The sequence below is a fragment of the Medicago sativa genome, chromosome 6, assembly GCF_051527215.1.
Source record: "Medicago sativa cultivar Bolivia chromosome 6, Bolivia_mono, whole genome shotgun sequence".
Taxonomy (NCBI): Eukaryota; Viridiplantae; Streptophyta; class Magnoliopsida; order Fabales; family Fabaceae; genus Medicago; species Medicago sativa.
The window spans coordinates 13,249,977-13,322,065 of record NC_140754.1 but is presented as its reverse complement, the minus strand read 5'-3'; the positions used below and the strand labels follow the sequence as shown (position 1 = coordinate 13,322,065).

The following is a 72,089-nucleotide window of genomic DNA, read 5'->3' as shown; positions in this document are numbered from 1 at the left end:
GACACGAACCTAAACCGGAGGATTAGGGGAAACCTAAGATCATCATCGGTATCATGTTCTTTACTTGTTCTATACATGTCTTGTACTTGTCTTATAGCATCTCATGCTCTTGCTCTTAACTTAAACATACATGAAATCATTCTTGCATAATCATAAACACAATCATAATCATAATCATAACATACATGTGTTGGAACAAAATGTGTTTAACAATGAACCTTAAAGAGTTTTGATGATAACAAGGTATTAAAAATTGTAAATTGGACTAGCTAATATTTGTTCAAGTGTACAGGACCACAGTTAAATTTTTTACATCATTAATTGGTACTGAAGAACAAATAAAGAGCAAAAGAAATCAACAAAATTGAAGCTTAGACGCTCCTGAAGGCAATATGCTCCTGAACACAAAAAGCGCTCCTAAAGTCAAGTTGCTCCTGAAGAGAGAAAAGCGCTCCTGAAGTCAAGTGCTCCTGAAGACTAGTGCTCCTGAAGACTAGAGGTCTTGATGTGCCACGTCATCATCAGAAGCTACATTATCAGAAGCTGCCTCATCAGAAGCCATTTCACCAGAAGCTGAAGATCAACTGAATTTGCAAAATTCAAGGATTCAAGAGTTGTTTCATGGATCGAAATTCATCAAAGGACAGCAGAAGACTAGTGGAACATTGCAACGGTCATTTCAAAGGTATTTGAAGGCATCTGCTTGCAAAAGAAACGAAAGCGTTGACATTGTACTTTGTACGAACTGTACAACCACCTTCTCCACTACTCTGTTTTGAGTCCACGCTATAAGACAACAAAACAGCTCCAGAATACGGCTTCGCCTGCAAAGATGTTCCTTTACAATGGGAATGGATTTCAAATTGGTTCTTCATAGGACAACAACCAAATCAGGCAAAAGATCATTGGTGAAAGATCAAGCTTCAACAATGACTCTTTTGATGTGCTGGCAATTTCACAACGTCTCTTTGACACCTCTATATAAAGGAGTGAAGACATAGAGATTTGGTAATGCTGAACGAAAGACTCTAAACATTTTTACAAGTGCCAAACCTCTGCTGAAATTGTTCTGCATTCACTTAGAATTTATGTGTCTCAACGTCATATCTTAGAAATTCTTAAGTCTTAGAGTCTATATCTGATTTGTATTGTGAGCACCTATGATTGTATATCAAGTGTTCAACCTCAAAAAATTTTCTAAGTAATTTTGTTTGTCTAGGAAGTCTCTTGCAGTTGTGCTTGAGCATAGAAGTCTCTTGATTGTGTTCTTGAGCATAGGAAGACTCTTGCAAAGTGTGCTTGAGCAAAGGAAGTATCTTGTTGTGTGCTTGAGCAATTGTAATCAGATATTACATTATAGTGAAATCTCCTTGGAAGCGTAAGGGGGACTGGACTACTTATGGATTGTGGAAGGAAGCAGGATAATTGGTTTGTGTTGTTCTTCTTCTCTCTCTTTCTCTCTGTTTTTATCCGCTGCGTTCAGATTCTGATTATCACTTCAGAAGCTGTCTCACTTAGCTTCTGACCTGTGTGTTCAGTTTAAGAGAAACGAAGAATTTTTCAAAACACAATTCAACCCCCCTTCTTGTGTTTTTCTCACCTTCAACATGGTGATGAGTCTATATTTAGTCTATTTTTATTCGTTATTTAGTTTCGTTTTATTTAGATTTAGTTTTATTTTATTTTAATATTATTTTCTTTTTGAATATTTTACTTTAATTTCATATTTTTATATTTCAGGAATGAATATATGATGGAATGAGTTTTGGAGCAAAAGAAAGGAGTCTGTAGTTGATTTCGAGCCAAAATACGAAGATTCGGAGACAAAAATAAGTCTCCCCCAAGTCAGAACCTTGGCACGGCCCGTGCTAAGGTTGGCACGGCCGTGCCACCTCTCAAGACAACTTTTGCTGCTTTTGCTTAGGCCCTAAGTTACTCTGTTTTAGTTTTACCGAAAAGCCCTTGTAATTGCTTAGATTTTAAGTCGATTGTAAAGCTATAAATAGAGTAGCTCTCCATCACAAATATTGATCTTTTGTTCTTGGAATAAAAGTTCACTTTTACTTTAATTGTTATTTTATATTCTTCTTCTTCTCCTTCTTCTCTATGTCTACAATGAACGTTAGCGAGTAGACTTTTCTTGTCTTGGGATTGTTGGATAAGTCTAATGACATAATCCGGATCAAACCAAGCCCTTAAACCTTAATCTTATGTAACTCTAATTTCTAATCTAGATTCACCGTTTTAACATGAATTAACCATTATCAAACTGTAGAAGCGAAAGTGAAGGGTTTGATAATTGTTAATCCATTATTCCAAATATCAATTCATAAAACGAAAGTGGAGTTTTGATATTCGAACAATTAAATCTAGACAAGGATTACGAAACATGAAAATAGTCTAGCAAACCTTGAGACACATAAAGTTTCGAGCTTCAAGGATTCCAAAGGCAAACACCCATGAAAATAGGTGTGGTTGTTGGAGGAACACACTCACTGAGACCGAAAGGAGATGTGATAGGCTAAAGAGAAACTTGTCTTTAGAAATTAGGACTAACGTGAAATTATAAGTTTTAGGGTTTGTTTGTGAAGGATACGTCATTAGGATGAACCAATAATCCCAAGGCTCTTTTATTTTATTATTGTTATTTTCTTATAAATAAAAATCCAAACTTTATTCTCAAACTCTCATCTAATCGTTATTTAAAGTTAATTGAATTCATAACTCCCTAGCGGAACGATACTTTCTCTTACTACTATTACTTCGATAGACCGTGCACTTGCGGTTTGGCCTATCAAGTTTTTCGCGTCGTTGCCGAGGAGTTGTTGCAATTTGATTAACTTTTTTTTTAACGATTAGACTGGAAAAAAAATATCTTTTTCGTTATTTTATTTTATTTTATTGTTTTTCTTTTTATGAAAAAAAATATAACTTTCTCTCTCTCTTTTAATTTATTTATTTATTTATTTATTTTTCCTATCTTTTAACTGTTTTGATTTCAGGCATGGCTCAAAACTACTATCAATGGACTTCTACCCCTGTTTTACCTCCTTCAAGAGTTTATGGAATATTTGGTCATACTGGTGCCGAATGTCAACTAGGTAGTGTTGTTAGAAATCCTGAGCAAGTACTAACTAAACAAGTAATGCATGGTATATAAAAGTAGTTATGAGTTCCGAATCGGGTAGCATAATATATATATATATATATATATATATATATATATATATATATATATATATATATAGCGAGTAAGGGAATGAACATAGAGCCTTGACGTAAATGTCGAGAACTAGAGAGTTGGTTATGATTATATTTATGATAAGGTGTAACGAATAATTTTCTACACTCATGAACTTGTATGTCTTAGACCCCAAGGGATCGATTAAGGATCCGAGTTAAAGGAATCTAACTCAAATGGTTGTAAGTTAATCATTCATGTATGCATAAAATTATGACTAACACAAGAGAAGTAGGTGCTCATGTCTCTCGCTATCCACGTCAGGGGGATACGGGAGGTTCTCGACCTAAGGGGAATGGTTCAAGCCGTAAGGGACCCGCATGACACCGAGGGAGTCTGATGTACGTACATCGGTCATGTATGGGAGTGTACTCGGGGTTACTCCACCCGGGACTCTCCGTAAAATGAACCAAGATTATGTTTGATTGTTCAACCCTAACATAATGATATAATGAATGTATTCATGCATGATTCTGATATGATGATAGATATGAGCAAGTTATGAAAGATTTCCAAGGACGATCTTAGGTTACCCTATTCGTCCGGTATAGGTTGTGCCATGATTTGATTCATGTTTAGGCTTACATACATTTAGTGTATCCTCGCAAAGCGGTTCTAGGAACCCTTAACCGCCATGGCACGTATGTTGTTAGCAAGCCTATAACAAATAGGAAAGATCTGAGACGGATATAGCATGCACAACCGTCAAAGGTACAAGTCCACACACGTATAATCAACCACCAGGTTGTAAATTAGACACGTGATAACCATAGGTTTTCCCCAAGGTTATCACTAGCCTAGGGCTAGAAAGAACTCACTGAGACATTATGTCTCACCCAACTCTTTTTTGTTCAGGTTCACAGGTTGTGCAAGGAAAAGGTAAAGAGAAAGTCATGGATTGATCGTGACGTCATGGGATCGCTTTGTTGTGAATTAAAGATGCATATGTTATATTATAAGATGTGTAATTATGGGTTTTGTATTTACCCTATGTATGACAAACTTTGGTGTAATAATGTAACATAGAAGCTTGGCAATGATGTTGTAACCGAATTTCCGACTTGAAGTCGTTTCATGCAAATGTATAATTAATGTATCCAATATCAGTTTAACGCTTATTTGAATATTCTAGACACTTTCAAATCGTGCCTTGGGTCATTAATGATACAATTAAGGTAGTCGTTCTTTTTGCTGTTTAAGATATTTGTTCTCATTGTTATATTGGTTAAAATTGAACACTTTGACTTAAATATGACAGTTAGAGCGAAATGTCTGGAGCACGAAGGGGACGAGGCCGGCCAAGAAGTAATCCAAATGTGGAGGAGAATGTGAATCCTGATGCTCAGATGTGGGCACAGTTGATGCATCAAAACCAACAAATGATGCATATGATGCAGCAGCAGATGCAGCAAAACGCTCAGACTCAGCAGCAGTGGGCTGCAAATATGCAGCAAGGTCCAGGTGGTTGTCATCATCCCCCTCCACCACCTCCAGTTGTGGGAAATCCAACCTTTCGAGAATTTAACCGAAACCATCCCCCGAAGTTCGATGGTAGTGGTGAGCCACCTGAAGCTAAGAGGTGGATCAAACAGATGGAAAAGATCTTTCTGATGGTTCACTGCACCGAGGAAGATAAGGTGGTTTTTGCAACGAATCAATTACGTGGTGCAGCGCTGGATTGGTGGGAAATTGCTCGGCGTTGGATGGAGAATAATGGGTTAGAGTTGAACTGGGAGAATTTCAAGCAAGTGATGAAAGAGAAGTATCTTCCTTTGTCATACAAGGTCAGGAAGGAGCAGGAATTTCTCCATCTGAGGCAAGGTCATATGTCTGTGACAGATTTTACGAAGAAGTTTGAAGAATTATCTTATTACTCTACTCACAATGAGTATGCGGGTAATGAGATGTGGAAAGTTAATCAGTACAAGCATGCTTTGAGGGGAGAACTCTATGCGGATTATGATGAGTTGGTGCATAACAGCATGGAGGCTGAGAGAGGTTTTGATAAGGCAGCTAGAGAAGGTTCTGGGGCAAGTGGAAGAAATAGAGGTAACTTTATCGACAAGTATCATGAGAAGTTGAAACCTAAGGGTTCTCCAACTAGAGGAAAGTACACAGGTCCACCTAGAACTTATCCAACTTGCAGGAAGTGTGGTAAGGCTCATCAAGGAGAATGTAGGGTAGGTTCTGGTAATTGTTTTGCATGTGGTCAGTCGGGACACTATGTGGCTGATTGTCCAACCAGAGGAAATAAGGGCAAGGGTGTGAGTACTACAATGAGTAAAGGTAGAGTGTATTCTCTTGAAGGCGCAGGCAAATGAAGACTTGATTGGTGGTACGTGTTTTCTTGGTCAGAATCCTGTTAATGTTTTATTTGATTGTGGTGCATCATGTTCTTTTATTTCATTTCAATGTGTTGAAGCTCTTCAGTTGTCTGTTTCATTACTAAATCCACCTATGAAAGTAACCACGGCCACTGACGGAAGTATTGTAGCAAATTATGTTTGTGAAAATTGTCCCATCACCGTATCTAGTAAGACGTACTATATAGATTTAGTATGTCTTCAGATGAAGCAACTTGATGTTATTTTGGGTATGGACTGGTTGTCAGCCAATCATGTGTATATAGGGTGTGCAGAGAAGACTATTTACATGCCAACTAGTAATACAGTGGAAGGTGTAGCGTTGTCAGAACTGATTAAGCACACGTATCAGATGGCTCAGTTTATTTGTGCACAAGATAAAGGTTTTTATGTAATGCTCACGGTGACTCCAGAATCAGACTTAAGCCTCAGTGATATTCCAATAGTTAGTGAGTATTTGGATGTTTTTCCACCCGACATCACTAGCTTGCCACCAGAAAGGGAAATTGAGTTTTCGATTGATTTGATTCCGGGAGCTGAACCAGTGTCAGTAGCGCCTTACAGAATGTCTCCCTTGGAACTTAAGGAATTGAAATCGCAATTAGAAGAGCTTATTCAGAAGCATTTCATTAGACCCAGTGTGTCTCCATGGGGTGCACCGGTATTGCTGGTCAAGAAGAAAGATGGTAGCATGAGGCTGTGTATTGACTATCGTCAGCTTAATAAGGTAACCATCAAGAACAAGTATCCCTTGCCAAGAATTGATGACCTTCTTGATCAACTTAAAGGAGCATCAGTGTTCTCAAAAATTGATCTTAGGTCGGGTTATCATCAGATACGCATCAAATCCTCTGACGTGTCCAAGACGGCTTTCAGAACTCGTTACAGACACTATGAATTCCTGGTTATGCCTTTTGGAGTATCCAACGCACCAGCAGTCTTCATGGATTATATGAACCGGATTTTCCAACCTTATCTAGATCAGTTTGTTATTATTTTCATTGATGACATTCTGATTTATTCCAAGAATCCGCAACAGCATGCTCAGCATCTAAGGATAGTGTTGGATATCCTTCGGGAGAAGCAATTGTTTGCAATGTTCAGTAAGTGTGAGTTTTGGTTATCAGAAGTCAAATTTCTGGGTCACGTTATTTCTCAGGGTGGTGTAGTCGTTGATCAATCAAAGGTTGAGGCTGTTCAAAATTGGGCAAGGCCGAAGAATGTTTCTGAAGTCCGAAGCTTTTTGGGACTAGCAGGTTACTACCGACGTTTCATCATGAAGTTTTCTCAAATCACTTTGCCTTTAACTCGACTCACGAGGAAAGAGGTACCTTTCGTGTGGGATGAGGAATGTGAAAAGAGTTTTAGGACGCTGAAAAAGAAGTTGACTCAAGCCCCTGTTTTGATTATTCCAGATCCGAAAAAGAAGTATGTGGTATTTTGTGATGCCTCGTCTAAGGGACTCGGAGGAGTACTTATGCAAGAAAACAATGTAGTAGCTTATGCATCTAGACAACTCAAGACGCATGAAGCAAATTATCCCGCCCATGACTTAGAGTTGGTTGCTATAATCTTCGTTTTGAAGAGATGGAGGCATCACCTTTATGGAACACATTTTGAATTGTTTAGTGATCACAAGAGTTTGAAATATTTATTTGATCAGAGGGATTTGAATATGAGGCAGAGGCGTTGGATGGAATACCTTAAAGACTTTGACTTTGATTTGAAATATCATCCAGGAAAGGCCAATGTTGTAACGGATGCTTTGAGTCGTAAGGCCTTAGTTCAAGCCGAAGTTATGATGCACACTTTTAAGATGTATGAAAAGGTTCGTGATCTTAATCTTGGAGTTACAGATGTTGGTGATGGTATTTGTTTGTATAATTTGGAAGTCTCGTGTGACTTGCGATCAAGAATCGTACAAGCACAAAGTGATGATTTGGAACTTCAGAGATGAAGTGGTTACCCAGAATTCTCTATGGCTGCGGATGGAGCAATTTTGTTTGAAGGAAGATTATGTGTTCCAAATGATCAAGAGCTTAGAAGATTGATTTTGGAAGAAGCTCATAAAAGCAGTTTTTCAATTCACCCTGGTACAACTAAGATGTATCAAGATTTAAAGAAGGAGTATTGGTGGCCCGGCATGAAAAAGGATATTGCTGAATTTGTAGCACGGTGTATTGTATGTCAGCAAGTCAAGATAGAACATCAGAGACCAGCTGGTATGTTGCAATCATTAGAGATTCCACAGTGGAAATGGGAGCACATTACCATGGATTTTGTAGGAGGTTTACCCCGTACTCAAAGAGGTCATGATTCAATTTGGGTAATTGTGGATAGGCTAACCAAGTCAGCTCATTTCTTACCGGTAAGGTCTACCTACAAGACATCACAATATGCGGATTTGTTTATTTTCGAGATTGTCAAGCTACACGGTGTTCCTGTGAGTATCGTATCAGATAGGGATCCAATCTTCACTTCGCATTTTTGGGGAGCTTTTAATAGAGCTTTGGGGACTAAATTGAAACTAAGCACGTCACATCATCCGTAAATTGATGGTCAATCAGAAAGGACTATCCAAACATTAGAAGATATGTTACGTGCTTGTGTTTTGGAAGATGGAGGAAGTTGGAACCATCATCTACCTTTGATAGAATTTTCCTACAACAATAGCAATCATGCAAGTATCGAAATGGCACCATATGAAGCTTTGTATGGTAGAAAGTGCAGGACCCCATTATGTTGGGCTGAAGTTGGAGACAAGAGCATCCTTGGACCCGAGATCATTCAAGAAACGACTTTGAAGATTAAGTCAATTCAGGAGAAGATGAAGATATCTCAGAGTCGTCAGAAAAGCTATGCGGACAATCGACGAAGACCTTTGGAGTTCTCTGAAGTCGATCATTTATTTCTAAGAGTTACGCCTAAGCTGGGTTTGAGAGGTGTTTTTAGAATCAAGAAATTAAGTCCTAGATATATGGGACCGTTCTTGATACTCAAGCGTATCGGACCAGTAGCTTATCAGTTGGCTTTACCTCCAGCTATGTCAGGATGGCATGATATATTCCATGTGTCGCAGTTGAAGAAGTATGTTCCAGACCCCTTCCAGCCAGTCGAATTAGACTCTATAGAGTTAAGGTCAGATTTGACGTTTCAGCCGGAACCAGAGAGTATAGTAGACCGTGACGTCAAGTCTCTCAGGAACAAAGAGATTCCCATAGTGAAGGTGGTATGGAAAGGATCGCCAGATGGTGACGCAACATGGGAACTTGAATCAGAGATGTTGAGGCAGTATCCGCATTTGTTTTCAGGTAAATTTCAAATTTCGAGGACGAAATTTTTTTAAGGGGGGTAGGATGTAATATCCCACTTTTATGATACGAAGAATTACCTGTTAACGATAGATTAAACGCGTTTAAGACTAGGGGTATTATGGTAATTGCGCACTAAGGGACTATTTAAGTACTTTAGTCCAAATTTTCACACAATTCTTTCCACTTTCTCACTCTAGGGTTTGATGAAAATGTTTGCTCTCCCTTCTCTCTAGGGAAATCGGTTCCCTCCTTCTCTCACTCTACTCAATCTTTGATTTTTACCTTCCCTCTTAGAACTTTAGGTTTTGGTTAGTGAAGTGTTGATGTAAACTTCTCTACTCCTCTTTCTACTCATGATCCTCCCTTAATCTTCACTTAATCCTTCAAGAAGTTAGAATTGAAGCAAGGCTAGGGTTTGATGCTTGTTGGTGACAAGTTGGAAGCAAGCTTCACCAAACTTTCATTTTTCAACTAGGGTTTTGATTCTAGGGTTTGTTATCAAGGATTTGAAGTTGTGTGCATAATCTCAGGTTAAATCAAAGTGAGTTCTTAGTTAGATTCCACCCTTTGGGTTTGTGTGATTATGCTCCAAGAAAATATGTTTTTCTAGGGTTTATACATGGTGAATTTGTACCCCTTTTTATGCCATGCTTATTTATCTTGTTAATACTTGCTAGATGAATGTTTTATAAACCTTTTATGGTCCTTAGAGACATGATACACTTTGAGATACTTGGATTTGTGGTTTTTGAGTCAAAAATATCATTTTTGAGGGTGCTGGACTGTCATAACTCGCCACGGCGAGTAACTACTCGCCATGGCGAGCTAAAACAGCGAAAAGGGGGGTTTACTCGCCCCCAACTCGCCACGGCGAGCTACTGCTCGCCTGCCCTGTAAAATCACTCGCCTAGGGGAGTAAGGCAGTGAGAAACCTCACTGTTTTGCTTGCTTGAGGCGGGCATGGGGTTTCGCGATGCAATTTTTCTCCGTGGTGTCTTCTACAAAAGTGAACCCCTCAAACCAAGATCTCATTGAACATATTTTAAAATGAATTCCTTGATTGAGAAGCAAGTACTAACTAAACAAGTAATGCATGGTATATAAAAGTAGTTATGAGTTCCGAATCGGGTAGCATAATATATATATATAGCGAGTAAGGGAATGAACATAGAGCCTTGACGTAAATGTCGAGAACTAGAGAGTTGGTTATGATTATATTTATGATAAGGTGTAACGAATAATTTTCTACACTCATGAACTTGTATGTCTTAGACCCCAAGGGATCGATTAAGGATCCGAGTTAAAGGAATCTAACTCAAATGGTTGTAAGTTAATCATTCATGTATGCATAAAATTATGACTAACATAAGAGAAGTAGGTGCTCATGTCTCTCGCTATCCACGTCAGGGGGATACGGGAGGTTCTCGACCTAAGGGGAATGATTCAAGCCGTAAGGGACCCGCACGACACCGAGGGAGTCCGATGTACGTACATCGGTCATGTATGGGAGTGTACTCGGGGTTACTCCACCCGGGATTCTCCGTAAAATGAACCAAGATTATGTTTGATTGTTCAACCCTAACATAATGATATAATGAATGTATTCATGCATGATTATGATATGATGATAGATATGAGCAAGTTATGAAAGATTGCCAAGGTTGTGCAAGGAAAAGGTAAAGAGAAAGTCATGGATTGATCGTGACGTCATGGGATCGCTTTGTTGTGAATTAAAGATGCATATGTTATATTATAAGATGTGTAATTATGGGTTTTGTATTTACCCTATGTATGACAAACTTTGGTGTAATAATGTAACATAGAAGCTTGGGAATGATGTTGTAACCGAATTTCCGACTTGAAGTCGTTTCATGCATTTGTATAATTAATGTATCCAATATTAGTTTAACGCTTATTTGAATATTCTAGACACTTTCAAATTTAGGCGTGTACTTGCAAAAAAGTACGGTAAGGAATACTAGGATTCTAGGGTTTAGACTGATGATTAGATGCCTGAGAATGCTCTCAAGAGTAGTATTTATAGCCTGCTATGGGCTTGGGTTTCGGTTGCTTGGTTCCCAAGCAACAGGGGTATTTGTGTATTTTAGGCGGTTTCTAGAGGTTTCTAGAAGCTTAGAAGGGCGGTGCCTCAAGGCGAGAGCGCCAAGGTCTCAAGAGCCCTTATTGAGGGCGCCTGAGCCCTTCTGGAGGTCTTAGAGCCTTTCTGGAGGGCTTCTAAGCCTTTAGGAATATTATGACGGTTCACAGCCCCCCAAGCACGAGTCTTGGGACAAGGCGAAGTGATGACAACATGAGACTGGATCTCCTAGAGATCATTAAGTCTTTAGAAAGGTTTTGGTGGTTCACAGCCCCCCAAGCACGAGTCTTGGGACAAGGCGAAGTGTTTGAATTTCTTAATGCTTTTTCCTTTGGGCGTTGTCGTCCGAACTTGGAGAAACCCCCTAGGGTGATTTTACGTTTTCCTTAAAGACCTCCATGCAGTATCTATTCGAATTGTTTTTATAGGTTGATCACTCACAGCCCCCCAAGCACGAGTCTTGGAACAAGGCGAAGTGGTTTGTCTCGTTGTGACGAGTTTACTTTTTTATGGCGATTCCTCATTAAATTTGTGTCGGTTTTGTTTGCTGGATTCGTTTTTGGAGATTTACATAAACGATTTCATTACTTTTGATGCTTCGGCGATTTGCAACAATTTGAATTTTGTCGTGCTTATTTTCTCGTATGCTCCGGTGACTGTGTGAGCTCAGATTCTCAACATTTGGCGTGATGTCCTGGCGACTTTTATCGGTTGATCTTCATTTGTTTGGTGTTTTGTGACTTTGAACATTTATTCAAGCTTTGTTTGATGCGGTATCCCTTTCTTCCGTGGCTTGATTTTCCACGAATGTTAAGTAATTTTATGATTTTCTACGTTACGTTTGGTTTCATTCTATATGTTGAATGCGTCTTCATGAGTTGTTTCTTCAAAAGTGAGAGCTTGCTGTGATTTGCGTCTCTTTTTAATTTTAAACCTTTATTACTCGTCTGGTGCACTTTGTCGACATAAGTATTTCGGCGAGCCCGGCGAGACGCCTGGCGTTTATTCTTTCATCTTTTATTCTGAAGGGATATTTTGCTTCCCATTCTGAGGGAAGACTTTATTTTGCACTTCCAACTCTGATGGAAGGCGCCTCCTACTCTGAAGGAGGACTTTTGGCTTCCCGCTCTGGGGGAAGACTTTCACTTCCAACTCTGATGGAAGGTGCCTCCTACTCTGAAGGAGGACTTTTGGCTTCCCGCTCTGGGGGAAGACTTTCACTTCCAACTCTGATGGAAGGCGCCTCCTACTCTGAAGGAGGACTTTTGGCTTCCCGCTCTGGGGGAAGACTTTCACTTCCAACTCTGATGGAAGGCGCCTCTTACTCTGAAGGAGGACTTTTGGCTTCCCGCTCTGGGGGAAGACTTTCACTTCCAACTCTGATGGAAGGCGCCTCCTACTCTGAAGGAGGACTTTTGCTTTTACACTTCCAACTCTGATGGAAGGCGCCTCCTACTCTGAAGGAGGACTTTTGGCTTCCCGCTCTGGAGGAAGACTTTCACTTCCAACTCTGATGGAAGGTGCCTCCTACTCTGAAGGAGGACTTTTGGCTTCCCGCTCTGGGGGAAGACTTTCACTTCCAACTCTGATGGAAGGCGCCTCCTACTCTGAAGGAGGACTTTTGGCTTCCCGCTCTAGGGGAAGACTTTCACTTCCAACTCTGATGGAAGGCGCCTCTTACTCTGAAGGAGGACTTTTGGCTTCCCGCTCTGGGGGAAGACTTTCACTTCCAACTCTGATGGAAGGCGCCTCCTACTCTGAAGGGGGACTTTTGCTTTTACACTTCCAACTCTGATGGAAGGCGCCTCCTACTCTGAAGGAGGACTTTTGGCTTCCCGCTCTGGGGGAAGACTTTCACTTCCAACTCTGATGGAAGGCGCCTCCTACTCTGAAGGAGGACTTTTGGCTTCCCGCTCTGGGGGAAGACTTTCACTTCCAACTCTGATGGAAGGCGCCTCCTACTCTGAAGGAGGACTTTTGCTTTTACACTTCCAACTCTGATGGAAGGCGCCTCCTACTCTGAAGGAGGACTTTTGGCTTCCCGCTCTGGGGGAAGACTTTCACTTCCAACTCTGATGGAAGGCGCCTCCTACTCTGAAGGAGGACTTTTGGCTTCCCGCTCTGGGGGAAGACTTTCACTTCCAACTCTGATGGAAGGCGCCTCCTACTCTGAAGGAGGACTTTTGCTTTTACACTTCCAACTCTGATGGAAGGCGCCTCCTACTCTGAAGGAGGACTTTTGGCTTCCCGCTCTGGGGGAAGACTTTCACTTCCAACTCTGATGGAAGGCGCCTCCTACTCTGAAGGAGGACTTTTGGCTTCCCGCTCTGGGGGAAGACTTTCACTTCCAACTCTGATGGAAGGCGCCTCCTACTCTGAAGGAGGACTTTTGCTTTTACACTTCCAACTCTGATGGAAGGCGCCTCCTACTCTGAAGGAGGACTTTTGGCTTCCCGCTCTAGGGGAAGACTTTCACTTCCAACTCTGATGGAAGGCGCCTCTTACTCTGAAGGAGGACTTTTGGCTTCCCGCTCTGGGGGAAGACTTTCACTTCCAACTCTGATGGAAGGCGCCTCCTACTCTGAAGGGGGACTTTTGCTTTTACACTTCCAACTCTGATGGAAGGCGCCTCCTACTCTGAAGGAGGACTTTTGGCTTCCCGCTCTGGGGGAAGACTTTCACTTCCAACTCTGATGGAAGGCGCCTCCTACTCTGAAGGAGGACTTTTGGCTTCCCGCTCTGGGGGAAGACTTTCACTTCCAACTCTGATGGAAGGCGCCTCCTACTCTGAAGGAGGACTTTTGCTTTTACACTTCCAACTCTGATGGAAGGCGCCTCCTACTCTGAAGGAGGACTTTTGGCTTCCCGCTCTGGGGGAAGACTTTCACTTCCAACTCTGATGGAAGGCGCCTCCTACTCTGAAGGAGGACTTTTGGCTTCCCGCTCTGGGGGAAGACTTTCACTTCCAACTCTGATGGAAGGCGCCTCCTACTCTGAAGGAGGACTTTTGCTTTTACACTTCCAACTCTGATGGAAGGCGCCTCCTACTCTGAAGGAGGACTTTTGGCTTCCCGCTCTGGGGGAAGACTTTCACTTCCAACTCTGATGGAAGGCGCCTCCTACTCTGAAGGAGGACTTTTGGCTTCCCGCTCTGGGGGAAGACTTTCACTTCCAACTCTGATGGAAGGCGCCTCCTACTCTGAAGGAGGACTTTTGCTTTTACACTTCCAACTCTGATGGAAGGCGCCTCCTACTCTGAAGGAGGACTTTTGCTTCCCACTCTGAGGGAAGACTTTTCTCTAAGAAGGCTTTAATCATGCTTCCCACTCTGAGGGAAGGCTTCACTCTGAGAAGGCTTTTATCCTCGTTAAAAACCTGCAAAACAAATCTCAAAGTTTGATAAAGGTTAGGATAACTTAGAGTTTCATATTCCTGTACTTATGTCGTGTTGTTTGGCGAGTACTCTCCTTTCGTTGATCTTGCCTTTGGCGGGCTTGTTAAGCCTGAAATATAACAATTCTTCCATACTTCCAAGAAATCAATATCGTAAATAAAGGAGCCTTTAATCATATGCAATCATACTTTAATGAGAACTAACTATTTAACTCGCCCATACTCATATGCAATCATACTTAATGAGAACTAACTATTCTTCTCTTATCAACTCGCCCACAAATCTTACTCCTCTTCCTATTCTTTTTCGCTTTTCTCACTCCACAACTTAATTATCTTGTGATATTTTTCTTTCTTCTTATTAGATTGGAATTAGTTCTTCAATTCAACTTTTGTCGCTTCTCTTAAATCTAAACTCACTTATTCCCTTCTTAGATTTGAACTAACTCGCCCAATTCATTTTCTTGTTTTTATGTTCATCTTGAAATTGATTAGTTTTGTTATACTATCTTCAATTTCTCCTACAAAGCTGGAAACTAGTTCTTCTACCCAATTTTATTCTTCTAACGTGGGTCAATTTTGTCTACTCTAGCTCTATTTCTCCACTACCTATGTATCGACTAAACAGTTAGTTCAGTTTGCAAAGTAAATGGTGCATAAACGGGGTTCCCAGGAAAGAGAGGTGGGTCCTTGGACCTCTTAAATACCAAGGCTTTCCTTGCCAGAATCCCTCTCATGCGACCTTTTAACAATGCTATACTTTACTTCTGCCATGGGGTACCTTGAGTAACATTTCTGCTATTAAGTTGGTACTACCTCTTTAAATATTTCTGCCTGTCTTTCTGTTTTTACTAAATCGTGCCTATTATCTTATTTTTATTCCTCCTCTACTCACTTACCGATCAGAATAAATACAAAATATTGTTGCTCAAAAAGATAGGTTGCCGAAGAATAATATCAAGTCAACTGACATCCCACATATAATTATGTGTATGCATCCAAAAATGATCCCAAAATAAATGAAGAAGTCAACTCGTAGAACTATAGATATATGGTTTTAAAGATATAAGGCATTTCAGATATACGATCGTCCTACACGTAAAGATAAGAAAGATAAACCTGATTGTTAATTTTCGTTCGACGACTGACGTCGTTCTGGCAGCTCTGTCCTCCTGATTTCAGTCGAGAAGGAATTTAGACCTTTCGTCGAAGAATTATAATGATCGAACTACCAATACCATATGCTTTAGCGTCTTGATTTCTCCCTTATTGTCTAAGCAAGCCAATTTAGATAGCAATATAGGTGGCGATAAAACTAGCCACAATTTATGTGGAGAACTAGTCACAATTAAATCACAGGAACTACAACATGGTAGAATATACGCTAGAACTACAACATGGTAGAGTATGCACCTCATAAAACTATTCAACCGAGATTGAGTATATTAGAATCACGTTGACAAATTAATGGACTTCAAATAATAACAATAACAGTTAGTAGGTTCATTTGATTATTTCTCGGCGGAAAGTGATTAAAATGACGACACGATAGCCACTTATATTCTAATAATATATAGCTTACCACAATACGTTGTTCGACCAAATTCGACACAACAGATAAGAAACGTCAAACCTGATTTCAAATATGTATGGCCCGGACTTGGAATTGGGGACGGTGGGTAGATCCTCTGATGGGTAGAGTCTTGTGTCTCTAAAACGACGCATATGTTCCAGCTTTAATCTTGGGGAGGTGTTAAAGATACTGATGTGGGTGAGTGCTCCCATTCAACTGCTCATCAAACCTTAAACCGCCTTTGTTGAAGTCCTCATCCAACCGAGCTTTGCAGAATGCTCCTTATAAAGATATCACATACATAGTGTGAACAAATCATGTTAGCTACGTTCATATCAACTGTCAAACCCGTGTGATATCATATGTATCGTTTGTATATGAAAATTTTAGAAACACATATCATATGATTCCTTTATCGAAAAAATGGAGGGTCACACAATATAATAGCATTGATTCTTGTTAAGATTAATTAGTCCTTTTCAATCTATGCTCGCTCTGATGATCGAAAGTCGAAAACATATATTAAGAACAAACAATGAACCTTTTAATACAATTATTTTCGTAATAATAATGTTCTGAGAATAGTTATTGATAGTTTATATTATAGAAAAGAGAGGATTTAACGATTGTAATTTGTCTTCCATTATGTTGCAATCAAGATACGAAAGTAAGCCATGAGAATAATATAAGTAACAAAGTTATGTGAAACAACGGAATAATGGAAATACAAGGAATAAGTCTTGAAGAAACATGAATTTATAGGAATAATAAACCCACACCAGGATCAAAAATTACTAGGGTTGAAATTAATAAGAACCAAAAAAGCTTTCGTGTGAGGTATAGTACATAGCCAATCACAACCAGGTAGAAACCTAGATATATCAATTTAAACAGGTTTCTTTTAAAATATTAGCACCGGTTTAAGAAGGTAAGGAGGTAACTTTTAATAAATCGATGTCGCATATCAAACAAAAATAAGGCTAGGTATCTAAATAGTACGGTTTACCAAAAAGGAGACCATGGTTATCATACTCCAGACTTCGCAATATTATTTGCGATAAGGGTTCACTATAAAATTTAGAAATAGGAGGATTCAAATAGCCAAAACATGATGATATGCATATTTAAATAATAATTTCGGAGAGATAAAATCTGGCATAACGATGATAAGCAGAGTTAAATAGTCACGGTTTGGAGAGATAGAACCTGGCATAGCTCCATTGACGTTGCGAGTGCCATGGTTGTGAGACCTTGAGGTTTCATTGTCTCTACGGCGTTCATGATCGGGGGATCATGGCGATGAGGTTATGGTTTAGGGTTTCCAAATCACGATATGCGATTCAGAAACGTGGTCAAGGTTAGTTTTACCTTTTCCCACAGACGGCGCCAACTGTACTTGCAAAAAAGTACGGTAAGGAATACTAGGATTCTAGGGTTTAGACTGATGATTAGATGCCTGAGAATGCTCTCAAGAGTAGTATTTATAGCCTGCTATGGGCTTGGGTTTCGGTTGCTTGGTTCCCAAGCAACAGGGGTATTTGTGTATTTTAGGCGGTTTCTAGAGGTTTCTAGAAGCTTAGAAGGGCGGTGCCTCAAGGCGAGAGCGCCAAGGTCTCAAGAGCCCTTATTGAGGGCGCCTGAGCCCTTCTGGAGGTCTTAGAGCCTTTCTGGAGGGCTTCTAAGCCTTTAGGAATATTATGACGGTTCAAGGCGTTACAGGAGGTTCGATGCTTTGAGAAGTTTCAATTGAATTGACATGGTGTACAAAATATTGAGATGCTTAGGCTCAATATTTTATAACAAAGTACATTCAACTTCTATCAAGTAAACAAAATACATTGAGCTTCAAATAAATTATTTTGGCATGTCATGGACTGCTAATTTGTAAGTGTTAAATGCAATGCAATCATAATAAAGAATAATTCAATATCAGGGCTGCTATAATATGTGTGTGTACTCATGACTTTTATTTTTATTTGTTGCTACATTATGTATTAAAAATTATCTCATCAATAAATAATTTGAAAAGGTAAGCATAAAGAAAGAAGAATTAAAGGTGTTGCAACAAAATCATCAGTGGATATTTGTGTACGTAAATGTTCTCTAAGATGAGCTAAAAGTATTCCTTATGGTTGGTTTATGTATCTTGCTTTCTAGGAATTTATAAATCCGGGTACTTTTTTTTTTTTTTTTTTTTGAGGTTATAGGGTAAGAATTGGTCCCTGAAGTGATAATCAATTATATCCATTCACTTCACCACAAAGTAGAGGTGTGAATTATTTACTGATGTTTTCACGCAAGTGCAGTAGTCGCAAAAACAATTTGAGATGTCCAAGCTTGTGATTGTGAAGCTTTTGTTACTCAAATCTAAGCAATTGACTAGTTCTATTGTCTGCAAATTTCATAGGAAATATTAAAATTTATGTATCCCAAAGTGAGTCACATTGATTTAGTTTTCTTCTGGAATAAGTAATAGGAAAACAGGAAACTCTTCTATATATGCAGAGTTTCACCCAACAAGAGTGGTCACAACCACAGCAGACACTTAGCGGAAGATCAGACGACGGATACATTTGGAAGAAGATATGGTCAAAAACTAGTAAATGAGTGAAAATCTAAGACACTTTAGATCGACAAGTTACTAAGAAATATAAGTCCTTTGCCTTTTACTTCCAACAATATGTGGATTTTCTATATTACTTTCTTATCTTAGAAAAAGATTTATGTGGTTTTTCCTAGATAGAGACTTGAGGTTCCAAAATTCAGTATTTTTTCATCAGCCTTCAATGCAATTTCTCTATTCAATATCTGATTGAATCCTCTGATGCTGTCTACAATTATGTGAAGAATAGCTAAAGCTACATCCAAGTTGTTATAATTCCTAACATGTAACTTTTCAAAGTGTTTAGGATTTGTAATTGAACAAAAACTAGTCCTAGGACCGTCGGTTTTACTCTTTTGTTCCGCAGTTCCTCTCTCACTGTTTGCAGTAATGGTAGCCAGGTCGTCCAATTCTTTCAATCAGAATTAAAAGACGCATAGGTGAATCTATTGTTTGCAGTGTGACCAACTAATTAATACAATTATCAGCATATAGAGGGAACAATGCATGTATCGAAAATTTATTTGTGCATCTACCTTTTTAGTTTTGTCATCCCAATTTGGTAAATTATAACATTTTAATTGATTTTCCTTTTCAGAAGCAAGCTCTGAATTCGATCACCACCACTCTTTGTCCATTCAATCAACTATGTTGACATTTTTTAAGAAACATTCTACTTCTTTAGTTTACCTATTTAAAGATTAATTTTGTCCAGGCAATTAATGTGATGAACTCCTATAAACTTCTAAATGCTTCTTTTAAAGTAAAATTAACAAATAATTCTCTAATTGAGAAGCTGTCATAAGTTAGAATCTATTTTTACTTTGACCTAACCAAAGGTTGATACATTTCATTAAATTCATTACCAAGTAAAGCATAGGTAACCAAGAAATCATAATAAACAATAATAATGATGTTAATAAAATTTACCAATCAACAGTTCAATTGGAAAACTTCACTTTAATCCAATAAGACAGACTTTTTGCTCCAACAATTATTACAAAACAATGAATGAGAAATTGAACAAAATAAAGAATTTTTTAGGCACTCATTTGAGCATTGGAATCTTCTAGTTCTAGCTATTTCTTTATTTCCTAATTTGCTTAAATTTCTTTGAAAACCAACCTTCTTCTCTCGATCTCCGGTAACCTGTAGCATACACAAAAAGAATAAGTGTCATAATTGAGCTAATTCAGGTCTAGTATAAATTTTTAATAGTTCAGCTTCAACTCATCTCTTCTAACTTATATTTTTTTTATTTGTTCCTGAAATGTCTAAGCAAACAGAAAAAATACTAAAGGATAACATGTGCATAAAGTGGAGGAAATGGCTGCATACATTCCTGATAAAACAGTTTATCGCATTCAGTGTCGCGAGATAGTACATCATTGGTGCTCGAAGGAAGGACAGGTTGTTGGATATAGAAAGGTTTAACGTGGAAAAGAATATGTTATGTGAACAGCATGAAAGGGATATTTTTATTGAATGATAACCATCATATTTATACATAAAGAAAAGCCTAAAATAATGCATAAAGAAACTACTATTTGAAAACTAAATGCCTAAAAACTGGTAACAAATAGAGCATATCATAGAGTTCCTAACAATAACAAAAAAAGATAATGGATCCTAAAAATTAGGATCTTAAAACAGTAGTTTCATAGTCATCCAGTCAACACATGTGACCACATTTTTCCATCTCTTTCTTGATTCTGTTACTATTTCATTCATTGGCTGTGTATAACTGTTAGTGCATTCAATTGTAGAACTATCAATACCGTCAATTGCATGATTTTGTATAACTATCAGTATTTTCAATGTTGAAATACTTTCGAATCTTATTTGCAATATTCTTGTAGTTATACAAGCGACAAATATTTTTCCTGTTTGATAAAAGTCTCATGAACAACATTATAAATTAAGCAATCAATCAATTTTGTTTGACACCAATATTGGATAATACACCTATATGAATCATAGTTTTGAGATAAGTGAATTTGAACAGACCAACTTTAGCATTAAACTTCCACGTAACAATTTTTAAAGGTAGAAATATTTTATGACAAATTAAATGACCAACTTGTTGCAAAAAAAATTAAACGACTATGGAAACATTGAAAGATAAATCTATCAGTACACATGACAACCTGCTAGTTACAAAAATTAATAGCTTGCATACTATGAAAGACTCCACAGTCCGCATTTTGTTAAAATAGTTGAACTGAAAAATGCATTTGTGAAGGAATTCTTCTGTTCCCATCATCACAAGTGTTATAGTCAGCCATCTCTGCCGGTGTGACACAGTTAGTTAGAGCCACCGCTGATGTGGCAAAGGTTAGTTATGAGGATTAGTTAACCATTTAATAAACTGGAGTGGCTGAGGATTATGATTACCATAGACAAGTCCTTGTATGATTGATGGATGCCCGAGGTATGTCGAAGCAAACAAAAAACAACTGTTTAGGTCTGGATACTTCTATTAGTTATCCGGCATGTCTCGTACGGGTATCATATGATTATGTATCTCAAAAACATATCATTTTTAGTCTTTAACATCCCAATGTGAGTCACATTGGTTTAGTGTTCTACCAAACAGGTGAGTAATTTAAACTTTACAAGACATCCCAATGTTAATGTCTTACCTTTTTTGAAGTATAAACTTCTAAAAACAAATAATTCCAGGTAATCGATGTGATGAACTCCTATAAACTTCTAAATGCTTTTTTTAAAGTAAAATAAACAAATAATTCTCTCATTGAGAAGCTGTCATAAGCTAGAATCTATTTTATCTTTGACCTAACCTAAGGTTGATTCGTTTCATCAAATTCATTTACCAAATAAAACATAGGTAACCTCAGCAATCAGAATAAACAATAACAATGATGTTAATAAAATTTGCCAATAAACGGTTCAATTGGAAAACGGACTTTTTTGCTCCAACAATGAATGAGAAAGTGAACAAAATAAATAATTTTTTCTGTGCTCAATTGAGCTTTGAAATCTTCTAGTTCTAGCTGTTTCTTTAGTTCCAAACTTGCTTAAATTTCTCGAAAAACAAACATCTTCCCTTGATCTCCGGTAACCTGTGACATACACAAAATGAATCAACAGTGATAATTTAGCTAATTGACTGTGAAACCCACACCTATCAAACAATCAAAACCGCAAATATAAACACCCATCCACTAGATTCCAGAACTTTCAGGATGGAAACATAATGACATTTGATCCTATTCATATATACCTAAATTACTTGTGTTATTACATGGACACATACTCATTGATCAATATGGTAATCCTATATATATATATATATATATGTGTGTGTGTGTGTGTGTGTGTGTGTGTGTGTGTGTGTGTGTGTGTGAATTACTTTTATCACATCAATTCAACACTTGCATATACAATGATGAAAACAAGCACAATATAACACTCATACTCAATTTAATCAACAACGAGAACTATTGATGACACCAACTCACATCACAACACCCAACTGCTTCTTACAATCTGTCACGTTATCACCACAAGAATTTACATCATGCAAAAAAGGACTCATTCTCCATAGTGGTGATTAAATAATTAAACATGTTTGTGTTGATATAATATATAATGAACTCATATCATCTTTGTTTCACATTTATTTGAATAGAATATAGAATTCTACTCCCACCCCAAGATACTTCAGATATGAATAGTAAGTTGACAATTTTAAAAAATAATTTCTTAGAGAAGTATATATGAAAACAAGGACAACTTACACTGTTCATACAAAGTTCAGAACACTTTTAAAGTGGGCATCCATGGCGAGTTCTATAATTTCATCACTTATATGATTATATTCCAATACAATCTCTCTCAGTTGTTTGCAGTTCTCTACAACATCTTTCACTCCTTTCTCTGTCACATCGTCACAACCTATAAGTGATAGTTCCAAAAGCCTAGGACAACTCTTTGAGATCGCATAGAGTGTTTCATCATGAACATCTGTATATGACAAGTCCAACACCTCTAGCTTGGGTAATACAAAGTTCATTTCAAATATGTCCACATTTGAATAACATCCGTCTAAGGACAAATGTGTAATCATATAAAATCGCCTTATAACTTGCCAAATATCTTTAGATATCCAATCACAGCGAGTCAAATCAAGCAACTCCAAATTGGGGAAAGAAGAACCAAACATTATGATTTTTTCGACACTTGACCAGCTATTGTAACCCAAATAGAGAGACTTTAATTGAGGGTATACACCAATATCTCTCAAAGAATCATTATTCTCTAACATCTCTTGCCCAATAGCCGTATCTTCCATTTTGATCTCACTAAGTGAAGGACAATTTCTAACGAGTGTAAACAACGATAATTCTGTGAGGTCGAAGCATTGAATAAGGTTTATAGACACCAAATCAACAAGAAACAAAGACAACTTGGCAACATGTTTATCATTCAGAAGATAATTGCCTTCAAGATCCAAATGTTGTAAACGTCGAAACTTGGATAACAAAGAGTGAATTGCATTAGTGTGATTGTTGGAGATTTTGAGTGATGTGATATTTAATGGGAAACAAGAAATTTCGTAGAGAAGCATGTCCAGGTCACAGTTGTAACGCGAGATGTTGAGGGAATTGAGGTTTGTGAACCTTTCAAAAAGGCGATCAAGGAAAGGGCGTGTTTGATAGGAGATAGTAAGCGAGAATAGAAGACCGTTGGTGACGGAGAGGAACTGTTTGGAGACGAGGGATAGAGAATTTAAACAGTAATGGCGGTTGTTGTCGTTGATGATGAGGAATCTGAAGACAATTTCCCAGCAATCATCAGGTAAATATGAACTTGTTTCTTCCTGAACCAACTGTTGTGAAGATTTGAAAGAAGTTCTCTTCTTCCTTTTCAATGGATTTCGGAAGTGTTTCACTGGTGGTAATTTTTCCGTTGAAGATTTTCTTTTCCTTTTCATTGGCAGGGAATTGCATGAGCACCCATGACGCCGGTGGGAAAGGAAATAGAAGAGAGAAATCATACGGTGCCTCCCGTTTATTGTGTTTTAGGGTTTCGGTAAAAGAACTAGGAGTAGTTTGTAAATTAACCAACGACAACTGTTCGTTCCATTAATATATATGAATTAGACAATATTAATGGGCTTTGTTTGTGTCCAATTTTTTTTTTATCTTTTTGTGTCTTTTTCCACACAACAATAACCACTCCTTCAAAAAAATAACCACTCCATATTTTTCAGTACAAAAAAATGTGACTCCATAATTTTTGTAAAAAAATAAATTAAAAAAATCCCTTTAAGAGGAGAAAGAAAATTAGTGCCATGTACCAAAAAAAAAAAAACTTAGTGTCAAAAGATTGAAATAATTTGTAACAAACTGTTGGAACATGTGTGGAAATTGAGTAAAAAGACTAAACACAAATTCTCATGTTGGGTAGAACTAGTGTTGTGTGAATTGAAAAAAGTGGAAGTCCCACATCGGATGGAACACACACATTAGTAGTGTTTATATAGTGGGGGTGTACCTCTAATTAATGGGGTACATAATTTTGTGAACGAAGTAAACACTATAGAAATATATATATATGAAATATATATATATATATATATATATATATATATTTTATTATTTGGAAATGATAAATTAAATAATTAATTTAATCATTATTAGAAAGTGTTTTCTTAGTTCCCAAGTTTCGCTAAAATATTTTGGAACGCAATCTAGAATATTTTGGAATACAACCTGAAATATTTTGGTAGGCAATCTAATATATTTTAGTACTTGATCTGAAATATATTTTTGTAAATATATTTTGGTACTCAATTGAGATATTTTTGTATTAGAACTAATAAGTGAATTACTTAATCACAAAGTAATATATTACTTGTTCCCAAAGTTTCTCATATTACTTGTTCCCAAAGTGTTGTCGAGAACTCTTTCTCTCTTCTCCCTTTCTTGACTTGTGTTGACGAGTCTTTCTTTTCTTCATCTCCTTTTTTTCTGTCCCTTCGGAATTAAGAGTAGTGTTCTTAAGACCATAGTCCCTTTTCGGTTTAATGTCCCTTCGGAATTAAGAATGGTCTTAAAAACATAGTCCCTTCGGTAATATACGTCCCTTCGGAATAAAGAGTACTTTTAATATCATAGTCCCTATTTGGAATAACAATGTCCCGTCGGAATCAAGAATGATCTTAACTGTATATAAATATTATAGAAATATTTTTTCTATTTGAGGAGAAATTGTGGTAACACCATATTTGAGTGGTCGTAGTACCATTTTGATAGTTTGAAGAACTTAAAGGTTAGAAAGGTGGAAACACCATATTTGAGTGGTCTTAGCACCATAATAGAATGGTAATAATACCATATTAAAGTGGTTTCAGTATTAAAAGAGTGGTCTTAGTACCATATCGAATGTGTAATTCTCGAACGGTTTTCTACAGTGCAGTAGTTAACCGCACAGTTGTAGCTGAGCTTGTTTTATCCTGGAGACGGCGTGGTTGATAGTCTGTCTGGCACAATTTTGGGCAGTGCCACGAAACGTCTTAAAGAGAGCGACCTGGTCGTGACTCAACCTAGTAACAACTTCGGTAGATAATAGAATTAGGAAATCCAAATACAACAGTTTGGAAATCCAAAAACAGCACAAACTAAATTATTTTTTCAAATAAAATGATTCGTATTTCAATAAACAAACACAAAATAGAAATAATCTCTCAAATATTGAATGTCAAAATCACTTTTATTTTAATCCGTAACAAACGAGCTCTATGAGATCGTTTGTTATAACTTTTTTAAGAAAAAAAAAATCATCTTTTTGATAATACTAGTATTTGGACCCGTGTGATGCATGGAAAGTTGATTTTCTCATTGATAAATAAATGTGACAGTTGATCGTTAAATGAAATATTAGTTTTTTTTTTTTTGAAGAAAAATGAAATATTAGTTGTTGATTTGTTGTTGAGCATGAGTTAATGCTTCCAAACGATGAAAAGGACGACAACAACATCAACAACGATAACCAAATATTATTCCACTAAGTGGGGTCTACTACATCGACCGAAATACACCATATTATTTTATCATATACAATATTTTGATCCAACTCATTAATCTATAAATCTTTCCTAATAATTTCTCTTATAGTTTTTCTAGGTCTTCTTATACCTCTTGTAACATAACTATCCTCTATATTATCTACTCTTCTTACTAAAGAATCCATAGGTTTTCTCTCTACATATCCAAAACACCTAAACTCATTTTCCACAATATTTATACTATAGGTGCTACCCCAATTATCTCTACAATGTTGTCATTTCTAATCTTATCCCATCTAGTCTTGCCAAACATCAAACTCAACATCCCCATCCCCGCACACTTACATTACTGATAGGCTTGAGCTAATTCAGGTCCAGTATAAATTTTTAATAGTTCAGCTTCAACTCATCTCTTCTAACTTAAATTTTTTTGATTTGTTCTTGAACTTTCTAAGCAAATAGAAAAGGATAACATGTGCATAAAGTGGAGGAAATTTAAGTATGATTTTAAGTCAAAGGGATATGAATATGATGAACCGAAGAGGAAATGGCTGCATACATTCCTGATAAAAGGGTTTATCGCATTCAGTGTCGTGAGATAGTACATCATTGGTGCTCGAAGGAAGGACAGGTGACCACATTTTTCCATCTCTTTCTTGATTCTGTTACTATTTCATTCTTTGGTTGTGTATAACTGTTAGTACATTCAATTGTAGAACTATCAATACCGTCAATTGCATGATTTTGTATAACTATCAGTATTTTCAATGTTGAAATACTGCCGAATCTTATTTGCAATATTCCTGTAGTTATACAAACGACAACTATTTTTCCTGTTTGATAAATTAAGCAATCGATCAATTTTGTTTGACACCAATATTGGATAATACACCTATATGAATCATAGTTTTGAGATAAGTGACTTTGAACCGACCAACTTTAGCATTAAAAGTCCACGTAACAATTTTTAAAGAGGGTATAATGGTGGAAATATTTTATGACTTAAATTAAATGACCAACTTGTTGCAAAAAAAAATTAAACGACTATGGAAACATTAAAAGATAAATTTATTAGTACACATGACAACCTGCTAGTTACAAAAAATAATAGCTTGCATACTATGAAAGACTCCACAGTCCGCATTTTGTTAAAATAGTTGAACTGAAAAATGCATTTGTGAAGAAATTCTACTGTTGCCATCAGCACAAGTACTGTTATAGTTAGCTATTTCTGCTGATGTGGCAGAGTTAGTTAGAGCCACTGCTGATGTGGCAAGGTTAGGTATGAGGATTAGTTAACCATTTAATAAACTGGGGTGGCTGAGGATTATGATTACCACAGACAAGTCCTTGTGTGATTGATGGATGCCCAAGGTATGTCGAAGCAAACAAAAAACAACTGTTTAGGTCTGGATACTTCTCTTAGTTATCCGGCATGTCTCGTACGGGTATCATATGAGTATGTATCTCAAAAACATATCATTTTTAGTCTTTAACATCCCAATGTGAGTCACATTGGTTTAGTGTTCTACCAAACAGGTGAGTAATTTAAACTTTACAAGACATCCCAATGTTAATGTCTTACCTTTTTTGAAGTATAAGTGATGGGAAATAAAGAGAAAGGGGTTATAATGTACCAATATAGTTATTCTTAAAAAAAAAAGTGTCAATATAGTTAATTAAATAAGATAATTCATCAGTAGGTTGAAGAACCCTTCAATTTTAGGGTAATATCAGATGGCGAAACCTCAAATTGCTCAGATAACCTTAGATGGACAGGTTACTGAGAAATAGAAGTACTTTGCCTTTTACTTCTAACAAGATGTGGTTTATCCTAAATAGAGAATTGAGCTTCCAAAATTCAGTATTTCTTCTTCAACCTTCAATGCAATTTCTCTACAAATGTGTGAGGAATATATAACTAAAGCTACATTCCAAGTTGTTATAATTCCTAACATGTAACTTTTTAATGTGTTTAGGATCTGTGGTGGAACAAAAACTAGCCCTAGGATCATCGGTTTTCCTATTTTGTTTAGGATCTGTGGTGGAACAAAAATCAGTCCTAGGATTTTCCACTTTTGTTCCGAGGTTCCTCTCTCACTGTTTGCAGTCATGTCTAATGGTAGCCAAGTCATGCAATTCCTTCAATCAGAATTATAAGACGCATAGGTGAATCTATCTTGTGCAGTGTGTCCAACTAATTAATACAACAACTATTAGCATATAAATTATAACATTTTAGTTTTGTTATCCCAATTTAGTAAATTATAACATTTTAGTTGCTAGGAATTAATCGATGACGTTGGTGGGAAAGAAAATAACAGAGAGAAATCATACGACACCTCCGGTTTATTGTGTGTTAGGGTTTCCGTAAAAGAACTAGGAGTAGTTTGTATAGTGTTCGTTCCATTTATATATATATATATTAGACAATATTAATGGGCTTTGTTTGTGTCCTTTTTTTTTTTGTCTCTTTCTACACAACAATAACCGCTCCATATTTTATTTTACTATACAATAAAAAAAAACTACATAATTTTTGTAAAAAAGAAAATAAAAAAATCTCTTTTAGAGGAGAAAGAAAATTAGTGCCAAAAGATTGAAATAATTTGTAACAAACCAAATTATTTTTTCAAATAAAATTATTTTTATTACAATAAACAATCACAAAATAGAAATAATCTCTCAAATATTGAATGACAAAGTCACTTTTATTTTAATCCGTTTGTTATAACATTTTTAAAAAAAAAAATACATCTATTTAATAATATTAAAAAGTATTGTATCTATTTTAGATGTTTGAGAAAATTCATTCGTAATTTTAATTTAAGTTGGAAGACAATGTTTCTTGTTTAACCATTCAAAATTTTATTAATATAATCTCTGTTTTGTGTATTTCTAGGTGTCAATCACTTAGATACTAATATCTTTTAAAATCAAACACTATGTTTATAAAAGTTTTTGTACATATACTGTTCTTGTTCTATGGTGTTACTCTTATTGGGTTGACGTGTGATTCGCAATTTTAGTTTAAGTTGGAAGAAGGACACCGTAGCTTACAAATGGGCCCCGTCTTATAATCATGATGGCTTTGTGAAATGAAAATTGCTTTTTTGACATAGAATACTTCCAATTGACACATGAAAATGACGCTTTTACCCCCAGCGGAAGGTAACAACCGTTGGGATAGGCGCCGGTAGTTAACTGCCACTGGATTCTAGTGGTTGTTAACTACTGCTGGAAATTGGTTTTCTGCAGATGCCAACTTATTCTGCCACCAAACTTCCATTTTTTAATTGCTTTTCTTATTTAATTGCCACTATCATCATCATCTTTTCATTCTCTTTCTCTCTCTCCTCCTCATAGAACCAAAACACTGTTTTTTTTTTTTTTTGAAGTTGTAAAAGAAAAAACATAGTACCCATTAATCAAAATTGAAACTTTTTAAGGCAGAAAAAGATAGATTAAAAGAGGGACAGTTATGATCAAAAAACTCAGTTAGAAGTAGTGATTTCCAAAGCAAGTAGTTGCAAAGAAAAAGAAGATGGAAATAAAGGATTTGGATTATGTTTTGATTCCTGTGTTGTTAATTTATCATGTTTTGGCTTCTCTACACTATAATCCGACACCCTTCTAGCACTGTTATTGGTTTGAATGCTCAGTCTCGTTACCAGTGGACTCTTTTCATGATGTCCGTCAGTATCCCTTTCTCTATCCCTTCATGGTTAAAATAAAACAGCAAAAAAAATGGTTTGGAGTTGGACTTAGTGTTTGACAAAGAAATGTTGAATGAAATAAATAGAGGAAGAAACCCACAATAAGGAAAATGTGAAGAGAGGATTGTAGTTAGAGTGAATTGTGACACACATTTATTATGAATATATATGAAAGGCTTGTAGTTGTAGGTAAGGTAACTCAATAAAACGGTTGAATCAGAAAAGCAATTAAAAAATGGAAGTTTGGTCAGTGGGCATGTGCAGAAAACCTCTTGTGTAGAAAACCAATTTCCAGCGGCAGTTAACAACCGCTGGAAACCAGCGGCAGTTAATTGCCGGCGCCTATCCCAACGGTTGTTAACGGCCGCTGGGGGTAAAAGCGTCATTTTCATGTGTCAATAGGAAGTATTCTATGTCAGAAAAGCAATTTTCTTGTGAAATCTGTTCAGCCCTGTGAGATCCTTCATGGTTTCTATTATAATGGCTTCTCTAATGTCTAAAGCATAATTATTGCAAAATCTAAAATTTGAGTCACATTAGTTTAATTTTTTGAAGGGAGTCACATTAGTTTAATGTTCGTCGGTATGAAAATACTTTCTGAAAAATCTTACGCAAAAAAAGAAAAACTGTACTGATCTTGCAATGACAGTCTTCTGAAAAAAGAAAATACTTTAGAAGCTCCCTCATCTAAAGGCCTGGAACTAACCTAAAGTTGATAAATTTCATTAACGAAATTTGAAACTCCACATATCAGATGGAAACTTAACATTAATCCAAATAGACAGAATTTGCCACCTTAGGCTCCAATAGTTATTACAAAACAATGAATGCGAAAATGAACAAAATATAGAAATTTCGTAGGTACTAAATTGAGCTTTGGAACCTTTCTGGTTCTAGCTATTTCTTTAATTCCGTACTTTTAAACTGCAACCACCATCTTCCCTGGATGTCCAGTAACCTGTAGCATACACAAAATGAATGAATTGTTCATCATTTACCAAACAGCAACCCCATAAATTGAAACTACATCACTACACCAAGACAGAATCATATATAGTGCAGAAAAAAGGCCAAAACAGAATAACTACAGAATCATAAATCCCAATCCGGTCACATAAACTAGATATACTAATGCAGTCATATGCAGCAGGAATCCAGTTGACCAATTATTTCTCTTGTGCAACAATATTTTAGAGAATCAAATGCAATTAAATTGTAGAAAGAAATATATATGAAGCAATGTTGTTGTTATGGTGTATATATTCATCCAAATGAAGTAGAGAGTGGTATCCAATCCAAGTACTATAAAAGTAATACCCTATTTTCCACTTAAATGAAAGAATCCGGTTAAACAAGCTCAAAAAAGTACACAATATAATACTCTCTTTGTTGTCTTAAGCAACACTCTTTATGTAAAGTAACTAAAATAGAAAAACCTATCAGAAATAAAATTGTATTTGAAAAATTATTGGCATTTTACTTTTTCATGTGTAACCAGATGATAGATACATTTGGAAGAAGATATGGTCAAAAACAAGAAAAGGGAGTGAAAATCCATGACACTTTAGATGGATAAGTTACTGAGAAATAGAAGTACTTTGCCTTTTACTTCTAGCAAGACGTGGATTGTCTATATTACTTGCTTATCTTTGTAAAAAAAAATATGGTTTATCCTAAATATTCCAAAATTCAGTATTTCTTCTTCAACCTTCAATGCAATTTCTCTACTCAATATCTGATTGAATCCTATGATGTTGTCTACAATTATGTGATGAATAACTAAAGCTACATCCAAGTTGTTATAATTCCTAACATGTAACTCTTTGAAGTGTTTAGCATCTGTGATGGAACAAAAACTAGTCCTAGGATCATCGATTTTCCTATTTTGTTTAGGATCTGTGGTGGAACAAAAATTAGTCCTAGGATCATCGATTTTCCACTTTTGTTCCGAAGTTCCTCTCACACTGTTTGCAGTAATGTCTAATGGCAGCCAAGTCATGCAATTCCTAGTAATGTCTAATTGAACCGTACGACATGTGGGTATAGAATAATAACCCATCATTTAACATGTAGCTTGAAATTGCACAAATTTTACAATTAACAGATATGATCGTTAAGTGTATGTACAACAGGAACTCATCATATAACGTGTGCTTGCACAACACGATGTTCTAAGTCACTAATTCTATCCATTGAGTTTCTAGATGAGCAATTTGGTGTTTCCTTCTAAAGAACTATTGAAGAGGGTAAGGAAAAAGACAGCAAAATCTGATTTGAAACATGCCCATGTTCAGTTTAAGGTCTTCCTTGATCCAAAATTCAGTATTTGTTCTTCAACCTTCAATGCAACTTCTATACTCTATCAGCTAATTGAATCCTGCTGTCTAGAATTATGCGATGAATAATAGTCCTAGAATTATGAATTACTACTCTCTATCAGTTCTCAAGAATTATGTGATTAATTGTGTGTAATTAATATACTAGTCCTCTTTCACTGTTTGCAGTCATGTCTTATAAGTTAGCCAATTGCACTGTTTACAATTTCTATAGTCAATAGATAATTGAATCCTCGAATGCTGTCTATTATTCATTTTCTTCTCCTAAACTGATTTTCCTTTTCCACTTAGAAATTGTTTGTCTAAACAAGCTCTCATTTCCATCCCACCACTGTTTGCACATTCAACCAACTATGTTGACTCTCTTCAGAAACATTCCATTTCATTGGTTTGCCTATTCATATCACTAAACAATGAAATTTAAGTTTAAATTACTAACACCTGAAAACTTCTAAATGCTTCTTTTAAATTAAAAGAAACGAATAATTCTCTAATTGAGAAGCTGTCATAAGCTAGAATCTATTTTAACTTTGACCTAACGTATGGTTGATACATTTCATTAAATTTATGACCAAATAAAGCATAGGTAACCTCACCAATCAGAATAAACAATAACAATGATGTTAATAAATTTGCCAATCAATCGAAAAACTTGACTTTAATCCAACAAGACAGACATTTTGCTCCAACAAATACCACAAAACAATGAACGAGAAATTGAACAAAATAAAGAAATTTCTTGGGTACTCAATTGAGCTTTGAAATCTTCCAGTTCTAGATATTACTTTAATTCCAAACTTGCTTAAACTTCTATTTAATGCAACCATCTTCCCTTGATCTCCGGTAACCTGTAGCATACACAAAATGAATCAAAAGTGATAATTTCCCCTTTTTCAAATGGCACTTAATTGGCTGTGAAGCCCACACATCCACTAGACTCCAGAACAACGGGACCGGTTTACAATCCGTCACATTTCCCAAAATAATAATTAAAAGTTAAGGCAGTGCAGCTCGGATTCATTGTTCTAATTAGCCAATATAATAACTAATGAACTTCATACCATTTTTGTTTCACATTTATTTGAATTGAATATAGAAATTTACTCCCACCCCAAGATACTTCGGTTCTGAATTCTCAATACAAAAAACAACAACAAAAACAACAGAATGCACCATTGTCAGTTGACAATTTTAAAAAATCAGAACACTAGCATAGAAGGGATCCATGGAGAGTTCCAAAATTTTAGTTGCCTCTGGAACTTCAATCTTTGTCAGTTGTTTGCAGTTTTCCACGACATCTTTCACTCCTTTCTCCGTGAAATCGTAACAACCTATAAGTGATAGTTTCAAAAGCCCAGGACAAATCTTTGAGATCGCATAGAGTGTTTCATCGTGAACATCTGTATTTGACAAATCCAACACCTCTAGCTTGGGAAGTACAAAGTTCATTTCAAATATGTCCACATCTGCATTACATCCGTTTAAGTACAAATGTGTAATCATATCAAATTTCTTTATAACTTGCCAGATATTTATATATATCCCATGACAACTATTAAAATCAAGCAACTCCAAATTGGGGAAAGAAGAACCGAACATTATGATTTTTTCGACACTTGACCAGCTATTGTGACCCAAACAGAGAGACTTTAATTGAGGGTATACACCAATATCTCTCAACGAATCATTATTCTCTAACATCTCTTGCCCAATAGCCGTATCTTCCATTTTGATCACACTAAGTGAAGGACAATTTCTAACAAGTAAAAACAAGGATAATTCTGTGAGGTCGGAACAATAACTAAGGTTTATAGACACCAAATCAACAAGAAACAAAGACAACCGGGCAACATGTTTATCATTCAGATCATAATAGTATTCAAGATCCAAATGTTGTAAACATCGAAACTTGGATATCAAAGAGTGGATTGCATCAGTGGGAATGTTAGGTGAGAGGTGTAGGGAATTGAGGTTTGTGAACCTTTCAAAAAGGCGATCAAGGACAGGTTGTGTTTGATCGAAGATAGTAAGTGAGAATAGGAGTCCGTTGGTAACAGAGAGGAACTGTTTGGAGACAAGGGATAGATATTTTAAACAGTGACTACCGTTGTAGTCGTTGATGTGAGGAATCTGAAGACAATTTCCCAACAATCATCAGGTAGATATGAACATGTTTCTTCCTGAACCAACTGTTGTGGAGATTTTAAAGAAGAAGTTATCTTCTTCCTTTTCTTTGGATTTCGGAAGAGTTTCACCGGTGGTAAATTTTCCAGTGAAGACTTTCGTTTCCTTTTCATTGGCAGGGAATGGTATGAGCACCGACAAAGCCGGTGGGAAAGGAAATAGAAGAGAGAAATCATAAGGCGCCTCTGGTTTTGTGTTTTAGGGTTACGGTAAAGGAACTAGGGGGGGTAGTTTGTATACATATGCATTAGGCAATGGGCTTTGTTTGTGACAATCTTTCTTTCACTATATCGATTTATTTGTCCTTCTTTTTTATATATTTTTGTGTCTTTTTCCACACAACTATAACCACTCCATATTTTTTCTGTACCTAAAAACAACACCATAATATTTTTTGTAAAAAATAAAAAAAAATCCCTTTTAGAGGAGCTAGAAAGAAATTAATGTCAAGAGATTGAAATAATTTTTTTTAGGGAAAAATATTGAAATAATTTGTAACTAAATAAATTTTTAAAATAAAATGATTTTTATTACAAAAACAAACACAAAATAGATTTAAATTTTTTATAAAATCTCTAAGAAATAATCTCTCAAATATTGATTGTTAAAGTCGCTTTTATTGTAATTCGTAACAAATTAGCTCTATGAGATCGTTTGTTATATCTTTTTTAAGAAAAAATAAATCATTTTTTTTAAAATAACTTCAAAGAGTATTGTATCTATTTTAGAAGTTTGTGAAATTTCATTTGCAATTTTAATTTAAGTTGGACGACAATGTTTCTTTTTTTTTATTAACTATGTCAAAAGTTTGACCCTCTGTTTTGTGTGTATCTAGGTGTCAATCAACATGTTCATAAGTTTATTGTACATGGTGTTCTTGTCCTAAGGTGTTACTTTTCAAGTGTGATTGGAATGGTGTTACTATGTCAATAGAGACTGTTTTTACATGGCTCATACTTGCATGCATGTGGTCAGCAGTAGTGCTAGCAAGTATTTATGATGCTTTTAAGGTTGTTGAAAATTTAAAAACCATATTATGTTGCATTGTTGATCATGTGTGGCTTTGCTTTCTGTAGAAACAATGAGGAATCGTAGAAAGTTGAATGTTAAACGAAATTTTGGACGATCTAAAGAAACGAGGGAAATCACATTGAGTCTCTTTCGGAAGTACAAGTGAAAGTTCAAGTAAAGGAATGAGAACTCAAGGACTTTGTACTTGTTGATGTAAATTCTTTGGGCAATCAATTCGGTTGGGAAGGAGATTGGAGACATTAAGGTGCTCATATCGATTGTCTTTGTTGCAGACATACATGAGTCATACATTACTGACATGCTTGAGCTAATTAAGGTCTAACAAAATGGTTGTTTTGTTGAGCAAATCCGAGCAAGTTTCAATTGGTTCCTGAACTGTCTAAGCAAACAGAAAAAATGCTTAAGGAAAACATATGCATAAAGTGGATGCAATTTAAGTATGATTTGTAAATCAAAGGGATATGATGAAAGTAAGACCGATCGAAGAGGAAATGGCAGTATATATTCATGATAAAAGGGTTTATCGTATTCTGTGTCGCTTGATAGTATGTCGTTGGTGCTCGAAGGAAGGACAGGTGACCACCATTTTCCATCTCTTTCTTGATTATGTTACCGTTTCATTCTTTGGTTTTGTGTAACTGTTAGTACTTTCAATTGTAGAACTATCAATGTTGAAATACTGCTGAATCTTATTAGCAGTATTGTAATAGTTATACATACGACAACTATTTCCCCTGATTGATAAAGGTCTCATGAACAACATTATAAATTAAGCAATCGATCGATTTTGTTTGTCACCAATGTTGGATGATACGCCTATGAATCATAGTTTTGAGATACGTGAATTTGAAGCCACCAACTTTTAAAGAGGGTAATGTAGAAATATTTCATTACTTAAATTAAATTACGGCTAACTTGTTGCAAATTTTTTTTAAAGACTAACATAAATTAAAAACATCTAGCTTTAAGAACCCCAGGAAGTATTCAGCCTAATGTATACAAACTTCTACACCATAGATATCAAATCACAATTTACTCCTAAAGTCATTATAAATCTTTTTGTACACATGACAACCTGCTAGCTACAAAAATTAACAGCTTGCATACTACGAAATTCTCCTATTCCCATCAGCACAAGTACTGTTATATTTAGCTATTTCTGCTGATGTGGCAGAGTTAGTTAGAGCCACTGCTGATGTGGAAAGGTTAGGTCTGAGGATTAGTTAACCATTTAGCAAACTGGCGTGTCTAAGGATTATGATTACCATAGAAATAGGTTACCAGATAAGTCCTTGTGTGTTTGACGAGTGTCCAAGGTTTGTCAAAGCAAGTTAAGAATGACTGTTTAGGACTGAACACTTCTCTAATTTATCTGACATGTATCGTACGGGTATCATATCACGTGTTATTAAAATAGTGCTTCATATAGAGATACTAATGTTATATAGAAAGTCAAGGAAATGACTTGTATTCATGCACAGTTGTGGATTGAAGGACATGACTTGTATAAAAGAAGATAGCTTATGATTTTGAAAAGATTTGTAACAAGAAAGTAGTTTACTCTGGTAGAGTTGGATTTTTGTGGCTTAAATTCACTATGGAAACAATGTTTGCATAATCAAAACAAATAATGAGCAATTGACTGTGCTCTGGAGGATCGATGCTTTGAGAAGCTTCAAATGAATTGACGTGGTGTACAAAATATTGAGCAATTGACTAGTTCTAATGCCTATAACTTTCATAGGAAATAGTCAAATTTATGTATCTCAAAAACATATCAGTTTTAGTCTTCCCAAAGTGATTCACATTGGTTTAGTGTTCTACCAAACAGATGAGTAATTTAAACTTTAGATAACATCCTAATGTTAATGTATAAGTGAAGATAAATAAGGAGAAAGGAGTTATAGTGTATCAGTAGGTGGAAAAAGCCTTCAATTCTGGGGCAATGTCATCAGATGGCCAAACCTCACATTGCTCAGCTTGAACAGGTTTTCTTCTGGAATAAGTAATAAGAAAACAGAAACTATTCTATTTATATATGTAGAGTTTCACCCCACCAGAGTGGTTACAATCACAGCAGAAGCTTAGCAGAAGATCAGATGATGGATACATTTGGAAGAAGATATGGTAAAAAACAAGAAAAAGGAGTGAAAATCCAAGACACTTTAGATCGACAAGTTACCGAGAAACAGAGGTACTTTGCCTTTTACTTCTAACAAGATGTGGATTGTCTATATTACTTGCTTATATAGACTTGAGGATCCAAAATTCAGTATTTGTTCTTCAACCATCAATGCAATCTCTCTACTCAATAGCTGATTGAATCCTATGATGATGTCTACAATTATGCAAGGAATAACTAAAGCTACATCCAAGTTGTTATAATTCCTAACATGTAACTTTCCAAAGTGCTTAGAATTTGAGTTCCTCTCTCACTTTTTGCAGTCATGTCTAATGGTAGCCAAGTCATGCAATTCCTTCAATCAGAATTATAAGACGCATAGGTGAATCTATCTTGTGCAGTGTGTCCAACTAATTAATACAACTATCAGCATATAGAGGGAACCATGCATGTATTGAAAATTTATTTGTGCATCTACCTTTTTAGTTTTGTCATCCCAATTTGCTAAATTATAACATTTTAATTGATTTTCTTTTTCAGAAACAAGCTTTGATTTCGATCACCGCCACTCTTTGTCCATTCAATCAACTATGTTGACATTTTTTCAGAAACATTCTACTTCTTTAGTTTACCTATTTAAAGATTAATTTTGTCCAGGCAATTAATGTGATGAACTCCTATAAACTTCTAAATGCTTCTTCTAAAGTAAAATTAACAAATAATTCTCTCATTGAGAAGCTGTCATAAGCTAGAATCTATTTTAACTTTGACCTAACCAAAGGTTGATACATTTCATTAAATTCATTACCAAGTAAAGCATAGGTAACCAAGAAATCATAATAAACAATAACAGTGATGTTAATAAACTTTGCTACTCAACAGATCAATTGGAAAACTTCACTTTAATCCAATAAGACAGTCTTTTTGCTCCAACAATTATTATACAAACACTACTACAGAAAAGACATTTCACATCGGTGGAAAATGACTTTTCACATCGGGTCCCAACCGATGTAACTAAAGGTGAGGTTAAATGTCAGCGACAATTCACATCGGGTATGAAACCGTTGTGAAAAGTCGTTTTCCACATCGGGGCAGCAAGCCACTGATTTGATATGTGATAATGAATAATTTAGCGTAAGTTTTCACATCAGTGGAACCATAGAAACTGATGTCAAAAATATATATTTCACATCGGCTATAAGATTCACCGAAGTGAATTCAGGTACCATTTTTATTCAATAACAATATTCACATCGGCCTACAAGGCCACTGATGTGAAACATACTGATATTTTTTTCACTACAGTACCAAATCAGCCTCATACATTAATTTCATTTATATTACATAAATGCAAATTTAAATGGTTGTGTTATTCAATCCAATTTAAGCATAATATTTGTTGGAAATTGGAATAAAACAACAAACATATTCTTGTCCCCCTATAACTAGAGTCTAATGTTCGTATCAAATTATCTAACTCAATGACGTGTATAAATTGATCATTATACAAAATCAAATCAAATGAATCAAACAATCATCATACAATATTCATTTCCATATAAAATTTGAAAAATCATTAACATTATTTTGTTTGAACATCAAGTTTCACACACACCAACTGATAACAAAACACGTGATTGAATCCATTACCTTCCAAAAGCATAAACTTGAATATATAAATAATAGTACAATTCTTGTTAAAGTATCAATACAATGATATCAAGCAGAATCAGTGCTAAAGCAACCAAATTACAAAGCTTCATAAATATTGAGATGCTACCAACCTACCAAGCATAAAGAAAAACACTGAAATGCTTTAGATTAGTGGCCTTGGGATATGATTAATTATTTGACTGTAGTATCAGGATCATAGGAAAAGATTAAGAGTATTCATGTTTGAGAAATGCAAAAAAAATAGAGAATAAGAGGTCGTACCTCAACAATGCCACCACTAACGTTGGCGTTGCCAGTGGCTCGCAGCCTCTTGATGTCGTTGTGCCATACCCATCTCCCTCCCTTTCCCCATTGCCACTTCAATTTTGTCATAGTTGCATACCCGAGGTCGTCACCTCTTCTTCCTACATTTTCTTTTTCTCCAATGGTATCATCTCAACACAGTTTGGGCACAATCCCCTTCTCCATGTTCCCCCGATTTCATCAGTTTCCGGATTTCATCTGATTGGTCTACACTAGAATAGTGAACATAGAGCATTAAGTTGATATCATTTTACACTAGAGCAAACCAAAATCGGAGGTGTTGTTAGACCTCCAAATTGCACAAAGAAAACAATCTAAGTCTTGAACTATACCTCCCGTTGTGAAAATTTGTGAATATAAATAAACTGCATTATATGGACTAAAAGGTGACTCTCCAAGATATAGCTAGTAAATTTAATATATACTAAAAGTATTTGAATCAGATAGTCGCCACATTACAAATGACTTAATCTAACTATAGCAAAATCCTTCAAAAAGAGTTGTGATCGATGTCACTAAGCAAGTGTTGACGAAGAATAAAAAGAAAGGAATTACAAAAGAGATATGATAAATGAAAATGCTTGTAAAATTGAACTTAGGAAATACTTAAATAATGAATCTATGATTCTATAATTTTAGTCAACAAAGTTTAAAATAAAGTGCTAGAAGTTTTCATTAGCCATCAACGTAAAACAAATGAAATACCCAACCATGATCTCATACAAAAAGCCCTTGCAACTTCATATTATGGGATTTTTAGGTAGATAATTTAAATAAACCTTATATAAAAAATAAGTTGAAGTCATACGACATATAAAAAATAAGTTGAAGTGACATATCAAAGAATTTTAGCCAATAAATCAAATACCTAATTAGCCAATAAAATATCATAAAATAGGTAGTACAAATGATGTGTCCCTTCATAACTCCTCATGTTTTGCACCGATATCTTAGGTTTGATCGGCCACATACAAGAATTTTAGACAATGGCAACATCAAAAAAGAAGTGACATATCAAAGAAGTGTCACAAAATGGTTTTATAAATATCATTTCTCTAACCTATAATAGTCTTTTCATTTTAGATAATTGCTACATCATGTCCCTGCACTTACTTCAAGAGACATTATTGAACAGTTTCATACACATACTTATATAATCTTTTGCAACATAAGCTAATCCTTATTGAGGATGTATACTATGAGAATGGCCAACTTATATGAGAATGCTGAGAATAATCATCAATTTTTAATCTAATGGTTGATGATTATTCTCATCATTCTCATATAAGTTAGCCATTCTCATAGTATACATCCTCAATTCCTATATATATATATATATATATATATATATATATATATATATATATATAGAGAGAGAGAGAGAGAGAGAGAGAGAGAGAGAGAGAAGGGATCCATTGACTCCAAGAGTAAGTCTAAAGACTTACTCCAAATCTTGACCTTTGATTTTAATAGTAATTAATGGTTGTGATCTATTGCATTAATCCTTAATGTGAACCTTTTATACTCCTTCTCCTAAACATCACATGAGATGAGAGTACACGGCCGAAAGAGATCTCAAACAAACAGTGTAAGCCACCATGATTATCATTATCTCAACAAATTTTTTTTTATTGAATCCAATTGAAGACTAATTTTTATTCTAACCGATAGAGGATTGTGATGTTAATTGAATCAGATTTTTTTATTTTTTTATTCATAAAGATGAAATAAACCTTGTTTTTGATAGCCATAGATCATATAATAAACATAAGAATTGAATAAAGGCACCGGATATTAATTAAAGGTATATAGAAAATGTTCATATGCTCACACGGGATTGTTTGAGAAGAAAGAGTATTTTATCTTATTTTCTTGAAAGGGAGAAGAAGGCGTACAACAACCAAACCCTATGGATTAATAGTAATTAATTACAGCCATTAATTAATATAAAGATCAATGGTTATGATTAGGAGTAAGTCTTTAGACTTACTCTTGGAGTCAATGAATCCCTTCTCTCTCTCTGTATATATATATATATATATATATATATATATATATATATATATATATATATATATATATATATAATCTATTAAAACAATTAGAAAACAGAGTAGAAAATAAAAAGATGGCTTCAAAGACATACCTTTAACAGGCCCAAATGAAATGTTAGCATCATCAATACCTGTACAGTAACATAACAAGCAAATAATTATTCCTAAAGACAAAATGGGTGGAGTTGGAAATGGATATACTAATGTGCCTCAACAGCAACCAGAGGAAATTAGCATGGATTTCAAATTATGTCATTTTCGTAGAGTTTCAGTTCCATCTATAAGTTTAAAGGTGCTTCATTCATACTCACACTAGTACACTACCCATTTATATTCGAGTCAGGAACTGTCCTTGAAATCGTTAATAATCTTAACAACCTCACATACAATATTTCACTAAACAAGCTACAACTATTTTTCTGCCAAGGATTTTCTAATAAAAGATTTGGGTCCTTGGTCCTACCACAATCCTCACATCCACAACACCGTTAAGTTTGATAAAACAATCAGCTAAGCATTTTACATTAGACTTTTGAAGATTGACAAAGAAAACGCGTATAATTGTTTTTCATAGGTAAACGTTTCAAACTCCGAGCACAAATCACACAATGAATTGTCTAACTCATAGATAAACAGGTTAAAAACTTCATACATAAATAAACAACAATGACATCAAAACATGAGGGAGTATAAGTTGTTAGGCTTTTTATAAGGTCACGGATCAAATTATTGAGAATGATGATTCAATTAAGCATCAAAATCTCAATCAGCTTAAAGTATGCATCATTAGTTATCACATTCACTTGGAACCTCCAATGAAACTCATCCCCAAATTCCAGGACACAATCATCACAACAAATAATCAAAAGTCAAACAATATCACCAATATCACCAATAACACCAAAATTTCATTCATTATAAAAAACCAACAATATTCTACTTACCTGAATCTTCTTAAACCTTATCTTCAATGTTGCAGAAGAACTTCAACATTCTACTCAGCCACTTGCTTCGCTTCTGTTCTTTGTATCTATTGAGTTCAATATCAACCTTCTTAATCTTCCCATCCACAATATTACCTAGTTTCATAATTTACAGTATGAATACATCCAACAGTTACACTTCGCCAAATAGAAAAATTAAAATTACCAACAACTAGTGTTTAGCAACAACAGAATCCAAATTAAGTAAAAACATAGTTAATTTTAGCTCAACAAAATCATGAATTATATTTGATTAATTAACTTCAAAATCTGCAGAGATAAGGGAAATTGTACATTATCATACTCATCGCTTAATCAATTATCATCATTCAAATAACTTAAATACTAACATATCAGTTTAAGGTTAAAACTAATTGTTCAAAATTTCCAACAAAACACTGTGCTAGTGATAGAAACCTAAGGTTTAGAAACTAGCTTAAAGACAATCAAAAGAAGCAACTATTTAAAATTAATAGTGAACTAATCACCGTTTCTATTTTTCCAGTGACAATAATAAAAACAATTACAACAACCAACAAACAGAGACATATCACAAAAACTAAAAAATTATTTTTTAAGCGTTTGGTTGGAAAATTTTAATTTTTCACATACCCTTTTACTTGAAACCAAGATTTTGATTTTGATTCTGTGGAGTGTGGATAATTTTTTTTTATGTATAATCAACCCATGAAAAATTAACCAAGCTCCACAGATCCATGCTCATGAATCACATAAGTGGGATAATGTGTACCTGAGTGAGAACGCGGTCGATGGGTATTTAAGTAAAAGACAAAACGATTGAGTCACAGATTGGGTTACATAACCGATGAAACAGCCGTCGAAGGTGGTGGTTACAGTTCAGAACATCGTTGATGCTCAAACGGCCGGTGAACCCGATTGGTTCGATTGGGTTACATAAACAGTGAAACGGCCGACAAAACGATTGTGTTAGAGTAAAACTGAAATTGGGTTAAAATTTGAGGGGAAATGGCGATTGGGTTCAAGATTGAGAGAGTGAAACGAAAGATTGAGAAAAATTGAGTGAGGTTTGTGATTAGGGTTTGTGAGGGGAAAGGGAAATGCAACACAAGTTTGTGAGAGAAGGAAAACGTACGCGTGAATGTGTGAAATGAACACGAGCTTTCCCCTCTTGTATGTGGGCCCCGATGTTTACAGTAAAATGGAAAGTTCACTATAATATCAAAATTGCCACCGTGATTATTTTTCCCCTCAGATATTACAATGGCCCGTAGTGAAAAACCATTCAAGTTTATTTTTCACTTCAGGTACTTTATCCGCTGATGTGAAACTACCACCGTGTCATGTTTCACTTCAGGTATGGGTCCACTGATGTCAAAACCCTGATGTGAAATGTGTTTTTTCTAGTAGTGAAAACAATGAATGCGAAATTGAATAAAATGAAGAATTTTTTTATGCACTCATTTGAGCATTGGAATCTTCTAGTTCTAGCTATTTCTTTAATTTCAAACTTGCTTAAATTTCTTTGAAAAGCAGCCATCTTCCCTCAATCTCTGGTAACCTGTAGCATACACAATGAATCAACAATGATAAATATTACTGCAAAAACTCATTCAAAATTTTTGGAGAGATTTCTATAATATTCTAAACATTTCTGCAAAAACTCATTCAAAATTTTGAATGATACGCATAAGTTGACTGAAAAGCAGTGACGAAAAAGGTGAGGTAAACAGAAAAGTCAGAATATTTATAGGGGATAGGGACTGAAAACATATTTAGTGTCGTGAGCATATTTAGAATGAAAATTTTTCAAGAGGGGAGGGACCAAAAACATATTTATCCTTTTATTTATTTAAAACAATTTAATTTAAAAATTGTAAATTCAGTCCCATGAACATAACTCGAATGGCAAGGATGTTATATTATATATGTAGTGTCATAATTCTCCATTTGTTCACCATAGAGATAAAATTCTAGTCAGTAAGATATTTAACCCTCCAAAAACTGTAACTTCTAAAATATTAAAAAAAATTAATAGTTTTTTAACAAACCACTGTTTTAGTCTCTTGGCGTACTGTTTTATTTTTATCAAGAGGAAGATAAAAACAAAAGAACTAACTAGCTCCTACCACTAGTATGAACCTATACACTAAGAATCAAATACAAAACAAATAAAAACACCAACCCCCTAATATGAACCTGCTACACTAAACCTTTAATATATCTTGGATACACTTCTCTTGGAAATCACAAAATACAGAACTCAAATACCACTTCAATAATTTCATCTCCTTGATCAGAAAAATTCATTTGCAACAGACAAGGCTCTCGAAAATATGCATCAACATCATTTTTCACACAGCTAACTGATATAAATTCAACAGCATCCATTCAACACTTGCATAGGATCATGAATCAAACAAGCACAAGATAACACTCATACTCATTGTTTTACACCATGCTCATTGTTTCAAATTTATTTGAATTTCATATAGACAAAACAAAACAACAAAACAAGATACTTGGGTTACGAGTTCTTAATATAAACAAAACAACAAAAACAACAGACTGGTTAGTATGCACCTCTGTAAGTTTACAATTTTTTTAAAAAATTATTTCTTAGAGAAGTAAATATTAAAAGAAGGACAACTTACAGTGTTCATATCAATTTCAGAACCCTAATTTTATCACTTTTATAAGAACCTCCCAATACAATCTCTCTCAGTTGTTTGCAGTTTTCCACGACATCTTTCACTCCTTTCTCCGTGGCCCAATCACAATCTATCAGAAATAGTTCCAAAAGCCCAGGACAACTCTTTGAGATCGCATAGAGTGTTTCATCATGAACATCTGTATTTGACAAATCCAACAATTCCAGCTTGGGAAGTACAAAGTTCATTTCAAATATGTCCACATCTGCATTACATCTGTCTAAGTACAAATCTGTAATCATATCAAATCTCCTTATAACTTGCCAGATATCTTTAGATATCCAATGAAAACTATAAAAATTAAGCAACTCCAAATTGGGGAAAGAAGAACCGAACATTATGATTTTTTCGACGCTTGACCACCTATTGTCACCCAAATAGAGAGACTTTAATTGAGGGTATGCACCAATATCTCTCAAAGAATCATTATTCTCTAACATCTCTTGCCCAATAGCCGTATCTTCCATTTCGATCTCACTAAGTGAAGGACAATTTCTAACTAGTAAAAACAAGGATAATTCTGTGACGTCGTAACAATAACTAAGGTTTATAGACACCAAATGAACAAGAAATAAAGACAACCGGGCAACATGTTTATCATTCAGAAAATAATTGCATTCAAGATCCAAATCATGTAAACGTTGAAACTTGGATAACAAAGAGTGAGTTGCATTAGTGTGATTGTTGCTCAAACTTTTACCGAGGTCGAGTTGTTTGAGCAAGGTCGGATTCTTGGAGATTGTGAGCGATGTGATATTTAATGGGAAGCGAAGCTTGTTGAGGTCACAGTTGTAGTGCGAGAGGTCGAGGGAGTCGAGGTGTGTAAACCTTTCAAAGAGGCGATCAAGGAAAGGGCGTGTCTCATCCAAGATAGTAAGTGAGAATAGGAGTCTGTTGGTAACGGAGAGGAACTGTTTGGAGACAAGGGATAGATATTTTAAACAGTGACTTTGGTTGTAGTCGTTGATGATGAGGAATCTGAAGACAATTTCCCAGCAATAATCGGGTAAATATGATCATGTTTCTTGCTGAACCAACTTTTGTGGAGATTTGAAAGAAGATGTTATCTTCTTCATTTTCTTTGGATTTCGGAAGAGTTTCAGTGGTGGTAAACTTTCCGGTGAAGATTTTCTTTTCCTTTTCATTGGCAGGGAATGGTATGAGCTCCAGCGAGGCCGGTGGGAAAGGAAACAGAAGAGAGAAATCATAAGGCGCCTCTGGTTTTGAGTTTTAGGGTTACGGTAATTTGTATACATATGATTTAGGCAATGGGCTTTGTTCATATACATTATTTGTCTGTACCAAAAAAACTACTCCATAGTAATTTTTGTAAAAAATAAAAAAAACTCTTTTAGAGGAGAAAGAATTAGTGTCAGTCCTCGTGAGCTTAGCTCAGTTGGTATGGACAATGCATAAAATATGCAAGGTCCGGCATTCAAACCCCGACCACCACCAAAAAAGAAATTAGTGTCAAAAGATTGAAATAATTTGTAACTAACTAAATAATTCTTTAAAATAAAATGATTTTTATTATAATAAACAAACTCAAAATAGATTCTTATTTTTTATAAAATCTTTAAGAAATAATCTATCAAATATTGAATGTCAAAGTAATTTTTATTTTAATCCGTAACAAATTAGCTCTGTGAGATCGTTTGTTATAACTTTTTCAAAAAAAAATAATTGTTTTTAAAAAAAATAACCATTCAAAATTTATGAAATTTAAGTTGGAAGACAATTATTCTTGTTTAGCCATTCAAAATTTTATTAACTATGTCAAAAGTTTGACCCTCTGTTTTGTGTATTTCTAGATCACTTAGATACAAATCTCTTTCCAGGTGTGATTGGATTGATGTAAATAGAGGCTACAGAATCAATCAATTTTATCAACCATATTATGTTGCATTGTTGATCATGTTTGGCTTTGCTTTCTGATGAAAGTGCAACGAAAAATCATAGAAAGTTGACTGTGGAACGAAATTTTGGACGATCTAAAGAAAAGAGGGAAATCACATTAAGTATTTTTCAGCAGTATAAGTGAAAGTTCAAGTAAAGGAATGAGAACTCGAGGTTATATACACATATGCGAGATGTTTGGGACATGCCAGACGGAGACTTTGTACTTGCTGATGTAGATCCTTTGGGACAACCAAATCGTTGGGAAGGAAAAACTATATTGAATGCATGCAATAGGGATCTTGGTAAGGAGACATCTATGTTATGTGACACGTGTTTTATGAGTAATCATATGAGTCTCAGACATCGGCGTGTGTCAGACCGGACACCCTTAATTCTAAGAGTGTTTATGCTTCATAGAGATTCAACGAAACGACTTGTATTCATGCTCAGTTGTAGATGCAAGGAAGTGACTTCTATACAAGAAGATAACTTACTCCTATAGAGTTAGTTTTTCTTGGCTTAAATTCATGCATGGAAACATATGTTTAAATATAATAACTTTAAAAATAAATAGTAGGCATCAAAACAAATCAGCATCTTATCTGTTAATAATCCGTGCTTTAATGATCAAAATGGTATTTTACTCGTAAACGATTAAGAGATGAAAAACAGATCAGGTGTAGTAAAACAGACTTTGATGCTTTGTGATACTATATTACCAGATACAAATGCCTCTCTGACTCTTATTCTGTGCATTTCTTTAAATGTTCTGTTTCATAGTCGGTTTGGAATTCTCATAACGCTCCCATTCGAAAGACCTTCTCTATTCATTCCATCTTAGACCTTCTCAACAAGAAATACTATTAACTACCTATTATTGTTACTAATGGAGTGACTTTGGCACGAAGGATTCACTCTGTTCCAAAATCTGAACATCTCAACCAATGACATCAACACAAATTTAAAGTTGCTTTAGGAGTGATTTGAAGAAGCAACGACCAATAAAGAATGAACAGCCGCTAGAAAAGGATTTGTTGACAACATAAGTTATTCCATAAAATATAATGAGACTTTTCAAGCGTCATATTAAACAACCATTTTTTTTTTAGTTTTTTGATATAAAATAGGGCCAAATGCCATCTACTTTAGTCTATTTTTCTCGCTACAGAGGGACTGCCGTAGCAGTGAAGAAAGACGCCTTGCCACAGTTCTACTACACAATACTTCATATCAGCACAGAAAACCAATATGTAAAATAACCAAGATTGTACCAAGCAAACAGATAAGTCAAGCTAGGCGGACAGCGCCACAGAGAACTGTTAATCATAGGTGTTCAAGCACCTATTTATGACTAAAAGATAAGCCAAAGAATGTTCCTTTGGGGTGGAGTTAACTAAAAAAAGAAATAGGGAGTGCCTTATTCTTAAGGTGGACTTTGAGAAATCTTATGATTCGGTGGATTGGAGCTTCTTAGAGTATATGCTTAGGAGGGTGGGATTTCATGCCAAGTGGATAGCTTGGATGAAGTCGTGTTTTTGGAGGAAGCATGTTAATTATGATAAATGGTAGTCCAATGGAGGAAACTGATATCCAAAGGGAATTGAAACAAGGGGATCCCTTGGCGCCATTTTCATTCCTCTTAGTGGCGGAAGGATTGAATGGTCTTATGAATAATGCGGTCAATCGGAATTTGTTTAAAGGTTTTGAAGTGAAGAGGGGTGGGTCGGTAATTTCACATTTGCAATATGCCGATGACACTTTGTGTATTAGGGAAGCTTCAAATGAAAATCTTTGGACTATTATGGCGATGTTAAGGGGTTTTGAGATAGCTTCGGGTTTAAAGGTAAATTTTCACAAAAGTTGTCTTATGGGGGTTAATGTGGCGCCGGAGTTATGGAGATGGCTTCCTTGTTCCTAAATTGTAGTCTCTCCTCTATTCCTTTTTCTTATTTGGGTTTACCGGTAGGGGCGGATGCTAAGAAGTTGTCAACATGGGAACCGGTGTTGGAGAAAATTAATTCCAAACTCAACTCATGGGGGAATAATTAATTATAATAGTTTCGAAGGTCGTATTGTCCTTCTACATTTGGTTTTAAATTCGGTACCTATTTTCTATCTCTCTTTTTTGAAAATGTCTGTTAAGGTGATTAAAAAGGTGGTTTGTATCCAAAGAAGGTTCCTTTGGGGTGGAGTATACGGTAGGGTGAAGAAGATTTGTTGGGTGAAGTGAAGGAAAGTGTGCCAACCTAAGAGTAGAGGGGGTTTAGGCGTGAGGGATATTAGTTTGGCTAATATTAGTCTCTTCGGTAAGTGGAGTTGGCGTCTTCATGATAATGAAGCGTCAATGTGGAAGGAGGTGTTAGAGGACAATTATGGGCCTTTGGTTAGTAGTAGAATCCGTTTGGAGGGGGAAGTTTTGTCGTCTTTAGAGGACAAATATGTGGTGTCTTTAGAGGAGGAAGGGGGGTGAGATGGTTTAATAGGGAGTTGGTTTGGAAGGTGAGGGAAGGAATGGGAACATTGTTTTGGAAGGACACGTGGGTCTCGAGTGTTCTGCTTATGGTCACTTTTCCGTGGTTATTCTCCATAGAAAATACTCAAGAGGTGAAGGTGAATATGTGGCGGTTCTGCTTATGTGGCGGTTTTCTTGGCGTAGAGAGTTGTTTGTGTGGGAGGTGAATATGCTTAACTCTCTTTTGTTGTGTTTGGAGGGGGCAGTGATAGGGGAGGGCAACATATATGGGTGTGGAAGCTAGATAAGGTGGGAGTGTTTACGGTCAAGTCTTCTTATTTATAAAATTTGAGGCGTTTAGACGAAAGCTTGTCAACGGAGGAGGAGGTGGTTTTTAGAGATCTGTGGAAGAGTATGGCACCATCCAAGGTGTTGGCTTTCTCTTGGACCTTGTTTCTTGACCGTATATCGACAAAGGTAAACCTATCAAGAAGGCGGAGTGGAGGATTCTAAAAGGTGTGTGTTTTGTGATAGTGAAGATGAAATGTTAACCATTTATTTCTTCATTGTGGGGTGATTTCGAGGGTGTGGACGGAGGTGATGAGGTGGTTGAATTTTAGTTTTATCACGCCCCCGAACTTATTTATTCATGTTTTTTGTTGGTTTAGTGAGGTGCGGTTTAAAAAACTTAGATGAGGAGCTTGGCTAATTTGGCACGCCGTTGTGTGGGTGGTTTGGATGATGAGAAATAATTTGATTTTTAAGGTGATTTCGTGGCAATGGAGCTTGAGTAGGCTCAAAATTGCGACGTGCTTATATTATGAATGGTGTTGGAATCCTCGTTTATGTCTTGCAGTGTGACTGTTTGGTTTTAGTTGCGGCATTAGGAGGCTTTGGCACTTTGAGTGGGCTCTGTGTATTGCGGATTGCTCTCTTTCACTAGTTTTGCTGTCATTTATTTGGTGTTTTTGTTGTTACTATTGTAAGTGGCTGTTATTGGGGTTTTTTGTTTTTATTCCTGTAACAATTGTTATGCGCAGCCTTGCTCATCTTGAGTGGGATTTGTGGCTTTTTAAATGTATTTGGCTGTTAAAAAAAAAAAAAAAACCTATTTATGACCATATATCGATACCTCAACAATTAGAACCCTTGAAATGATCCACCTCATCTAAATTGCCTACGTGTATAAAATGTCTATCCATCACATCACAAAACACTCTCAACTTTCATTTTCATCCCACTAGCGTTTTCTGTTTTATTCAAGTTGTTGCTACAAAATTATATATTTGTTCATTGCGTTAATTTACTAGTAGTTGCAAAAAGTTATGTATGCCATTGTTTATGATATTATTGTGAATTTTATATTCATTGAAAGGGACCTGGAAACTAGTTTCGGAATAACTATGAATTTCCAGTTAATGATCCAAATGGTATTTTACTCGCAAAAGATTAATACATAAAAAACTGATCAAGTGCAGTAAAACAGACTTTGATGCAGCTTTGTGATACTATATTAGTCCGATTGGAATTCTCTGACTCGTCTTCCATGCATGTCTTCAAATGTTCCGTTTCATAGTCCGATTCAAATTAACTTGATGTTCCCATTCAATAGACCTCCTCAATTCTTTACATATACCTTGGATACACTGCTCTTGGAAATCACAAAATACAACACTCAAAAATACTGCGACAAACAAAGCTATCAAAAATATGCATCAACGTCATTTTTCACACAGCTAACTGATATAAATTCAGCAGCATCCATTCAACACTTTCATAGGATCATGACGGAAACAACACTCATACTCATACTCAATGAGAACCGGTGCACTACATGAAACTCTAATCAGAGCACTATTGATGACACAAACCAACATATTTATATCATCCAAAAAAGTAATCATGTTCCACACCATGCTCATTGTTTCAAATTTATTTGAATTGAATATAGACAAAACAACATACTTCAATTATGAGTTCTTAATATAAACAAAACAACAAAAACAGCAGACTGGTTAGTAAATGCACCTCTTTAAGTTTACAATTTTTAAAAGAAATTATTTCGTAGAGAAGTAAATATTAAAACAATGAGAACTTACAGTGTTCATATCAATTTCAGAACACTAGCATAGAAAGCATCCATGGCGAGTTCCCTAATTTCATCACTTATATAAGAACCTCTCAATACAATCTGTCTCAGTTGTTTGCAGTTTTCTACCACATCTTTCACACCTTTCTCTGGGACACGATAACAATATTCCAGTGATAGTTCCAAAAGCCCAGGACAACTCTTTGAGATCACATAGAGTGTTTCATCATCAACCTTTGTATATGACAAGTCCAACACCTCTAGCTTGGGAACTACAAAGTTCATTTCAAATATGTTCCCAAATGAACATCCGGCTAAGTACAAATGTGTAATCTTATAACATCTCCTTAAAACTTGCCAAATACCGTTACTGCACCAACTCAAATCAAGCAGCTCCAAATTGGGGAAAGAAGAAGCAAACACTGTGACATTTTCGTCACTTAACCAATAGTTCTCACCCAAATAGAGAGACTTTAATTGAGGGTATACACCAACGTCTGTCAAAGAATCATTATTCTCTGACATCTCTTTCCCAATATCTGTGTATTCCATTCTGATCTCAATAAGTGAAGGACAATTTCTAGCTAGTAAAATCAAGGATACTTCTGTGAGCATATAACAACCATTAAGGTTTATAGACACCAAATCAGCAAGAAACAAAGTCAACTGGGCGACATGTTGATCATTCAGAAAATCACTACGATCAAGTTCCAAATGTTGTAAATGACACTTGGATAACAAAGAGTGAATTGCATAAGTGTGACTTTTTCTCAAACTTTTACCGAGGTTGAGTTGTTTGAGCAAAGGGAAACAATCGGCAATGAATAAAAGGTGAGAGCTTTTAAGAGAATGAATGTCGGAAGCATTGAGAGAGGTCAAAGTAGTAATCTTTTGGGAGAAAGCTCGCAACCCATTAGTAGGAAAGACCAAATTATTGGAGATATTGAGTGATGTGATATTTAATGGGAAACGAGAGATTTTGCGGAGAAGCATGTCCAGGTCACATTTGTAACGCAAGAGGTTGAGGGAATTGAGGTTTGTGAACCTTTCAAAAAGGCGATCAAGGAAAGGGCATGTTTGATCGAAGATAGTAAGCGAGAATAGGAGACCGTTGGTGACGGAGAGGAACTGTTTGGAGACAAGGGATAGAGAGTTTAAATAGTGAGGACAGTTGTTGTCGTTGATGATGAGGAATCTGAAGACAATTTCCCAACAATCATCAGGTAAATATGAACATGTTTCTTCCTGAACAAACTGTTGTGGAGATTTGAAAGAAGTTCTGACCTTTTTCCTTTTCAATGGATTTCGGAAGTGTTTCAATGGTGTCAAACTTACCGGTAAAGATTTTATTTTCCTTTTCATTGTCGGGGAATGGTATGAGCGCCGCCGACAACGATGGGAAAGAAAATAGAAGCTATGAGAAGTCATACTGCACCGGTTTTGAGTGTTTTAGGGTTTCAAATGAGAACAGAACGAGGGATAGGTGAAGTGAAAATAAGGGTTTTAAAGGATACGTGAATATATATTCTCTAATTATAAAATTAATGTCTACCAAAAATACAATCTTACCCCTTCTTAATTTTTTGACACGTCATCAAAATTATATTCTTTTTTGTCTTTTGCTTCAACCTCCCTCTATTTTTTCTTTTTTAAAAACAAATTCAAACAAACTCATTCGATAAAACACACTGACTTAATCTTGTTTTTAAATAACAAACAAACTTAATCTTTTAGTTTCTAATTATCTATGATAAAATAAAACACACTAACTTAATATTTTTTTAAATAACAAACAAACTTAATCTTTTATTTTCTAATTATCTATCTATTCTCTAATTATTAAAATTAATGTGTACCAAAAATACAACCACTTCTTAATTTTTTGAGTCGTCATCAAAATTGTTTTCTTTTGTGTCTTTTGCTTCAACCTCCCTCTATATTTTCCCTCTTAAAAACAAATTAAAACAAAATTACTTGATAAAACACTCTAACTTAATCTTTTTTCTAAAAAACAAACAAACTTAATCTTAATCCCAATCAAAATAATTTTTTCTATAATTCAACTTCTTTTTTTTTTTGACCGAACTATAATTCAACTTCTAAATATATAAAGAGTTAAAAACAATTTCCAATATATTATCTTTCTCTAATTATTAAAGTTAATCTTTCTCGAATTATTAAAGTTGATGTAATTTTGTAACAAAAAATCCATTTTTTTATAGTTGTATCTTTTTTTTGGTGGTGTCCGGGGTTCGAACCCCAGACTTTGCATATATTATGCATTGTCCTTACCAGCTCAACTAAGCTCACGGGACTTTTTATAGTTGTATCTAAACAAATTAAATGCGACTTTAATTAAAATAATCAAACAAAATAAATTGTGATTTGTTTTATAAATTCTCTTAATTAATAGATATCGAAATCACTTTATCTTAATTTGTAACAAAACAGGTCATGAATTTTTTTTTTTAAGAGTTGTTTTTATCAAGATAAAAAAATCTATAAATGATTGAACGTTGTTTTTTGAATTCGTAACAAATTTGTCATACATGTGAGTTTATCTCATCGTGTGTTTCTATTTAAAAAATATTAATAAATACACTTCACTTATGAATAATATAAAAAATTTAGGAGAAACATTTTATACCCGATACTTAAAAAACACGGGAAAAAAGAGTAAATTAAAAAGAAAAAAGCATAGGATTTTTTTTGACAAAAAAAAGCATAGGACTATTTCTCACTGATACATATTTTTACATCTAAATTTATTCAATTATAGCCAATTGAATGATCACAAATAACATAACTTTGAGAGGGTTACAATATCTTTCTCATTTATAAATTATACACGGGGTTAGTATTTATTATGAGAAATACAACTATTTTACATAAAATTACACATCTTCAAGATTACTTCTTTTGTATAAATGATTTTCATACGTTTTTTGGTTTATCTTAGTGTCACATTATAAAATTATTATTTTAAATCATTATTCATTATTAATCAATATATCCTTTCAAATAATGACTATAAAATAACACAAGACAAATGTTACTCTCTAATTAATTAGACACTAACTAATATTGTTGTACAAATCATACATGGGACAACAATCAGTCACATATTAATTAGTTAAGTTGGTTTTTTTTTTTGTTGTACCAAAAAAAAAGTTGGTTTTTTTGTTATGTATTGTATCTAGGCATGACAACAAAACTCATACCCGCGAGTACTCATCCGAACCAAACTCAATTTGACGGGTTTTTCCCGCTTTGATTCAGTTTGAGTTTTCCCAGATTTCACAATACGGGCACGAGATGAGTAACGGAGATATAGGTATACCCACCCCGAACCCATACCCAAACTCGTCCCGAATGTAGAAAATAATTTTATTTCCCCCTTTTATATAAAAAGAAACTCAAACCATAAATCATTTCAGTCACACAATCAGAGTCTCAATCTATCAGATGACACTCATTTCTCAGAGATCTCTCTATTCTCCATCACCATAGCCAAGATCTATCGTCGTCATTTCTTTGCAGGATAATGCATTGCAACATTGCGTCTGAGGCAGAAAAAGACTTGTATTTTATTAAAAAAAATTATCCATTGTTGGGATGAGGAGGGATACTCTCTAACCCGTCGGAGACGAGGATGAGATTTAATTTCTTATCCCCGTTGCCCCATTACCATGCCTAATTGTATCTTCTAAATAATAGTGGGATTAATTATAATATAATAATTATAATTTGATACAAGAATCTTGCACGATATACATATTTATTGTTTATAAATTCATATAAAAATAAAAAAAATGCTAAAAAAGTTACAAATATTTTTCAATGATATATAAAAATCACGGGTCTTATTAACGTCCCCGTTATCATTATTGTGATTTTATTATTTGTAATATTTTCACATATTTTTAGTATACCACTTTATAATATTTAATAACAACTATTTCAATGTTTTTATTATTATTTTCATCTTTATCATTAATTTTTTTTCGTATTTCTCAATGTAAATATTATTGTAAACACGTTTTGACTTATAAATCATGATTTAAGGATCAGCCCGTGCGGTGCACGGGTATGTTGCTAGTTAAATAAAAATGACGCTACAATGGTGAGGTGTTTTCAGGCTTTTTATTAATTATTATTTTTTTATTTTGAAGGAAGGCTTTTTATTAATTTTTTGTTAACATGGAAATAACAATACGAATAAGATTTTATAAAAAAAAAAAAAAAAAAAAAAAGGAATACGGAAAAATAAAATCAATTATGTTAATGTTCATGGTAGAGTAAGAAGCACTGGAAACCTATCTAAAATATATGGAAAATGTCCATTGAGGCATTAAAATAGAAGGTGGGTTCATTCTCATGTCTTTCAGGGTGTAAGAATATATAAGGAAAATGTATCATATAACACCTTAAATATATCTTAGCATAATTCTAAGGTAAATTAGATCAGATATTATAATTTATTTTTTTTAGGAATAGATTAGATATTATAATTTGTTTGTTGTATATATTTATTTCGATTAGGAGTCTAATATATAAATAGATTTAAGGAATTAAGGATTAACGTCACATCTTCAATACAGTTACTATTTTGAGTAACTTTTCCCTCCATCTTTACCTAAATAAAAGACTAAACCCTATTGCTCTTAACACATTGGAACTCTCGGTCATAACTCATAAGCATTGATACAGAGACACTGCTTGAGGATTAAAATATCAAAGTATGTTATATTCTCGTAATAATATAGTGCTTCCGGCTTTAGTTCTTTGTGTGATTTGAGTTATTCAATGTGCACAGTTTTTTTTCATGGCTAACCTTTCCAAATTCGTGGTACGAAGGATTTCTTAATTTCCAATGATTCTTTGTTAATTGTGTGTATGGTTATTGGTTAATTAAATTCAGTTTACCTACTTAGTGAGAAAAGGTTTGTCTGTTGTTGTAAAAGCTGGTTTGTTTTGGATGCCACGGGATTCTACGATGTTTCTTGTATCGGAGATTCTTAGAGGTGCATTATCATGTTACTTTGAATATGTTTCGGCACTGTTTGAGAAGGCACACTATGAGTTAGTTGATAATTTAGAAGCTGATCAGGCCTTTAGTCTTGCTCGTCAAATTGAACCTTATAGTTTGGAAGGGATGAATATATACTTAACCACCCTTTATGCGAGTTGACATTTTCTTTGTAAAAAGAAAACATGTATCCTCTTTGTTCTTTGTTTATGTTGCAGCTATTTATGTTGAAGGTTTCTTGTTTCATGATTGTCATGTACAAATTACAAGAGAAGCTGGATTATTGATAATTATATATGGCTATAATGTTTTAACACTACATCGTAGTATTTCTTTACCTTCCTGCTCCCACTTTAACTTTAGAATTTTACATGCATGTTTATTGCTTGACCAAAAGACATATCTCTGCTTCAGCATTTAAAGGAAGATATGAAGCTAAGCTACATGGCACTGGAACTGATTTCAACTGATCGGTTCGCTCCTCAATCTTTGTAGGAAGATATGAAACTAAGCTGCATGTTTTGTATAAATGTTGTGGCAGGGTGTGCCAAGGGAAAATGCGACAGCCTGCAGATCATGAAACTGCACTAAAAATTTCAACGAGCAGTTCAACACACCCTTTGCGGAATAGAGTAAGAACATTATCCTTTTCTTTGTGGTACACGCGTCGACTACATGCTCTGTCTTGTCACTCGTTGCCATTTGTAGATATGTTGCACAAGAAGATTTTTAAAATGAGACTAAGAGCTATCAAATAGCACTCATGGTTGACCCAAGGCACTTCCGTATGGCTATACGAATCGACTGAAAATCTTCTGTGATATTGTGGTACCTTGTTTGATTAATAGTTTATAAATTGAAGCAATAAGTTCAGTTCAGATTAATGTCAAAGTTAAATTAGGTGGTTGGAAGCACTAGCGTGACATTTGAGCAATTAACTAGCTATGCATAGGATTGTTAAAAAAATACCAAAAAATAGAAACAAAAAAACCAAAATTTGATTTATAGTTCATGAATTGAAGCAACTCAGTTCGGTTCAGATTAATCCGTAATGAACAAACAAAATTGCAAAGGGAGTAGGACAACAGTAGCAACCTGGAAACAGAAAAGACCCAGTCCAGATACATACACATAAAAGACCAAACGAAACACATATACCATAAAACTACAGTCCAGATACCATAAAACGACATCAGCCGCACTGCAGAGTGATCACCAAAGCAGCGAAATATCACACCGCAAAACATCCTTTCCAAAACGAAGGCAGATATTAAAACCCACTAACACCAGAAACCATCTGCTAAAAACCGATCAAAATCAAATTAGAATTTGTTTTAAAATTTAATAAAGAGAAAAAGAAGATGTAAGTGTATCTAGAACTCTACAAATTATACTTTTCAAAGCAGACTAATTGGCAACAAAGAAAAATCAATTCCAGACTAAATTTTCAATGAACGAAATTCATTTGTTTGGAAACAAAACCAACTTACCGTGTTCAAACTTCAGCACAGAAATTACGGAATACTGGCAAAATCAATTTCAGACTAAATTTTTGTCTGAACACATCAAATCAAAATCTGATCTGATGCACATGTTCCATACGCAACAAATCCATTCATAATGATAATTACTTTTTGATCAATGGCTTTATCAAAAACTAAGTGAAGTACCGGTTAATGATCCAAATGGTATTTTACTCGCAAACGATTAATACATATAAAACTGATCAAGTGCAGTAAAGCAGACTTTGATGCAGCTTTTGAATATATTAGTCCAATTGGAATTCTCTGACTCGTACTACATGCATTCCTTCAAATGTTCCGTTATGTAGTCCGATTCGAATTTTTTCCATCTTAGAGCTTACAACAGGCTCAATTCTTTATGTCTTTTTTAAGAAAGTAGTGATGAATTTAAGCAAACCAGAAATTTAAATCTGTTGTGGCATGCCATATGGTGCTAATTGTAAGTGTTCACTCATCATTTTGATTTTTATTTGTTTCTACGATATACATTATATAAATTGTATCATGAGGGTATACAACATCTAGCTTAAAATTGTCACAGAATGTTGCACAAATTTGGCAATCATAAGGTAGAAACTATGTTAATGGGGACATAACCAAATGTTGATACATTTCATCGAATTCATCATTAGCAAATTAAGCACATGTGACCTCAAAAATCAGATTAAACAGTAGCAAATTTGCCACTCAACAAGTTCTTTTGGAAAACTACACATTAATCCAACAATTATAACAACATAAAGGAAATTCTTAGGCAGTCAATTCTGCTTTAGAACCTTTATAACTTTGATATTGGCAACATAATGGACACAAACACATTCCTCACATCTTGATTTTACAATTAAATTACGAAATATTTTTGACCTGTTTTTCCATAAATATTTATCAGAATTCATCATAAGCATCAAGTTTAGGAAATAAGGCCTTCATCATCTACTCTTATACTTTGTAACAAGAAGATGATGCCTTAATGATTTTGTTCAAATTATATTCTTTTCCATATCGTGATATATTATAATCAGAGATCTAACAAGAAAACTTTTAAGAACATAATAACAACGACTGCCACAATATGTAAGGTTTAAAGATCACTAATTCAGTTACTAGAAATATCCTAATTTCTTCAAATATCTAAATTACATGAAATTTATGATCTGTTATGAGAAATATCATAATTATTTCAAATATCTAAATTACTTAGAAATTTGTGATCTGTTTTGAGTTTTGATATAATTACTTCAAATATATAAATTACATGAAATTTCTGGAATGAGTTAAATTACATGAAATTTGTGATCTGTTATGAGGCCTTATAATTTCTTTAATTATGCTATTATCATATAATAGAGAGAATGAAATAAACTATCAATAAACTAACATTAGACTAATACACCAAATAGAAGTCAAGAAAAATGCTATTCTTAGTTAGAACATTTTTGACAGATTTGTGACCAGTGAGATAATATTACTACACCAATGCGATCAAGCTTAAGCAAACAAAATAAATCAAACATAAGCTAATAATGATGAAAAATTGAACCAGAGTTGGTTGTGAAAAGACATGAGAATTATACACTAAAATGTTATTTAGGGAATTTTATTAAGGGAATTATCATGAGTTAATGCAGATTTGTAAGTTTACATTTTAAAAAACTAATTTCTCATAAAAATACATTTTAAAACATATACAACTTACATAGTTCAAACTTCAGCAGAGCATTCGAAGGCATCCACGACGCAAGAAGAATTCCCTATTTATCTCACTTAAATCTAAATCTAAATCATCCAAATAAATCTCTCTAAGTTGTGTGCAGTTTTCTACAACATGTTTAACTCCCTTCTTTGTGACCCTTTTACATTTTCCCAGTAATAGTTCCAAAAGCCCGCAACAATTCTTTGAGATCGCATAGAGTGTTTCATCATCAACATTTGTACTTGACAAGTTCAACACCTCCAGCTGGGGAACTACAAAGTTTATTCCAACCAGCTTCGTTCTTGAACATCCGCATAAGTTTAAATGAGTAATCTTACAACATATCCTTAAAACCTGACAAATACCTTCAGATATGTTATTATCACAAAAATCAAGCAGCTGCAAATTAGGGAAAAAGGAAGCTAACATTATAATCTTTTCATCACTTAACCATCCATTTCTACCCAAATAGAGAGACTTTAATTGAGGGTATACACTAGAATTCTCTACGCTCTTTTTCCCAATAGCTGTTTTTTCCATTTTAATCTCACTAAGCAAAGGACAATTTCTTACGAGGGAAAACAAGGCTGATTCTGTGAGCCTTGAACAAAAATTAAGGTTTATAGAAACCAAATCACCAAGAAACAAAGAGAACTTGGCAACATGTGTATCATTAAGAAAAAAAGTGCCTCTCATATTCAAATGTTGAATACATTGACACTTTGATAACAGAGAGTGAATTCCGTTAATGAAATCAGTTCGATTGTTGGCCAACTGACTTTTTGATAACAGAGAGTGACTTCCATTCTTGAAAATAGTTTGACTATGGAGAAAAGGGTGACTGAGTTCGAGGTTGAGTTCTTTGAGCAATGGGAAACAATCAGCAATGAGTAACAAGTCATTTTTGTAGAGAAAGTCGATGGAACAAGTGAGAGAGGTCAAAGTTGTTATGTTTTGGGAGAAAGATCGCAACCCATCTGTGGGAAAGATGCTTTCCCCGGAGAGAACGAGCGATTTGAGTTTCCTCAACGGGAAATGAGTTTGGCCGGGAAGAACGAGTGATGTGAGTTTCTTTAACGGGAAACTAGAGATTAAACGAAAAATGGTGTCGATGTCACAAAAAACCTCAATGTTGTGGTCGAGCTTAATGGAAGTGAGGTTGGGGAACCTTTTGAGTAGGTGTTTGAGGAAAGGGACTCTTGAGGGATAGACAGTGAGTGACAATGGGAGACTGTTGGTTATGAAGAGGAATTGTTTGGAGACGAGAGATAGAGAAGTCAAATAGTTGGAGACGCCAAATGTAGAACTCAAATAGTAACCATCGTCCTTAACGAAGAATTTGAAAATATATTCCCAACAGTCATCAGGTAAATTCTCAACCATTTGTTGTGAAGAAGATTTAAGAGAAGATGTTCTCTTCTTCTTTTTAACTGGAATTTCTGGTGAAGATTTTAGGGAAGAAGGTATTTTCTTCCTTTTCATTGAATGGTGAGAGTGCCGCAAATAGAAGATATGAGAAAGTGTTTCAGGGTTTGGGATCAACATAGAACTAGGGTTAGTTTGTTTGTAAAGTAAACTACTGTTAGTACTTCTCTATTTATATGAAACTAGTGAATGGGCTTTTACTGTGGACTCAATTTCGTGTGAGAGAATAAGCACTTTTGCAACTCTTCCTAAAAAAAAAAAATCACTTTTGCAACTCGATCAATATACAAGTAAAACAATATTCTTTATTTCAAAAACAAATTTCATTTACTTTAAACCTATTTAACTTTTATTGTTGACCATAATAGAATGTACAAGTGTTGTATTAAAAATTATATAATAATTATGATAAAAATAATAATCTATTCTATACATATATAAAGAAAATCGCATGTTTCGGCTTTTTTGGACTGATTTTTTTGTTATTCCAATTATACTCATAAACATCTTTTCCTATGATCATATTATATTATTGGTGTTATTAAAAATGATAAGTATTTTTATTATATTTGTTTTATTATTGTTGTCAACATGAAAAAATAAATATTGTTTGTTGAATTTTTTTTTTTTTTGAAAAAAAAGATTGAATATTATTAATTCAAAGTCTCATTGTAGTACAAAGTAACAATACTAGGGGCCAGGCTATGTGCTATTCTATTGCTACTTCTGTGTCTGAAGCTGAAAGAACACAGCTCAAATCTAGTTTTCAGATCTAGCATCTTGCGAACCATATCACCAAGATAAGTTCTATGATTCCTATCTTCCTGTTGTAGCATCCGAATAATCTTTTCATTGTCATCTTCAAAAATAACATTCCAAAATCCACTGTCTAAAGCAAGTTGCATAGTGTTCATGATACCGAAGGCCTCAGCTGTTTCAAAGTTGTCAAAACCTTCGACCTTCCAAGTTGCTGAAACCATAACTAAGCCTTCGTCGTTTCTGATAATTGTTCATAAACCCCACCACCCTGGATCTCGAAGACTAGCATCACTATTTGCCTTAAGGAGCGGCGGATCGGGTTTTCTCCATTTGCGAATTGTAGGGTGAGTTTGAGGAAGATAAGCTGTATCGGAGGTGGGATGCATGTAAGAACGGGTTCTGTTGGTGGAGCTCATGTTTAGCACATCCTCTTCTAGATTGGCATGCAAGTACTCTTGTATGCTATTTGCTGCTTGTAACACCCCGTTTTCCCAACGTAAAAATTTCATAACAATTATCAGAGTTTTTCATCACAAAACGGAATGTCACATTTCTTAAAAATCATAAATGGAATAAATTAATATTTATCCTTCAAAATTCAATCAACAATTAATTAATACTTTGCAGCGGAATTATTCATCATCTAAAATAGTCTTTGGCACGAAGGCCTCATCATAAAAGTGTCATAAAAAGTCTAAACATCTCATTAGTTCCAATCCAAACAACTTAAACATAAATCTCTTAAAGCAATACGTAAGGAACAGAAAACAATGACAAAATTCCCATCCCGTTACGTATCAGAGCACCTAAAGACAGACACTTGTGAGGAGTCCACTCACGACCGCAACTAATCTTGGTTTTCTGCAAGTTACCCATACGAAGAGCAACATTTTCAAGCAGAAGGGGTGAGATTTCACAAACAACAATATTAAGCATATAATTCGTCAATCACATTTAACAACTTAAACTTCATTAGCTAGGATCATTCATCTTCCTACATTAGTCATTAACTTCATCTTATATCATCATAATAAATAATCATAAACATCATGTATCGTCTTAATCATAACGTCATATATATATCATCATAAATATAATCATAAACATCATATATCATTTTAATCATAACATCATATATATCATCATAAATATAATCATAAACATTGTCATGTATCATCTTAATAATAACCATAATCGTCTTCACATATCATCAATTAATAATAATAGACATCATTACATATCATCATTTAATAACATAGACATCATATCATAAATCATATAGAATCATCTTAAAACATCATAATAATTCATCATTAGATACTTCTTTAAACTTCATAACTTAACGACTCGACTTGACTATGCAACTCTTCGTCTTAAATCATCTTGACTCGACTATGCAACTCTTATCGTCTTAAATCATCTTGAATAATCATGAAAATGCAAATGCATGTGGTACCAATATAGGGCATAAGCCCTCGTCTCTTGTGAGCATAAATATACTCCTAGGGCATAAGCCCTCGTCGCTATTGAGCAAAAGCTCCTAGGGCATGAGCCTTCGTCTCTAGTTGAGCAAAAGCTCCTAGGGCATGAGCCCTCATCTCTGGTTGAGCAAAATGATCCAGGGCATAAGCCCTCATCTTTAAATGAGTATGCATGGACAACTTACATCTTAGAAACTTCATGAACATCAATGACATCTTAACATCCTGACAACATAACATCTTAACAACTTGACGACTTCATGACGACTCGACGACTTAACAACTTCAACGACATCGACAAACAACTTACAACTTTGAAGACATTGACGACAACTGTGGTAACGACAACGACAACGACTTCACATCATAATTTCATATTCATCAATCATAAACAACGTCATATAACATCGTGCTTAAACATCAACAATTCATCATATAACATCGTATTCAAACATCAACAATTCATCATGCATCTTTGTAAAAACATAATAAATTATCCACAACAAATTTTCATGCCAAACCAAAGCTACTGGAAAGATATCACAATTATTAACAACTTTCATGTTTATACCAAAGGCTAATTCAGAACAGAAACATGAAACAGAGAATGCTGTCACCGTACAATTTCGCTAAGACCTCCTTGGAGTATTTTCATCATAACTCAACAACCAAACATAATTTTCACGTCAAACCAAAGCCACTAGAAAGCTAACAAAATTATCTAAAACTTTCATGTTTACACCTAAGACCAATTCCACACCGATCAATACCAGTTTTAATATCAAAATTAGGGCAGAATGCAGATTTTCTCCAAGTTTCACCTAATCTCATGGTTCTAACCTCAAAACTACTTCCAATAATCATCCTATGGATTATCTAAGGTCTGTACACAATTTCTACATTGATTCAGCAAGTTTTCATCATTTAATCATCAAATCTCTCTCAAAACCCTAATTCTCAAATTCTCATAAATTCAACCTACAACATGTTAAATCTAATTATCAGAATTACAGACTTAATATTACTGAAAGTTAGTCTCACCCTTACCTTAGAATTATCGATTGGCAGCCCTTCTCTCTTATCTTTGTCTCCTCTTCTCTTCTCCTCTCTTCTCTTCTCTTCTCTTCTCTTCTCTTCTCTCTAAACCTTGTTTTCTTCAAAAACTGATCGTACGTTCTATGTCTTTCTAAACATAACTTCTCTTATTTATAACCCCTCATCTAATTTCACTTACACCTCAAAATTACTCTTTTCCTTGTAATCTTTTTTATTTCTAAATTAAATATGTATCTCTCCCACTTAATAATATTAATACACCAAATAACAAATATACTTCTTCACTGAATAACAAATATATTTCTCCACCAGATAACATATATATTTCTACACTAAATAACATATATATTTCTACACAAATAACAAATATATTTCTACACCAAATAACATATATATTTCTACACAAAATAACAAATATATCTCTACATCAAATAACAAAAATATTTCTACACAAAATAACAAATATATCTCTACATCAAATAACAAATATATTTCTACACAAAATAACCCCACAACTTAATATTTATTTTATTTTTGAATTTTATTTTATTAAACAATAAACTAAGTCACAATGTCTCATAAATTTCTCTAAAATCATATAAATCACATAAATCTTATAAATCACACTAATCATATAAATATTTTCTGAAACTCATTTAAAATAATTAAATAATCGAAACGGGCGTTACACTGCTTGGCGAATAATGTCTTCTTCAGGTACCAATTTTTCTTCAAAAATCATAGTATTCCAAGCAAACCATATGTGATAAATTAGTGAAGCTACTTGTATGAGAACTTTTTCATCTTTTGTGTTAATAATGTATTGAACCCAATCTGTGAAGTCTATGATTGATTGATCTAATATACGAATAGAGAATGTAGACCCAAACCATGTCCTAGTGATTCTGGGGCAGGTCATAAAAATATGGGTATAGGTTTCTATCTTGGAGTTACATCTAGGACAGAGGGGTGAAGTAGGAATACCTCTCTTCATGAGTTCTGATCTTATAGGAAGAGACTTGTTCAGGACCCTCCATAAAAGCATCTTGTGTCTAGGAATGGTGTGGAGTTTCCATATGATGCTCCAAGTAGTATTATTGTAGGTACTAGCAGTAGGTTGGAGTTGATCCTTTATTTTCCAACTTTGAATAGCCCTGTAGCCAGATTTAACAGAATATTGCCCATTAGATTCATGCATCCACATTAATTCATCTTTCTCATTAAGATTTATGAGGGGTAATTGCTCAATGTCGAATTTGTCAATAGGGAGGAAAATGTTCTCTAGCATAGGTTTGTTCCATCCAGAGTTGTTGTCATCAATAAGGTCACTAACTAGAGTAGTGTTTGGAATAGCAAGGTTTTGAGTGATAGGCCTATAACTTGGTTGAAAAGGTAACCAGTTGTCATTACAGACTTTGATGTTGTTACCATTGCCTATCTTCCAGCAGCTACCTTTATTGATGATGGTAATAGAAGAGTGCAGGCTTCTCCAGGCATAGCTGGGATTACTGCCCAGAGGTGCCTGAAGAACATCTGATAAAGGAAAATATTTAGCTTTATAACACTTTGCTAGAAGAGATTCAGGTCTAGTATGCATTCTCCATATTTGTTTAGCCAACATAGCTAGATTGAAATCCCATAAAGACTTGAAACTCATTCCTCCATCATGCTTGGCTCTGAAAAGCATATCCTTATTAACCCAGTGGATTTTTCTGCTGGTGCCTGAGCTTCCCCACCAAAAGTTACACACCGCTCTTTCAATTTTATCACAAACACCTTTAGGTAAAAAGAAACAACTCATAATATATGTGGGAATAGCTTGAGCTACTGCCCTAATTAGAACACTTCTGCCTTCAAAGGAGAGATTTTTCTCCTTCCAGTCTTCAAGTTTAGACCAAATTCTATCCATTAGGAAGCTGAAATCATGCTCTTTAGACCTTCCAAATTGAGTTCGCATACCCAAGTATTTGTTGATGCTGGGGCTAATCTTGACAGGGAGTTGTTCTTGAAAAAGCTTCTTAAAATCCATACTAATATTAGGGCTGAAAAACATGTCAGATTTGTCAAGATTGACCCTTTGCCCAGAGGCCTGTTGATATCTGTCTAAGATGTCCTTGATGGCCTTTCCTTCTTCTGGTTTAGCCTTGCAAAAAAGAATGCAATCATCAGCATAGAGTAAATGAGATATGGGAGGTGCATTTGTAGCTATAGATACACCATGAATAAAGCCTTCCTCTTGACTGTTAGTAATTAAACCAGAGAGAACTTCAGCACACATGATAAAAATATAAGGGGAAAAGGGGTCTCCTTGTCTGATGCCTCTGTTAGGGACAAAAGAATCAGTAGGCGAACCATTTATGAGAATAGAGAAAGATACAGATCTGATACTATTCATAGTGATGTTTACAATATTAGTAGGGAAAGCCATAACTTTCATGGTTTGTTCTATAAAATCCCATTCTAAGCTACCATAAGCTTTAGCTATATCCAACTTAATGCCAACAAAGCCATTATTCTTCTTTCTAGGCTTCTTTAATGTAGGGAAAGGCTTCAAAAACAATAAGGGAGTTATCAGTTATGAGTCTGTCAGGGAGAAAAGCGCTTTGTGTGTCATTAATGATGGTAGGCAAAGCAATTTTAATCCTATTGGCCAAAGTTTTAGTTATGATTTTTAAGATAACATTACATAGACTAATAGGACGAATATCAGAGGGTAGGGTGGGAGTGTTAACCATAGGGATAAGGCTTATGAAGATATGATTAATTTCCTTAAGGCATTCATTTTTGTTGAAAATGTTTAGGGCAAAATTGACGATATCCTCCCCAATAATGTCCCAATACTTTTATGCATTTGTTTACATATTTTCTTAGTATTTTAATGCTTTTTTTAAACAATTTTTTTGTTATGTATACATAGATATGGTTGAACGTATATTCCATTGATGTTGTGGAATATTTTGTTACGAAAGAGAAAAATAAGTATGAACATAGAGAGTAGATAATTATTTGTGCTCGTTGTCAAGCAATAGAGGTCGGATTTATGCTTATAGTAGTTAAATCATAGAGTAGTCTTGAGTAATCACTTAATTACTTTTATGCATTTGTTTACATATTTTCTCAGTATTTTAATGCTTTTTTTACACAATTTTTTTGTTATGTATACATAGATATGGTTGAACGTATATTCTGTTGATGTTGTGGAATATTTTGTTATGAAAGAGAAAAATAAGTATGAACATAGAGAGTAGACAATTATTTGTGCTCGTTGTCAAGCAATAGAGGTTGGATTTATGCTTATAGTAGTTAAATCGTAGAGTGGTCTTGAATAATCACAAGATGGGACCATTAATGTTAGATATGCATATGTTGGCTGGTCGTTCAAATATAAAAGAGACAAAGATTGTGGGTGACATGATAAGAAATTTGATAAAAGCGAAAAATATTTTGTTTGATTTGAAAGGTAGACGGAAAAACAATATGACAGTTGCCAAACAAACTTACAATGCATGTCACAGATACAAAATGGGTATCAGAGGTTTCAGAACAAAGATGCAAGAGTAGTGCAAAAAATTCGAAGAAAACAACTATGTTTTCAATTATAGAACGGTTAGTGGTTCAAAAATTGAACAAGATATATTTTTGCACATCATGTATCTGTGAAATTGTTTAACATTTTTTCCACTGTATTGATGATGGATTTGACTTATAAAACTAGTCAATACAAAATATCATTATTTGAGATTGTTGGTTTCACCTCAACCGAGATGATATGTAACGTCGGGTTTGCTTTTATACCTAGTGAGAAAGAGGAAAATTTTACTTGGGATCTACAAGAGTGTGATAATAAGTTGAAGTGTAAAAATTTTTTTGAAGGTAATTGTTAATAATAGGGATACCGCACTGATGAATGTTGTTGTCAAGAAACTTCCAAATATATTGATTTACTGTGTGAATTTCATATTTTAAAAAATGTGAAAGCTAGATGCATATTGAATATCAAAGTCAAAGATTTCCCAAGAATACATGTGAAATCCTCGAATTTGGTTGACATCATCATTGGCAAGTGATAGTTAATTCTCCATTTGATAAGCTATATCCACATGCAGTGTTATTGTTCAGAAAAGTTAGTGAACAATTTCTAAAAATTTTGAATTATGTTGAAAGTACAATATTGGAAGCTGTGAAAGAAAAAATAGTTAAAGCGTGGATAGACCGTGTTATGTATTTTGATAACCCAACAAGTAAAATAATTTTTTTAGTTTGTAAATGTGTGAAATTTATGACTATACAATGTTTAAGTGCATTGAATTTACAAACACATCTCTAATAGTTTTTTTTTTTTGAGAGAATCTCTAATAGTTATTTTGTGAATAATTTCATGTTCTAAATTAATCAACAAAAAACGACCAAAATATATTTGATGACCAAAATAACTTTTTTTAAATGACAACGACCAAAATGACTAATAAAAAAGACACTCTGTGTGTTTTCACTTTTGATAAATTCAAAAATTACAATGACGCACACAATTTTGAGGCCAAATTATTTGCAACCCATTTTTATTTAATTAAAAATAATTTAATTGAGAAGATATAAAATAACAAAAATGTTTATAATTTTTAAAATTAAAGTGATTTTGACTCGTACGAGTGAAAAAATTATCTAGTTTAATTTTTTGAAAAGATATAAATTAATGTGATATAATTGTTTAATCTTGTATGAGTGAAAAAAATTATTTATTTCACAACACGTTAAATTCAATTTAAAATAATTAAATTTTTATTTCACAACACATTAATTTCAATTTAAACTATCTATTTTTTTTTTGTGACAGTAATAAAGTTATATCACATTTTCATTCATCAATATAAGGAAATTCAAGATGGTATCAAATCAAAAGTATGGTGACTAGTTCCGTCAAAAAAAAAAAAGTAGGGTGACTAGCGTACAATTTTGACGATGTTGATACAATGAGCAACAAAATTTCGTTATCGCCTAACAAAACTTATAACAAAACTTATCTTAAAGTTTGAAGAATTGGTAAGAAGACATACTCAATTTACATATACAATACACTGCATTATGCAGGAACACCAAAAAGTCTATAAAAACTAAAAACACCTAAAGCATCCAAAAACCACACCCACCAAAGACAAGCACACTAACAAACAGGCATCCCCCGGCAAACACACGTAGTAGCCAGTTATGGATCAACCAGGCTGCACAGACTCCTCCGTGACACTTTCAGCAAGCCAAAAAGAAAAAGACGCACCAAAATACGAAACCAGAGCTTAGACCCTCAGCAAGTCCCGCACAACAACAACCAAAACTGTAGCTGCTCAAATCTCCTTTTACACGACAACATCGTGTAAAAGAAATCCATACAGGGTGAAATGGTCAATCCACACCTCTGGCACGTTGTGTAGGCTCTTGAGCTTCAACACCTCTGGCACGTTTTCTATTGCCTTTGATTCTTTATATGATTATATCCTCTTTCTGTTGTCCATTTTTTATTAGCTATCAGAGCAAAAATAGTGAAATTTCGCATTGTTGTTCTGAAAATTTTATATAGGAAACTCAATTAAGTTTAAAATTTGAAGTGGTGTGATTCATTTGAAAATTGACACATAAATCATGACTATGATCCTTGATGGTTTGTACAATGATTGATCGTTTTCAATTCATTCAATATGACTGACTAGTATGATATGATTTTGTAGATAATGGAAGTCCCACTTCTTTTGGAAGAAGGATAAACAACAATCAAAAGGAATGTTTGAAAGATTACAGGCATGCCCACTTAAGAGTTTTCACTTTTATATATGCTCATACCTGTTCAAAGTAGGATATTTCATTCATTTGAAAACACATTAGTTGTTTGTATATTTTAATATGAAGTAAAATTAGCCATCAAAATCTGGCATGATGGTTTCAAGAATATGTCATTCTCCTTGTTGTAACCATTCAGCTACAATAAACTTGAGAAAAATAATTGAAAAGATACTGAAGTAGTCCGATACTCGCTCCTCTGGATGTAAGAAGCTATATGAACCATTTTTTGGCTAAAGAAAAATATGTTTTTCTTCATCCTTTATTCCAGGATTATTTATAAAACTACATTGATTTTCTTGTATATGAAATCCTTGCATTTCTTCATAGTTAATCCATCAACAATCATGTATTTCTCAACGAGTACGAGTAAAAATTGATAATGCGGAGGTTTAAAATTCTGATGTTTTTCATGGAAACATCGATCAAAATGTTTCGAACAGACGAAAAATAAACAAGTAGTCAACCTTAGGTTGAGTTGCAATTCCAAAAATTACTAAAAACAACCTAAAAGAATGGAAAAAGAACAAGGCCGCAATTAACATAAACCTTCTGGTGTTTGTGTCAAAGGAAGGAGATCTTCTATAAACTTGAATTTCGGAGAGTAGCTCTATGATTTGAATCCCTGCTCCGGACAATACCATCTGCACTTCCAGCATTAACTCTTTCACCGTTTTCATGAATACATGTGTAAATCAGTTATTTATATATGCACTGAAATGAAAGTCAATACGTATGGTCAATGAAAGATGTCAAATGAAAACTTAAGTCGAGGTTCCTAGAGAAGACCAGAACCAATGACCTCAGGATATTGTTTCAATTAAATAATATACAAGTATTACCACTCATATGCATGCTTACAAGATAGAAGCATATATACGTAGATTGTATGGTCTAAGCTAGGCAATAATTATGTAGTTTGTTTGTAGTTTCTGGTTTATGTAGGCAGTGATTGTATAGTTCGTTTGTAGTTTTTACTTAGAGGCATATATACGTAGAAGATATGGCCTAAGTTAACATGTTCAATTCTAGAAGAGATGTCGGTCCGCAGAAGCTGAGTAAGCTTCTACTTCTTGGAAATACATTGACAAGAAAGTTGCCAGCAATTGTTTGCTAACTATCATCTGTCTTTGGTTAGGTTGAGGGTTTCTTATTTTGTATGACAACTACCTCCGCGGAAAAATAATGTCTCCAAGGAAATATTTTAAGCACACATAAACTTCCAAACATCACAAAGCATTGGAAAAATCAAGTCCAACATTCATGAGCTAAAATGATAGCTAAACCTAAATCTATTAACAATTACTTAAGATCATGTAATCAATATTACATCATCATTTCAAATTTGTTTTAACAAAATTAGAACCAGAATAATGAGAAAATGCACATTTGTAAAAGAAGTAGATCTAAAAACCAAAACAGTTAACTTACAAAGTTCAAACTTCAGCATGACACTTTCAGAAACTAGCAAACAAGACATCCATAACGCAAGAAGCGTTTCCTCATCTTTAATGATGGAGCGGTGATCTTTCTTAATGATGGCCTTAAAACTATCATTAAGGCAATATCATTAGTTTGTACTTTATAACAATATCTCAAATTGATCTCCCTCAATTTTGTGCAGTTATTAACCACATGCTTCACTCCGTTCTCGGTGACATCATGACAATTTTTCAACAACAGTTGCGAAAGCCCACAACAACTCTTTGATATCATACTGAGTGATTGATCATCAACCTTTGTATATGACAAGTCCAACACCTCCAGATTTGGAGGTTTAAAGTTCATTCCACCTAGAAACCCTACCTGACAGTGACTCAAGTTCAAATGCTTAATCTTACAACATCTTAAAACTTGATAAATACTTGCTTCAGATATGCCCCTCCAAGAGGTCAAATCAAGCACCTCTAAATTGGGGAAAATGGAAGCGAACAGTATGATGTTTTCCTCTCTCATATGGTAACAACCAGCCAAACAAAGAGACTTTAATTGAGGACTTACAGCAAAATCCCTGAAAGAGTTAGAATTATCTTCTCTCTCTTTCCCAATTCTTGTATATCCCATATTGATGTCACTAAGTGCTGGGCAATTTCTAACTAGTGAAAAGAAGGCTGATTCTGTGAGGTTCCCACATTGACTA

General features: G+C 34.6%; 7 protein-coding genes and 1 long non-coding RNA gene across 9 annotated transcripts; 1 reads left to right on the top strand and 7 right to left on the bottom strand.

Annotated features, from left to right (window-relative positions):
• Positions 1-4,509: 4,509 nt before the first annotated feature.
• Positions 4,510-7,561, top strand: LOC146912991 (uncharacterized). The gene is made up of 3 exons (XM_085720837.1): positions 4,510-5,554; positions 5,664-7,244; positions 7,344-7,561. The coding sequence occupies exons 1-3, from the start codon at positions 4,510-4,512 to the stop codon at positions 7,559-7,561; spliced, it is 2,844 nt and encodes a 947-aa protein (XP_085576963.1).
• Positions 7,562-21,594: 14,033 nt separating this feature from the next.
• Positions 21,595-23,636, bottom strand: LOC146912990 (F-box/LRR-repeat protein 16-like). The gene is made up of 2 exons (XM_085718335.1): positions 22,346-23,636; positions 21,595-21,667 (listed from the first exon to the last, which is right to left on the bottom strand). Exon 1 carries the CDS (start codon positions 23,602-23,604, stop codon positions 22,351-22,353), a length of 1,254 nt encoding a protein of 417 aa, XP_085574461.1. The 5' UTR covers positions 23,605-23,636; the 3' UTR covers positions 21,595-21,667; positions 22,346-22,350.
• Positions 23,637-32,860: 9,224 nt separating this feature from the next.
• Positions 32,861-33,966, bottom strand: LOC146912989 (F-box protein At1g47056-like). Its single transcript, XM_085720836.1, has 2 exons — positions 33,775-33,966; positions 32,861-33,733 (listed from the first exon to the last, which is right to left on the bottom strand). Exons 1-2 carry the CDS (start codon positions 33,964-33,966, stop codon positions 32,861-32,863), a joined length of 1,065 nt encoding a protein of 354 aa, XP_085576962.1.
• Positions 33,967-38,544: 4,578 nt separating this feature from the next.
• On the bottom strand, positions 38,545-43,160 carry LOC146912988 (uncharacterized). Of its 2 annotated transcripts, none has more exons than XR_015013234.1 (5): positions 42,776-43,160; positions 41,986-42,120; positions 41,134-41,172; positions 38,946-39,199; positions 38,545-38,794 (listed from the first exon to the last, which is right to left on the bottom strand). It is a non-coding gene; the product is annotated as an uncharacterized LOC146912988 (long non-coding RNA). The 2 variants fall into 2 exon arrangements; XR_015013233.1 differs by having other exon boundaries at positions 38,946-39,194.
• A 348-nt stretch (positions 43,161-43,508) lies between these two features.
• On the bottom strand, positions 43,509-45,181 carry LOC146912987 (uncharacterized). The gene is made up of 2 exons (XM_085720834.1): positions 44,707-45,181; positions 43,509-43,564 (listed from the first exon to the last, which is right to left on the bottom strand). The coding sequence occupies exons 1-2, from the start codon at positions 45,179-45,181 to the stop codon at positions 43,509-43,511; spliced, it is 531 nt and encodes a 176-aa protein (XP_085576960.1).
• Positions 45,182-51,169: 5,988 nt separating this feature from the next.
• Positions 51,170-52,516, bottom strand: LOC146912986 (F-box/LRR-repeat protein 16-like). Its single transcript, XM_085720833.1, has one exon. The coding sequence runs from the start codon at positions 52,514-52,516 to the stop codon at positions 51,170-51,172; it is 1,347 nt and encodes a 448-aa protein (XP_085576959.1).
• A 6,679-nt stretch (positions 52,517-59,195) lies between these two features.
• On the bottom strand, positions 59,196-60,944 carry LOC146912985 (uncharacterized). The gene has a single exon (XM_085720832.1). The coding sequence runs from the start codon at positions 60,942-60,944 to the stop codon at positions 59,415-59,417; it is 1,530 nt and encodes a 509-aa protein (XP_085576958.1). The 3' UTR covers positions 59,196-59,414.
• A 533-nt stretch (positions 60,945-61,477) lies between these two features.
• Positions 61,478-61,804, bottom strand: LOC146912984 (uncharacterized). The gene has a single exon (XM_085720831.1). The coding sequence runs from the start codon at positions 61,802-61,804 to the stop codon at positions 61,478-61,480; it is 327 nt and encodes a 108-aa protein (XP_085576957.1).
• Positions 61,805-72,089: the final 10,285 nt, after the last annotated feature.

Excerpts from the sequence above, each read along its gene's own strand:
- LOC146912991 (XM_085720837.1), top strand. The coding sequence starts at position 4,510 with ATGTCTGGAGCACGAAGGGGACGAGGCCGGCCAAGAAGTAATCCAAAT. Across the intron at positions 5,555-5,663 it reads GTATTCTCTTGAAGGCGCAG|CTCTTCAGTTGTCTGTTTCA; the intron begins GCAAATGAAGAC and ends AATGTGTTGAAG. Across the intron at positions 7,245-7,343 it reads ATTGTTTAGTGATCACAAGA|GAAAGGCCAATGTTGTAACG; the intron begins GTTTGAAATATT and ends AATATCATCCAG.
- LOC146912990 (XM_085718335.1), bottom strand. The coding sequence starts at position 23,604 with ATGATTTCTCTCTTCTATTTCCTTTCCCACCGGCGTCATGGGTGCTCA.
- LOC146912989 (XM_085720836.1), bottom strand. The coding sequence starts at position 33,966 with ATGAAAAGGAAACGAAAGTCTTCACTGGAAAATTTACCACCGGTGAAA. Across the intron at positions 33,734-33,774 it reads TCACATCAACGACTACAACG|TTCCTCTCTGTTACCAACGG; the intron begins GTAGTCACTGTT and ends GTCTCCAAACAG.
- LOC146912987 (XM_085720834.1), bottom strand. The coding sequence starts at position 45,181 with ATGGAAGATACGGCTATTGGGCAAGAGATGTTAGAGAATAATGATTCT. Across the intron at positions 43,565-44,706 it reads GAGAGAGATTGTATTGGGAG|GTTACCAGAGATTGAGGGAA; the intron begins GTTCTTATAAAA and ends TGTATGCTACAG.
- LOC146912986 (XM_085720833.1), bottom strand. The coding sequence starts at position 52,516 with ATGAAAAGGAAAATAAAATCTTTACCGGTAAGTTTGACACCATTGAAA.
- LOC146912985 (XM_085720832.1), bottom strand. The coding sequence starts at position 60,944 with ATGTTGATCCCAAACCCTGAAACACTTTCTCATATCTTCTATTTGCGG.
- LOC146912984 (XM_085720831.1), bottom strand. The coding sequence starts at position 61,804 with ATGGTTTCAGCAACTTGGAAGGTCGAAGGTTTTGACAACTTTGAAACA.